We start from the raw sequence: 72,089 nt of genomic DNA, 5'->3' as shown, positions 1-72,089 counted from the left end.
ATTGATTCATAATTTGAGGATGCGTCCATAACTAATGAATAGCGTTCCTAATTGGTTGAATATGTATGCCTAAACTTTTTAGCCCATCTTGAACACACAAATTTAAAATATGACATGTGCATCTAATATGAAAAAATTTGCCACCTAGTGATGGTTTACATATTTCAATAAGCTCACTAATACTAGAAGTATTTGCACTAGTATTATCAAAAGACATTGAAAAAACTTTGGTAGTTAGACCATATTCTTCTAAAATAACAAATATAAGTTGCGAAATATTTTGTGTCGTGTGTGATTCGTTGAAACATTTATATGCAAGCAACCTTTTTTGAATGTTCCAATTATTATCAATCCAATTACATGTAATACCCATATATGAACAATTTTGCCAACGATCACTCCAAATATCGGAACACAAAGAAACTTTATTATTCAAACTATAAAATTCCTTAATTAATTCTTTCTTTTGATCAACGACTAACTTTTTCATTGTGCGTTTGAGACTATTTCTTGGAATACGTCTAATAGAAGGATTTGCACTTGTAGAAAGCCAATTTTCAAAAGATAATTTATCGCTAAAACTAAAAGAAAGTTGTTCAACTGCACAAAATTTAGCCGTTTCTTCTCTAAATCTAGTTTCGTTATATTTAGATAGTTGAGATTCATTACCCGATTGAGAAGAGAATGCCGGAATTTGAGTTTGACCACGATCAATACCAATTTCCACCGGATGATTTTTCTCGATATGCCGCGTCAAAGTTCCATAACCACCTCCTTGTTTAAATTTGTAACATTTTGAACAATATTTGCATTTGGCTTGCAAATCACCAAAGGAAAGCGTCACCTTGTCGAAATTTTTGGTGAAGATATCGGATGTCGGGCGAGGCACCGCTCGAGTTTGTCTTTGAGAGGCCGCCGGATCGTTCATACTTTCTTAACTTGCATGATGACGTGGTGGTGGTGGTTGTTCAACTTGTTGTCTTTGTTGCGCCTCTTGTCGAATTTCTTGAATTTCATCATCGGAATATTCAAGATCAAAGCCATCGACATTGAATTGAGGATACTCGACCTCGGGTGGTATGATGCTCTTTTCCTTTCCTTTTCCTTTGTCACCCCTACGACTTGATCCCACTCCGGATATTTGTAATTGTATAAATATGAAAATAAATCAACAATTGACAATAAACCAATAATCGAAACTTGATATTTTTGATAATTCAAGAAATTAAAAGGAATTGAGAATAAAGAGAATGAAGAGAGAATTGTGTAAACAAAATGAAATGAGGTTGGAGATATTTATAGATAAAATCATAAAAAGTAGGTTTTTTTTTTTAAAAAAAAATCCCGGCCGACCCGGCGGGTTGGATTTATAGATAAAATCATAAAAAGTAAGTTTTTTTTTTTAAAAAATAATAATTCCGGTAGACCCGGCGAGTCGGTCTGGTTTCAACGGCCACGAAATCATGATCGTTGAGTGATCCAACGGCCACTTGCTAGTGGTCGTTGGATCATCTGGGCGCTGTGAGACCCCGATTCTAATCTTCTAATCTCGAATAATTAAAACAAAATCGAACATGAATGGCCGCGAAAAAATGAATCAATTTTTTTTTAAGAGCCTCGCGCCCGCGCGAGGTCATCACCTCGAGCGCGCGCAGGCTACGCGAGCAGAGGCTTGCGGAATGCTCGAACCCATGCAAAAGGAGAGCTCGCGCGCGCGGGGGCAGGCAAAATTTCCCGAGCCACTCCAGGCTTCTCGCCCGCGCGCAGGCAAAACGCACAGAGAGAGAGAGAGCCTATAAAAACAAACAAAGGCAATTCCTATCAATCCAAACTCAAGCACAATACAAATCCATATTTAGAACATGCCACAATCTAAGTTCTGCCCAAAAATACAATACTAGATCGAGTTCAATAATAGAGTTCAAACGACTCAACAAAACTAATACAAGTTCAACAAACTCGACCCTACAACGCGGTGTCTCACTTCTATCCTCTCACCCCGAGCTAACCCAAACTTGGTCCAGCTCCTGATCCTCCTATTGCCAAGTACACATACAGACAAAGACAACAGCCGGATAAACCGGTTAGAAATATAATTTCTAAGTAAAAGAGACAGACATGCAATATCAGAAACCATCTCATATCGAAAAGTATCAATCAATAACAATTCAAAATGAGAATGAATGTATGCATGACTTAAAAACTCGGGATTATCAAAGTCAGATAATCAAAATATCGATCGGTACTCGGTTGGGATCCCGGGGTCAAGTCACTACAACAACCCACCTACACACCCATTCGGGGTGGGTGTCGCACGACTCAAACCCCTAGACTTTAGAGCAACTATAAGAAGTATTCTGGCACTTGGAAAAACTCGAAATCCAAAGTCACTTCAATATAGCTCCCTAAATCGTCTATCTTTAAAACGAATCGAATAATCGACTCAATATGAATGCAAGTGTAAACAAATAATCAATCAAGTTCACACAAGCAAATAACATGCAGTATGTGATTTTCGGGACTCGAGAATCAATTCGAACTCGAGTATTAAATCTCATTCAATTCAATGTCGTCTTTTACCTTTCAAGTCCATCGAGAATTCAAATATGAAAATAACAACGAACTCAAATAAATAATCAATCGAATCACAATAAATCGAAACAAGGAAAACTCAATCAATATACCGTCTTCGATTCTCAATTCGATCAACTCTCAAGTTCGATCCAAACCCGAAACTCCAATCCAAATCTGAAAATGAAGAATATACGGATTCGATATCAATCTACTAATTCAATCAAACCCGGAATTCAAACCGAAACAATACAATCTCCAATTTAAACTCGATTGCGACGGCATAACGACTATAAACGGTCAAACCAAAAATCATCAACATCATCAAACCATTCTACACAATTCATATCATCTTCTAAACCAACAAAACAATCAAAATCCAACCAAAATCCAACACCCCATTTTTGAAATGTGCCTAAAAAATTCATATAAAATCCAAACTTCGTTCTTTTTTTTGAACCGACTTTGAATACACGATCTATGCTAGCTCAAGAACAACATACTCGAAGATTATCAAATTCTGACAATCCAACAAAAATCAAAGTTCGAGGATCGTAGCAAAACTTACTTCAAAATGAAACCCTCATTGCGATGATCGTGAAACTCAACTCGGAACTAAAATCTAACGGTCGGATCGTGCGAATCAGACGGAAGAAAAGCTCAAAGAATCGATGGTCATGGCTTCCTGGGAGAAGAGAGGGGGATCGAGAGAGTGAGAGGGAGGATGTGAGGGATGAAGTGATGGGTAGGATGCAACTTGCAAGATAAAAATAATAAAATCCAACTTTTTGCATTCCGGTCTCTGAACTCCCAATTTAATTCGATTCAATCCCGGCTCGATAAATCTCCAAAATAATTAATAATCAATTCTGTTAATCACGAAAAATTAATTTTGGAGCCTTACTATTCTTCCCCTCTAAGATTCGATTTCGTCCTCGAAATCTAACAGATCACAGATTGAAACAAGAAAGAACCACACTGAAGATGAACTCACCTCAATCGAACAATTCTGGAAATCGCTGCCTCATATCAGATTCGGTCTCCCAAGTCTCTTCTTCAACTCCGTGACGACTCCACTGAATCTTTACTAACGAAATCGACTTGTTTCTGAGCTGCTTCTCTTTCCTATCGAGAATCTGAATCGGTCGCTCGAATTAACTCAAAGTCTCATCAAGTTCGGCCTCGTCTGGCTGAAGAACATGGGACGGATCCGGATGATATTTCCGCAACATCGAAACGTGAAACACATCGTGGATGCCTGAAAGAGACGGAGGAAGAGCAATCCTATAGGCAAGATAGACTATCTTCTCCAGAATCTCATACAGACCAATGAACATCGGCGACAACTTTCCTCTTTTCCCGAATCTGACAGTACCTCGGAACGGAGAAATCTTCAAAAACACACGGTCTCCCTGATCAAAACACAGTGGTCTGCGTCTGATGTTCGCATATTTGGCATGTCGGTCTTGGGCTATCTTCATCCTAATTCGAATCAACTTCACCTGCTCTGCCATGTCACGAATCATATCTGGACCCAACTCAGGTGATTCTGAAATCTCATCCCAAAATAACGGAGATCTGCACTTCTTATCGTACAAAGCTTCAAAAGATGTCATTCCAATACTGGCTTGGAAGCTGTTATTGTACGAAAATTCCACTAGAGGCAAAGAATCTTGCCATCCTGAGCCAAAATCAAGCACTACTGCTTGAAGCATATCCTCCAAGGTCTGGATCGTACGCTCGGACTGACCGTCGGTCTGCGGGTGATACGCTATGCTCAAATGCAAACGAGTACCCAATGCCTCCTGTAAACTGTGCCAAAAGTGAGAAGTGAATCTCGGATCTCTGTCTGATACTATCGAATTCGGCACGCCGTGCAATCTCACAACCTCTCTGACATACAACTCGGCTATCTGATCGTGACGGTATGTCATACGGTACGGAATGAAACAAGCAGATTTTGTCAACCGGTCAATCACTACCCAAATCGCATCACAACCTCTGACTGAACGCGGTAGCTTTGTGACAAAATCCATAGAAATGTGATCCCACTTCCATTTCGGAACTGGCAAACTGTGCAATAATCCACCTGGTTTCTTCTTCTCGGCTTTCACTTATTGACAATTCAGACAACGGGACACAAACCTCGTGACATCTCCTTTCAACTGCTTCCACCAGAACCGAGTCTTCAAGTCTTTATACATCTTTCGGCCTCCAGGATGAACACTGAACCGACTGCAATGCACCTCTCGAAGAATACGCTGTCTCAACTCAGAAACATCGGGCACAACAATATGGTTATTCACAAATAGCACATCATCCCTGACCTGAAACTCTGACTGAGAACCTGATCTGACCCTCTCTATCGAACTCTGAATGCTCGGATCAGATCTCTGAGCCTTTTTGATCGACTGAAACAACTCTGACTCTGCCTGAATTGCAAAAACTCTGATGGATATCCTATCAGTCTCGAATTCCAAACCAGAAGTACAACATTCTTCAATCAACTGAGAGACACCAATCGTAGAAAGAGATAAGGAACAAAGCTTCCGACTAAGAGCGTCTGCAGCTGCATTCGACTTTCCAGGATAATACATGATCTCACAGTCGAAGTCCTTAAGAAAATCCATCCATCTCCTTTGTCTCATGTTAAGCTCGGACTGGGAAAACAAGTATTTCAGGCTCTTATGATCAGAAAATATCTCAAATGACTCGCCATAAAGATAATGACGCCAGGTCTTCAAATCAAACACGATCGCAGCAAGCTCAAAATCATGGATCGGATAACGAGTCTCATGCGGCTTCAGCTGCCTCGAAGCATAAGCTATAACGTGCTTCCTCTACATAAGAATGCATCCAAGACCACGGTGAGAAGCATAACAGTACACGGAAAAACCTCCCGTACCTGATGGAATAGACAAGATCGGAGCGCTGGTCAACCTCTTCTTCAGCTCAATGAAACTGGCCTCGCACTCCTCGGACCAAACAAACGGTGCATTCTTCTGGGTTAACTGGGTAATCGGCTTTGCAATGGAAGAGAAACCCTCGATAAATCGGCGATAATACCCTGCTAAACCCATAAAGCTTCGGATTTCTGGCACTGATGTCGGTCTCGGCCAATTCATAACTGCCTCGATCTTACTGGGGTCAACAAAAATTCCATCTCCTGATACAATGTGGCCTAGAAAAACAACTTGGTCCAACCAAAACTCGCACTTTGATAGCTTAGCATACAACTGCTTGGCTCGCAAAATCTGCAATACAGTCCTCAAATGCTCTGCATGATCTGAGCGGTTCTTCGAATAGATCAGAATGTCATCAATGAAGATAATGACGAACTCATCCAAATACCGCTGAAAGATACGATTCATCAGATCCATAAAAACTGCTGGAGCATTGGTCAAACCAAACGACATGACTATGAACTCGAAATGCCCATATCTGGTTCTGAAAGTTGTCTTAGGCACATCGTTGTCGCGAACTCTCAGCTGATGATACCCTGATCTCAGATCTATCTTCGAATACACTGAAGAACCCTGCAGTTGGTCAAAAAGATCGTCAATCCTAGGTAGAGGATACTTGTTCTTGACCTTCGCTTGATTCAACTGGCGATAGTCGATGCAGAGTCGCATAGAACCGTCTTTCTTCCTCACAAAAAGAACTGGAGCACCCCAAGGTGATACGCTAGGTCGGATGTAACCCTTGACAATCAGATCTTCTAGCTGCTCCTTCAACTCTTTCAATTCTAATGGAGACATTCGATAAGGCGCTTTCAAAATGGGCTGAGTACCTGGAGCAAGTTCGATGTTGAATTCGATCTCTCGAATCGGCGGCAAACCAGGAATCTCGTCTGGAAATACATCAGGAAACTCGCTAACCACCGGTATCTCAGTCAATTCAGGACTATACCTCTGAACATCTACTGCATAAATCAAGAATCATTCTGCTCCTCTCTGAAGCAAACGAGACATGGATAACGCGGAAATCAAAAGAATTCTGGATCGAGAACCCTTACCGAAAAACTTCCAATCATCTGCCATCTCAGATCTGAAGCAAACCACTTTTTGAAAGCAATCTACTGTCTCCCTATACTTGGTCAGATCATCAATCCCGACAATACAGTCAAAATCAGATAATCCAAGTACAATGAAGCCAATCTCAATCGAATTCCCCTCGGATTCTAACACACAGTTACGGACCAATCTTACCGAAATAGTTTTCCCACCCAAAGATGACGTGATAGAAATGACATCAGATAATGGCTCAGCAATTAAATCATGCATTACGACAAATCTTTCAGAAATAAAACAGTGAGAAGCACCCGTATCAATCAAAACAAACGCAGGATAACCAAAGATCGAACAGTTACCTGCTATCACATCATTCGGGGCTACATTGGATTGATCCTCTGTAAGGGCAAACACCTTCGCCTGCTGTCGAGGAGGTTGGTTCTGACTCTGATTACCTCCCTGAAAATATTGCTGCTGGGGCTGAAAATAATGAACTGCAGAAGTTGATCTCTCGGGCTGAGCTGGCGGTCGAGAAGAACTGCCGCTCTGAGCTCTATCGGATCCTCGCTGAGGACAGACTCTAGCAAAGTGACCCGGCTGCTGGTAGATATTGCAACTACCAAACACGCCTCGACACTGGTCACTCGGGTGACGTCCTCCACACTTGCTACACGATGCTCTGAAAACCCTGAATTCTGTCCGGAACTGAACTGTCTAGAGCCACCGGAGCTCGATGAACTGCTCCCAGACTTCTTGAACTGCTTTCCCTTCGATCTATACTGATCTCGCCTGTTTTTGCCACTGTTGCCTCTCTCAACCCTCTGAGACTGATTCGACTGCTGAGAAGGTTGGTACTGATACTGGAACTGCTGAGGCTGAAACTGAACAGGCTGATTCGGAAAATATCTCTGCTGCTGCTGAGGAGCTACCTGATTTCCTCGCTGCATCAACAGTCCAGCTTCGGCTCCCTTTGCCTGATCCATAGCATCTGCAAAGTTGTTGGGTCTCCCGATATTGACCAAGGTAAAGATTTCAGGATTCAAGCCATTGATGAAATTATCGGCTTTGGCTTCCTCGTGATCTGCAATGTGAGGTGCAAACCTCAAGAGACTGTCAAACTTGCTCACATACTCCTCGATACTCAAATTTCCTTGCTTCAAATTCGCAAATTCGGCACCCTTTTCCTTACGATATAAGACAGGAAAGAACCACTTGTAGAACTCAGTCTTGAATAAATCCCAAGTAACAACGGTGCCTCGATTCTCATTTGCCCTCTTGCTTGTGGTCCACCAATTCTTGGCAACACCCTGAAGCTGGTGAATGACTAACTTGATTCTCCGGTCATCGGTATAGTCAAGGGAATCAAAGAGCTGATCGATGTCCTCTAGCCAACTCTCACAGTCAACAGAGTTCTCGGTACCAGTCAAGGTAGGCGGTCGGAAAGATCGAAATCTATTCAATAGAGTCTTCATCGGGGTCGCGGTTGCATCAAACTGATCCAGTCCAGTACTATCCTGATCATTCGGAGGAGTTATTATTGGCGGCAGATTCTCAGTAGAAGGAGGAGTCAAAGGTGGTGGATTCCTTCTCAAAGATCGTCGAGGTGCCATCTGATATCAAAGGTTAGGACACAATATCTCAAACTCAATCTCAATATCAATCTCAAAACCTCGGTGTCCAAATTCTGCTCTGAGTACTCATGAATCTCAATGATATCCAATGACAGATAATAGCACATTTACAGATATATATATCACGTAATTCATGCTTTATAAATTAAATCACAAATCATGTAATTCAATTAATTCAAGAATCAATAAAGCATGCGCGCACGTATTTAAAATAATCATTTAAATAAATCAATCACATGCGAGAATTCAATTCATGCGGACTCGATCTACCCCGCTCACTCTAGTTCAATTCTAAGAATCTTATCGCTCTGATACCAATTAATGTGAGACCCCGATTCTAATATTCTAATCTCGAATAATTAAAACAAAATCGAACACGAATGACCGCGGAAAAACTAATCAAATTTTTTTTTAAGAGCCTCGCGCCCGTGCGAGTTCATCACCTCGCGCGCGCGCATTCTACGCGAGCAGAGGCTTGCGGAAATGCTCGCGCCCGCGCGCTGGCGGGCAAAATTTCCCGAGCCACTCCATGCTTTTCGCGCGCGCGCGAGGTGATGCCTCGCCCGCGCGCAGGAAAAACGGACAGAGAGAGAGAGCCTGGAAAAACAAACAAAGGCAATTCCAATCAATCCAAACTCAAGCACAATACAAATCCATATTTAGAACATGCCATAATCTAGGTTTTGCCCAAAATACAATACTAGATCGAGTTCAATAATATAGTTCAAACGACTCAACAAAACTAATACAAGTTCAACAAACTCGACCCTACAACGCGGTGTCTCACTTCTATCCTCTCACCCCGAGCTAACCCAAACGACTTGGTCCAGCTCCTGATCCTCCTGTTGCCAAGTACACATACAGACAAAGACAACAGCCGGATAAACCGGTTAGAAATATAATTTCTAAGTAAAAGAGACAAACATGCAATATCAGAAACCATCTCATATCGAAAAGTATCAATCAATAACAATTCAAAATGAGAATGAATGTATGCATGACTTAAAAACTCGAGATTATCAAAGTCAGATAATCGAAATATCGATCGGTACTCGGTTGAAATCCCGGGGTCAAGTCACTACAACAACCCACATACACACCCATTCGTGGTGGGTGTCGCACGACTCAAACCCCTACACTTCAGAGAAACTATAAGAAGTATTCTGGCACTTGGAAAAACTCGAAATCTAAAGCCACTTCAATATAGCTCCCTAAATCGTCTATCTTCAAAACGAATCGAATAATCGGCTCAATATGAATGCAAGTGTAAACAAATAATCAATCAAGTTCACACAAGCAAATAACATGCAGTATGTGATTTTCGGGACTCGAGAATCAATTCGAACTCGAGTATTCAATCTCATTCAATTCAATGTCGTCTTTTACCTTTCAAGTCCGTCTAGAATTCAAATCTAAAAATAACAACGAACTCAAATAAATAATCAATCGAATTACAACAAATCGAAACAAGGAAAACTCAATCAATATACCGTCTTCGATTCTCAATTCGATCAACTCTCAAGTTCGATCCAACCCGAAACTCCAATCCAAATCTGAAAATGAAGAATATACGGATTCGATATCAATCTACTAATTCAATCAAACCCGGAATTCAAACCGAAACAATACAATCTCCAATTCAAACTCGATTTCGACGGCATAACGGCTATAAACAGTCAAACCAAAAATCATCAACATCATCAAACCATTCTACACAATTCATATCATCTTCTAAACCAACAAAACAATCAAAATCCAACCAAAATCCAACACCCCATTTTTGAAATATGCCTCAAAAATTCATATAAAATCCAAACTTTGTTCTTTTTCCGAACCTAATTCGAATACACGATCTATGCTACCTCAAGAACAACATACTCGAAGATTATCAAATTCTGACAATCCAACAAAAATCAAAGTTAGAGGATCATAGCAAAACTTACTTCAGAACGAAGCCCTCGTTGCGGTGATCGTGAAACTTAACTCGGAACTAAAATCTAACGGTCGGATCGTGCGAATCAGACGGAAGAAAAGCTCAAAGAATCGGTGGCCATGGCTTCCTGGGAGAAGAGAGAGGGATCGAGAGAGTGAGAGGGAGAATGTGAGGGATGAAGTGATGGGGAGGATGCAACTTGCAAGATAAAAATAATAAAATCCAACTTTTTGCATTTCGGTCCCTGAACTCCCAATTTAATTCGATTCAATCCCGGCTCAATAAATCTCCAAAATAATTAATAATCAATTCTGTTAATCACGAAAAATTAATTTCGGGGCCATACAGGCGCCCCCATGGGCGCCACGTGTCCAACCCGCCGGGTTGACGGTTTTCCCTTTGGAAAACCGGGACCGGACCGCCTAGTGGCCGGTTTCGGTTTGGACCCGTTGACCCGGTTAACCGGCCCGTTGACCACGGGCCGGTTTCGGGCCGGGTCCAGGCCCAACCCGGCCCTTGGGCAGGTCTATATAGTTGTGCTTGCAATAATTATTATTTTTTATTATCTATTTTATTGAAATCTAGATTGCCGATGATGCTTGTCCTACGCGAGTTGATCTTTCGGGGATGAAGACTAGACAAGTAAAAGGGAAGACATGGCATCTGAGCTGAGTTCTGTCTTATCCGTTTAAGAACATAGTTGATAAGTGCAAGTTTAGCACTTCTATTTTATTGGATTTAACTTGGATTTTTGTTATTTTTTGAGCAATATTATGCGTCTTTGTCATTGTTTATGTCATTTGCAGGATCCCGGTTAAAAAACATTTTTATACAAGAAAAATATGTGAAATGCGCTAAAAAGAGGAAGAGATGAAAAGGAAGGCCGAGAATAGAACAAGAACCAATAAAAAATACATCACAGTGCACAGGGCGCACCCACGCCCTGCCACAATGAACCCAAGCCCGTCGCCGAAAAAGCACAGTGCGGGTGCGCACAAGCTCTTTGCCATAGTGCACCGCACCCATCAACAGTTCATCCGCGTTGCGAAATTTCAAATTTTGAAATCCTATATATTTTGGGCTTTTATGCGCCGTTTTCGGCCCGTTAATGATCATTTATTACAAATAAAAGATGACGGCCAAATTCAGGGGTGGTAAAAATTTCCAAAATCCCGACCCTTCCCGAATCCCATCTCATTCCCATCCCGAAAAATCCCTACCCGACATTTTCCCGACCCAAATTTTCGAGATTTTTCCCGTCCCGATTAATATCGGGGGAGAGATCGGGAATAAAACCTTATCCTGACGAGATTTTCGACCCGTCCCAAAATAATATTATAATATATTTATTAATAGATTGAGCTAAATATTATTGTGTTTCCACCCATATAACAATTAATTGTAGATTTAATTCACATAATTATTTATTGTTGAAATGATCGAATAGTAAAATAACGAAGTGACATTTTTGTATATTTTTTTTAAAAAATCAATTAATAACTTAATTAATTCATATTTATAATTATCTAATTAAAACAAATATTATAATAAGAGATGTAATTTGACAATCTATTTAACAAAATTTATCTAGTAATTTATATCCGAACATTTTATTAATAATTATTCGATGCATATTATGATATTATTCTTTTGACAAAACCTTGAAACATTTTTTGAAATATTTTAAGTTGAATATTTATTTTTTATTTAGAAATATAAATTTCTAAATAAAAATTTTAAAAATAAAATAATCATTTTTTTTGTTTTTTAACAAAATTTTGAAAATGAAAAAAAATTCGGGATTTCATCTCCCTACCCGACGGGATCTCGAACATTCGGGTCCCGAAATGTGTCGGGTACGGGATCGGGAGAATTTTTTTTTTCGATTATTTCCGAGACGGAAATTGGGTAGGAGAGTTTTGGGACAGGTCCCGACCCTATTCCACCCTAGCCGATTTTTGGGACTTTTGGACCATTTTTCATAAATGTTTCATCCGAGAACACCCCTCAACATTACAACCACACAACACTACGCATTCAAGGAGACTTGAGACATAGATTTGAGACGTGAGAGCGAATAACAAGGGATATTTGAATCACAAGACAGAGGACATTCATCTGAGGATGGAGAATCGACTTTATTCTGTGATTTTTATTATCTGTCTTGATTTATGATAAGATTTTTGGATATGTTTTTGTGTTTGATCATTTCATAATAAACTTATTGGTGTTTTTAGAGATTGACAAATTTTGATTTGAGTTTCATGTTTTGAATATTATTTTGCATATTCTTATTTGTTCTCAACGATTTATTTTTTTATTCTTGTTTTGATTGTCTTTTAATTTACTGGACATAGATTGAATGTTAAATTTATTTTAAATCTGGCACTCGGAAGATATGATTTTGAATAGAACCGTAGGAAAACACAACCTATGATTTTTGTAGAGTTTGGGAGGCCTATAATTTCCTTTGAGGTCATTGACAAAAAACCATATGACTTGATTAATTTATTTTTTATGTTTGATTTCTTATATAGATATCGAAATTGATCGACATTAGAATAATAAATTTACTCGGCAATTGAGAGAGACATTAAATAACACTTAAGAGTTTCTGACCTATAAATTGGAATAAGTATTATCAATTGATATGATTTACATGAATGAAAATTGAGTGAAATATTGTATCTAGAACCCGTCTCATATCGTGTATCAAAAGTTATGCTTGGAATTCTGGTTTATTTAAATTATTTAATTTAAAACCTTGATTTTCTACATAAATTTGAGCTTATTTTAATTACAGGATTTGGTGTAAATATAAATTTTCAATGCTCGTGGGAACGATACTATACTAATCATATATTAAAACTTGACATTGTGCACCTGCGAGTAGGGATGACTATGGGTCGAGTCTAAACCCGACCCCGCATTGAATCCGGCTCGGCGGGATGGGTCTAGACCCGACCAATCGGGTCCACATGCATGTCAGGGACGGGTCCTGGGTTTGGCCAGACCCGCCCAGGAGCCGCTCATCAAAAATATATATTAATATATAAATATAAAATATACATGTATATATATAATTATATTTTTTTATATTAAATAACCATAATTTGAGTTTATAATATTTTTGGATTGAAATGATTTTAATATATTATGATATTTTTAATATGAAAATATATTATTATAATTTAATTTTTTTATTAATTATTAATTAAATAAAAAATGATACATTTTAACTCGTGAGAATATTTTTTGCCTAAATATTGTTATATAAATTTGAAAAATAAATTTAATGATGTTTTGTTAGTTTTTTAATTTATTTAAAATTTTTATTTAATAAAATTTAAATTATATGAAATTTGACAGGTTCAACGAGTCAAATCTGGATTGAACCTCGCCAGGTTCACGAGACGGGTGGGTCTCGGGTTTGTCCAAACCCGTCCCGTTGTCATTCTTACCTGCGAGCGAAAATCACCCAACAATAGTGAAGGGTGCATGCGATGCTCCCCAAGGGGAGGCTATAGAATAATTATAGTTTTATTTTCTATATGCCTTCATTTTTCTAGATAATGTTGAGATTAATAAAGCACAGTAATTTTTCATTATCATGAGAATGATATTTTACTCATCATATATTAAAATTTGATATATGAGCTTGCGAGCAAAAAATACACAACACTCGAGCACTGGAAACAGCTAGCAAGACTTCCTTCAATGTTTTTATCAGTATCGCTTTCTGGGATAACAACTCGGTGTTCTTTTTAATTTGGTATATATTCACGTGCTTTTTAGTGTCTTGCATCTAGAATTTTGTTTCATTAAACCGTATAGCTCAGGTGGATAACGTTGTTCTCTACTTATAGTTTACTCTTAATTCAATGAAAAAAAAAATGATGGAGATGAGGTTGCATGTATGTATGAATCAGGTGATCCAGCAATCGTTTCATTCCCTTTGAAGGGGAGTCACAATTATTTTTTCATATATATCAGCAATCGAAACACACGTTATATACTTATATATGTATAACATAATAAATAAAAACTATGTAATTAAAAAAATTGAGAAAAATAAGAAATAAAAAAATATATGGAGTGAAAAAAAGTTGATATGTGGTCATTTAAATTTTAAATTAAAGATAATAATCATAAAATATAGAGGGGTAATTTGATTTCGACATGCTCTTTGTCAGTTATCTATGGAAATGAATGTATTTAGAGGCTAAATAAATAATTTGACCTTTGTGCCACATTGACAAACCAAATCAATTAACATGGTTAGGTCTCTAACCAATCATCGCTCAAAAATTAACTTTTGACTTCTTCTCAAGGAGTCAAGAGCAAGAATTAGAGGAATGAATTTATGTTGAATTGACTCGTTCCGTCACATAATTTAAGTTAATTGAGTTGAAATTTTGTTAACTCATTTAAAAACGGGCCTAACTGGACCAACTTGCACGAGTTTCAGGTCAAGATGGTTTGCGGTGGGCTTGAGAGTTGGCTCGCGGGCCTGGAAATGAAAAAAATAAATAAATTGTGCATTATGAATTTATGTTAATATATGTAATTTTCTAGTGAAAATTGTGACCTTTTTTTCGAATTGATTTGGTGAAATCTCGTTTAAAACTATAATTATACTCTCATTACGCAACTTTATTGATAATTTTGTTTATTTTCCTATTTCATCTTTCGAATCTTCAGTCATATATTTATTTACATTGTTAAACGTGATATTATTTTTATCTATGTGTTTAAATGTGTAGATATATAGTTTATAGATTTTAATTAAAATATATGAAAAAAAATATTAATTTTAAGATATCATGTTTACATAAATATTTCAACCAAATAAACCCGCAACACGTGAAAAAGAAACTAATGTTAATCGAATATTAATAATTGAGTTTGTGATAAATTCATACAAATTAAAGACACTAGTGTCAATCGAATAATTGAGTTTGTGATTCATACATTTTAATCATGCGATTAAGTGAAAAGTATTCAATTGAAATATGGAAATATGATGATTTTCCTAGAAGTTTAAGACTATATTTTAGAATCCTAAAATACTATTACAGGCTGCATGATACAATGTGGTGAATTTTAAACAATGTCATTTGAATTCATTATTATTAAATCATATATTACATAATCAAATATATATATATATATATATATATATATATATATATATATATATATATTCATCTCAATGAATGAAGACTATGGCTTATGCGATGTGACAGATCCATATATGTGAGATAAGTCCGCTCATCCATACATGTACTCATGACTAGTGAAAATTAATGCTTTTGTTATAAAATAATATTTTAATTATCATAAATGGTCTCACAAAATTGATTCGTAAAACGATCTAGGTCAATGCAATTTTTTGTGATAAATCAAATCTTTCCATCCAATTAATTCCAAACACAAAAAGTAAATAAATTGTACTAAAATTAAACATGTGCTTCATAAATTGTTTGTATATAATTATATTTATAAATTGATAAAATATATATATATATAAAAATTCATATGACATGGTCTCACAGATCAATTTTGCGAAAAACGGTTATATTATAAAAAAAGGCAATGTGGTAATTTAGGGAAAGCACAAAGTTGATTTGGATGAAATGGTATTAAAAATAAAGGTAATGCTACATGTACACGTAGTGTTACATGTTGGGTTACGTATTACACTTGAAATTACATGATTATCCCTGCACTTTTTTGGAAAAAATCTTTCAAAAATGCGTGTAGGATAATCATGTAATTTCAAGTGCAATGTATAACTCAACGTGTAACACTCCGTGTACATATAACGTTACCCTAAAAATAATGCTGAAGAGATTGTGAAAGAGAGAGGTGTGAGGTGTGATATAAGCCATGAGCTGAGATATGCAACTAATGGCCAACAATCAAAGTGGATTCAATATAATTAATTCAACCCCACACTGATCTCTTTTCATTTGTGGCTGCAGATTAATTGCACCCCCAACTCCAACTTCAATTCCAACTCCTTTCTATTGCTCAACCTTTCCAGAACATTAATTTTCCATGGCCCCACTTCTTATCCTACCAATCACTCTTTATTCTCTCTATTTCTTTATTTTATTAATTGTCAGATTACAACACCAACTACCACGACACCAAAATCCAACAATTTTTATGGTCTTTGAGCTAGCTAGCTGTTTTGATCTGCTCTTATAATGTAAAAAATATATATATATATATATATATATCTGTATTGGTGTGTGATCGATCGGAGACATGAAGCATGCGGACGCTTTGTGATGTTTGCGAGTGTGCTGCTGCTATTCTTTTTTGTGCTGCTGATGAGGCCGCCTTGTGCCGCGCCTGTGACCACAAGGTAATAATTTCATCTACATATATATATGCTACCTAGCTACTCTTTTCTTTTCATTACAAAAAAAACAATATATGGTTTTGATAAATATTTAAGGATTGATTGTGTAATTGCTAGCTGCGGTAGTACTACTTCTTGTGTTGTGTATGTGCTATTCGTTGACTTCATCTCTATGTAAATGTTTTGCAAATAATTAATGTAAATGCATGATTGAGACAAGTTCTTAATTGGCATTAATTAATTCCACTCTAACTTTGGAGATCATTTGGAAAGTATAATAAACTTGAAAAGGGTTAATTTGGTAACCACGTACAATTTAATTAAATTCGAATAGCTCCGATTTGATTTATGTGTTCTAACTTAATTTGATCTGGTAGCCTGAAAAATAAACTCCGCCGATCGATGACAAGGCATTATATATAATTATGGCCATCGTAAAATTTATCCTCAAGGTAATTTGAAGATTTTCATGATCTCATCCATATATCTAGCTATTAGAGTAAATAATTATATTTCATCTCATATCAAGATTAATTATTGTGTTTAGATCTTGGATTTGGCACAGAAAGGATATATAGACAAAATTAACTTATTGCATAAATATTTTAATTTGTAATAATTGATTCATATACCTTCGTTTATATATCTTTTTAATTTTTAGTCTATAGTGCATGAAGAAAGTGCAACTGCTAGCTTATAAGTTTTGTCTTGCTTATTTATTGTTTACATCTCTATGATATACCTAGAAAGGCATTATATATATTGGAGAATAATATTTTTGTAAATAGATTTATAACTATATAGTAGTTCTTAATCTTGATCTCTATATATGATATATATGTTTAAACTGGAACACAGGTTCACACATGTAATAAGCTTGCTAGCAGACATGTTAGAGTTGGGCTCGCTAATCCTATAGATGTGCCCCGTTGCGATATATGTGAAAATACACCTGGTATGCACTTTTTTTTTCCCCCTATCTTTGCTTAAAATTGTAAATATCCACAAGGAATTATAAATTTATAAATCAATTCATGATCTACTCAGCGTTCTTTTACTGTGAAGTGGATGGTACTTCTCTCTGTTTGCAATGTGATATGATTGTACATGTTGGCGGAAAAAGAACTCATCGTAGATATCTTTCGCTGAGACAAAGAGTTGAGGTTCGTTTATTAATTCTATCATGTAACTATTTATATATATATAGGTGACTTGGTTAAGTTTTACGAGTTGCTAGCTAGTATATTATAGTCTTTGATTCCTGCTCTTTGTCATGAATCTTGAAAAAAATTTAGTCTTCTTGTTGATGCCTTTTAATGCAGTTTCCTGGAGATAAACCAATTAGCTCGAAAGGAGCATCTGCCTCCGAAAACAAAACGGAAAATAGTCAGCTGGGAGAACCGATGGCTGAAGATGATAATAAGCAGAATCAAATAGTCTCTCCAGACGACGCTGATGCTGATAAGCCCCTTAAGATGGACTCCGGAATGATTGATTTGAACATGAAGCCATATCGGTTCCGCACTCAAGCTTCAAATAATCAGGCATGATCATCAAATCATGATTATGTGTTCTAGTTAAGTCAAATATCGAATTCTTCTTTTGATCATGAGCTAGCTAGGTTGTCTATTTAGAGCCTCGAACTTGCCTGTTGTCACAGAATGAGCTATTTGATAACATCTGTCGGGGAGCAACAATTGCTCAAAGTGATCGATCTACATGGTTGTCTCCCTAGAATATATAGGGATCAAATTTTTGCTGTTATATATGCATGTTTGAAATATTTGAATGACGCCCGCGTGAAGGCATTCTGGTTAGGCTCATGTATCTGAATATGAATTAATACTACTGATTCTATGGAAAACATTTAAATTAATCGAAAACAATTAATCTAAGCAAACTTTAACTTAATTAATTATGTGCCTTAATATAAGATAATCTTGTCTATGTTTCTTTAATTTGGCTTTTAACAAAGTACTGCTGATATATATTCTCTGAAGCACGAGGCTTTTATTTGATAAACAGGAATTATAGATCCTCATGAGAAGGTTAATGTCTCCAGAAGCGACGGTTAGATATGTTTTTCCGACATGCACTTGCTGATATATTTGAGTTAAGAAGATCATACAAAGAGCGATTCATGGGCAGTCGCAAAGTACTTATCGTTCTTCATATTTCTTCTCGTTCGAGAAGTACTATATATATAGTATTTGAGTTAATCCAGATTGGGAAATTTTCTTTATGTTTTAATTTGTGCTAAATGAAAAACCTTCAAGTTCTGTTCTTGAGGCCACTATGAAATTAGTTAGAGCTTTTTGGTTCATTTCATGTTCAATATATACATGATATTGAATTCGGTAGCGATGCTATATATGAAAAACTTGTGCTTTGTTTCTTTGTTTCTCGCGTTAGAATTCAAATAAATATTTGTTTGCAACACTAGATATTGTTGTGTCTTTGTCATGCGAATCTAGTGAAAATAAATAAGAAAAAAGAGTGTCGTTACGCTGTATTAGGTGTGCTACATTTTATTTAAAAACATTGATATTTTTATTTGTGTTGAGAAGTACATATATCAATTGATATTTTTTTTAATATAAAATCACAGCACTTGGATGTAGCATAGATTTAGTTGTTGTTTGATGTGTACCACACAATGGAAGAGTAGTACTTGTTGACATGATGTGTATTATTATTATTATTGTTTGTCGTCAGGTCGCGTATTTCTTGTTGGTTGACAGGTAACATTGCAGTTGTGGTCCACTTCTAGCTAGGGAGTCGAATTTTATTGGGTTTGGAGTGCAGATTTAAGTATTTAGATTTACCTGGTGAATCCTATAAATATTTAAAAATCTAAACCCTTAAATACATCGATCATTTGGGTCAAATAGATATATAAATAAACATGCACCATGTCACGTAAGACGCGCAAATTACAAGACGACTCTTACAAGAAAATATAAATGAATAGAGAGAGAGACTTTTTACTCTTGAAATATCAAGCTTCGAACTTGATTTTCATGAGATAAAAATCTCAAAATATTTGTTTGGTGTGTGGTGTTTCGTATTTTCTTGCAAGGGTCGTGCCATGTTTCTGCATGTGTCTAAAACCGTGTTTGGTTGTTTAAAGGTAAAATATAGTAATACATTAATTAATTATTTTGTTATTGAGTTGATGCAATTAAGCTTTGATGTGGGACTTGACATAAAAGTGGAATCATTGCAATATTTGACTTGCATGTCTTCGTTTGGAGGCCTGTATTTATGAGACGTGTGTGAAGTTGGCTTTGGTTAATCTCCATTTATGTATTTGTTAAAATGAAACCAAACTAAGATTAATATGCGCAAATCTATGGAAAATCACCCTCTTGGAGTTCCATTCAAACCGAAAAAACTTTGCATTTTGGATAGCAATTTTAATCAATTCCGCTAGAGGAATATATTTCATACGTTTACTTTCAGTCTAATATTAGGCGTTAAAATAATAAATTGTAGTGTTCTCAACTATTTTTTTTCTAAAAATATGTTTTCAAAGATCGTGTCTGTAAGGTGTAAAATATATGATATATGTTTAATTTTTATTTTTTAATCAGATATTTTGATCACTATTATCAAATCATGTGGTAACATATGTCAGTTACCCAATATTCCAATCATGTCATATCAAATGGAATATGTTTGAAATAATAATAAAGAAAAAGTCCCTTGGGCACAATGCAATGCTAAGGGTCCCAATGCATATATATTATATATGGTCACGAGATATTTGACTTATACATGTTTAAAAAAAAAAGTGTAAATCATTACAAAAGAAGATTGATCGAGTAGATAAAGTAGATAATAAGTGCTAAAAATTAACAAAAGAAAAGAAAAAGCGTGAGAATTACTACTTTGAGTTTGATTTGAGTCAAGAATTGGAATTTTTACATCGGATAACCTTATTTTCTTATTATTACAATAATATAATATTCTGAACAAAATATGGGTGGAGTTCCTTTTATTTGAAATGAAATTGAAATTATAATATCTGTGTGGAGCTTTTTGAGAGGCGTGGTGATGGAATCACTGTATCGAAGCGGAGGCGCAGTCCCGGCGGCATCGATTTTAGTGGTGCTTCTGACGCTTTCGTCGATTGGTGCTTCTTCCCCTCATCTTTTTGCGTCCAAAAGCAAGAATTACTTGACCAACCAAGAGCTCTGGTTCAATCAAACCATTGATCACTTCTCTCCTTACGTAATCCTTCCCTTTTCTGTGTTATGCGTCGATTCATTTTTTGTATTCTTACAAATTTGGCATGCAAATGTTTTATTATCTTTTTTTTTCTTCCCTCGATTGGATCAAGCTGGATTTTCGTTTTAAATTTCGATTCCGATACTACTACTGTTCTGTGATGTCACGCTCGTCTGTTCTCCTTTCCATGAGCGTGCGTGTCTGTATGGTGATTGTTTTTTCTAAAGGTGAAATTTTTCTTGACACCATTTTCACGTTGAGTAGAAATCCGTTGTAATTGGTCATTTAACATGTCTTCTTTGGAGTGGATGTGCATGCCATTGCTAAATGTAAATCAACACACATCCATTCGATGAGATTTCAAGAGCTATTTATAGTTCTGTTCTAATGAAGTTCAACATCAGCTAGCTAATGAGACTCCTTTGAAACTCCGCTAAGCTTGATTGTGTGCTTTACATGCAGGATCACCGCCAATTTGGACAACGATATTATGAATATCTTGATAACTTTCGGACCCCGGATGGCCCTATATTTTTGAAGATCTGTGGAGAATCAGCTTGCAATGGGATAGTCAATGACTATTTGGCTGTAAGTATACACCCCATGTAGGATTCAATATTTAAGCATCTCAAAGTACTATAAATCAGGGAAAAACAATCAGGATAAAATTTCTTCAAGAAATCATGTGATCTTAAAATATTTTTATATGTGTGGACATTGAAAAGAATTTCACTGCAGTTTATTAAGATGCTGTGAGAAAACAATTTATGCCTCAAAGATGAGTAAGAGAGGCTATAATCCAAATGAAACCAACTGGTGTATTATCTATGTAATCAAACGTGTCCAACAAACGTTTTTTTTTTATTTGTGAGGGATAATCACAGAAAGATTTAAGGATCTGTTAGATTATGTCCTCTGTCCGATCACGTTGTCACGGATAATTTTCATTATATTTGTAAGAGTTCTTGAAACAAGGACTAAAGCTGTTTAAGGCACGGTTGGGCCCTTGATGTGCAGATTTATTCATTGAAGAAGTACTCACATCAATAAACTTTAGATTGGAGGTTATTGAGTACATATATCTATACACCTTTATGATGCTTAGACTCGATTGTTCAGAAATAGTTATAAAGATGAGTTACTTGCAAGATCGAAGCCAGTTGGATAAGATAGAGGAGTGGCTCCAAGGTTTTCAGCAATTGAAAAATCTGTATTAGATTAACATGGAAATCTATTGGACATTATAACTTGCGAGATGTGATAAAATGCATGGCTACAAGAAACAACTTGAACATAAAAATGACAGTCACTGAGATGAAAATGTTATCATGAATTTGTGATAGAATAAGTTAAGAGGTAAGAAATAGAGATGTTTATGATAATTTGCTTCATTATCTGTATTGTAGTATCCCATGCCTTCTCAGATGGTACCTGCCTTAAAAAGTACGAGCTGACTGAAGAAGCTCATTCAGGATCTGGATATCAATACTAGAGATACATTACATTAGCACTTGTAAACCAGTTAATCATAGTTGCCTTGTTGGTATGCTGTAGAGTGACTTTTCAGCTTGCATTTTTTGAAACATGTGATGGGATAACTAAATTGTCACATATTCTTGCTGACAGTTAATGAGCAACTTTTCAGTTTGCATGATGATGGTCAAAACATATGACTTGGAACACTAGAGATGGATAAGTTTTGAGTGACTGAAATTTTTGGATTCATCTTACTCGCATTTTTGTGATATTCTTCGATTGTGTCTATATTTATGAATCTTGTAATCTAACAGGTCTTGGCCAAGAAGTTTGGTGCAGCATTGGTTTCTCTTGAACATCGCTACTATGGAAAGAGTTCCCCTTTTAAATCATTGACCACAGAAAATTTGAGATATCTTTCATCGAAACAAGCACTTTTTGATTTGGCTTCTTTCAGGCAATATTATCAGGCAAGTAACAAACAGATTATTCACATCTTATCCACGTGAAAAATTATGCCCTTGAAGTATGATTGTTAGTTTCCTTACTAAATTAAAGATACAGTTGAAAGGTTTTGTTTTTTGCAACTTTCGTGGGGAAAATGGTTTGTACTATTGCATTGTAAAATTATTTTATTGGTTCCGATATTTGGCTTCTGATTGTATTGGATGCCAAGGAGTTGTGAAATACTGTTAGGTATTTCAGTCCAATAAAGGCCATTTTTTTTTTTGATGTCTGCTGAATAGTTGGGACGAGAAATGAAAGGTAGAAGAAATGCTCTCAATATTGATCTTCCAAGTTCAAATGCTAGAATATCAAAGCGTATATTTCTATCAGTTAAATCGTTAGTTATGCCTCATTTGAAATGTCTAATTCCTTCTTTGGAAAAATGTTAAAAACTATGTTTGTCCATTTTTCTTCTTTATTTTCACAGGAATCTTTAAATGTCAAACTAAATAGATCAAATATGGATAATCCATGGTTCGTCTTTGGTGTATCATATGCTGGAGCCCTTAGTGCATGGTTTCGTCTAAAGTTTCCACACCTTACTTGTGGAAGTCTTGCAAGTTCTGCCGTAGTTCTTGCTGTTTACAACTTTACAGAATTTGATAAGCAGGTGAATAAAAATTTTCTGTTGGTTCGGGCTTCCTTATCTTTCCTTCAAATCTGCTGTGCACTTGATGATTTTGCCTTCAAAATTGGTAATACAATATTATTAGTCAAATAATCTTACCCTTGATACTCTTATGCAGATTGGTGAATCTGCAGGTCCAGAATGCAAATCTGTGTTGCAAGAAATTACTCATCTTGTTGATCAGAGGCTTGGAGCTAATGAGAAAGCACTAAAGACATTGTTTGGAGCAGCGGAGGTACAAACTCTTTCCTCTCTCCTTATGGAATACAGAAGAAAATTACACCTAGATTCGATGTTCACAGGGTAAATGGTATATCATTCGAGATGTACTCGGGAAACTTCGGAGCAATTAGTTTACTCTGGATACTTTTTCTGCTTTTTAAAAGAGGAGACAAGTTTATTCTTTATTTTTTTAGGTAAAGGCATATTCCACATGAGTTGAATCCATCTACTATAGATCGAGAATAAATCAAAATGTATGATTTCTCTTAACTTTTCTTGCCCAGCAAGATTTTCTTCTTTCTGTTTTTGTTGTATATTGTAGTAATTGGGTTTTGATATGACATAAATGCTTAGAAGTTTACGTCTACATTCCATAGTTAAGACAGGGACTTGACTTGTTCTCCTTGAGAACTTAAAACCAAGCATGTTTGAATGAAAATATGAAAAACAATTGTGGAGTAATTCTACTTTAATGAACCCAATCAAATTGTTTTCACAACCCTCCTTTTTGTATATCCTGCGAGTTCGGTCTCGCTATAAGTTTAATATGGATAATAGCACATTTTACCTGTTTTTTGTTCTTCGTGAACTTTAAGGCGCGATTTGTATACTTGTACGCCAGTGGGTAGAGCAAAGAAGAATGACTCTAATGTTTTCTCATCGTTTAATAACTTCTTGTGGATGTGCTTAGTGTGTCACAATTCACAACTATTATGAGAGGTAAATGAATTTTTGTTGTAGGAAGGTCAACAGTATTATTATTTGAATTCTATATAGACTAGTGATACTTGGCGTATAACCTATTTGAGAAGACATTATTTGGTTCACCCGTGTCTTGCATCTCAGTGCTTTTAGGCGATTAAAAAATAGTTGTGTTTTTAATAACACGTAATAACCATTATTGAAGGATTTTATGGCATACTTGGGAATGAAAGAAAATGATATCTACACCCTAAATTTCCTTTTTCTTATTTGATCTCGGTTGCCCTACTCACTTAGTTCCACTCTCCTAACTTACTCGAGTGAATAAAAAAAATTGTCCCCTATGTGAGCTTGCTCTAGACTTCAAGTGGTGCTTATGTTGGAAGTGATATTAAATTGTGAAATTTGGACACTGAGCTGAAGAAATAATTTTTTATTTTTTTTAGAAAGCCTAATTTATATGATGAATTATTTAAAATGCATATCCATCTCCTGTCGAAACTTGGATTGCATTTGAGATTGAGAATTTCATGTGACTTCTATTCCTTCAGCTGCATAATGAAGGCGATTTCCTGTATTTTCTAGCAGATGCTGCAGTTACAGCGGTAGGTGACACAGTTCAGCTTTGTTATTGATAGATTTAATTTTCCAGTTCTTTTATGGTATGCTTCCCTCTTCCCAGTTTCAATATGGAAATCCAGATAAACTGTGCATCCCTATAACTGAAGCAAAGAAAGCTGGAGAGGATCTGGTGGTAAGATTTTTGCTATCTGCAACATATCTATGTGTGCATGTGTGTTGGCATTTTCTCAAATGACACAACGTGTTGATGAAAATGCTATAGCTCGTTCCTCAGTAGTAAATGCACCAAATTAGGCCCTCTTGGAGGAGCTGGAAAAGTAGCAGTAATTCAGATACTAAATATGGTTGCTTGGTGGCATGGAAATACTACTGTTTGGATGTATTTCAGTTCATGTTTTGAATTGCTGCATGGTGGCAATTACTCACACAACAGTGCATGGATGCGATCATTGAATGAATATCGGAAGTATTTGCACACACCCTCAGCTCCACAAGCACACAAATAATGGCATCTTACCTTAATTTGAGTTGAACAGGAAAATTAAAGTAGTTTAGAGGGGTTCCTCAGTACTCAATAGTTAAATGAACTTCTGTGATGGATAACTTATTCAGGAGAGACATTTTCTCTCTTGCTTCACTAAGTTGCTAAATGCAAATTTTGTCCAGCCTAATAATGCCTTTGGAAAGTGCAGAAATTATACTCAAACCTAAATTTGCTACCATCTATTTTACTCTCGCTTTCAGTGATGAAGTATGTTTGTAACCTGTGCTTCCCGAATTTTCATATTAGGAAGCATATGCAACATATGTGAAAGAGTATTATATTAAGGGTCTTGGTGTCAGTGTTGAAACATATAATCAACAACATTTGAAGAAGACTGCATTAACCACTGATTCTGCTGATCGATTGTGGTGGTTTCAAGTCTGCACAGAGGTTGCCTATTTTCAGGTTGCTCCTTCAAATGACAGTATCAGATCCAATAAAGTTGATGCAAGGTAAGTTTATGCATGGTGTATTATCTGCTGAATTTCTAAACTTTTTCCATTAACTTTTTTACCAGTTTCTTTTAGTATCTTGAATTGTTGAGTTGAAGAGGAAGATTCATTAACAAAGCTGAATAATATTTAACTGTAGATACCACTTGGATCTCTGCAAAAATGTGTTTGGCGAAGGTATCTATCCTGATGTTTCTGCCACAAATTTGTTTTATGGAGGCACAAGAATTGCTGGTAAAAGCATTCAACTATTTTATTTTTGGTGGTTTTTAAATTTATTTTTTATTTTCTTCATAAATTGGTTTATGGGAGATCTAAGTGCTACCTCATGATCATTTTCTGAAATGAATATGTGATAAAGATCTGTCATCCTTTTTGACTATGAGAGAAATGGAGAACAATGCATTTGAAATTAACATAAAAAAATCTGGCTTGTTGAATTTTCACACCACACCCCCTAGAATTTATACAAAACTTTTTCCTACATAGATGGAGTAGCGATTTAGAGCAAAAGTTTAGAAATGGGATTAAAGGAAAATTATTTATCATCAGTGAAATTTGTGACAATGTGTGAGTAATTGAGTATAAAATGACTATTAGCCTGCTCATACATTCAGCCATTTACACGCTGTATGTATTACCTTACTTTTTTACTATTCTTCAATTGAAATTGTTATGAAGTGTAAGGTCCTAGTTTTAGTAAAAGAGAGTGATAAAAGTTGATGAAAAATAAACATACAAACACACAAGATTTATGATGGTTCAGTCTCAATGCGAGAGAGGTAAGTCCACTTATCACTGCTACAAATTTTCACTATATTGAAACCAAGAATACGAAGAGAATTTTACTAGAACCCGTCATCTCTCAAAACTATTTTCTTGTCACTCCTTGTCTCTCTTAGTGTCTGTGATATTACTCAATGGCGGCTACCGACATACATATAATATTGCAGAGCCACAAACGATATATGCCAATTGCCTCAAGTTTCCTTAAATAAACAGTGAGGTTCCACATATCTTAACAATCTCCCACTTGGAAACTGATCCACTATTATCCGTTTTCACCTACAAAAGCTCACTCCTTGATGGAAAAGTCCAACTGAAGAAGTAGAAAACTTCATTAAGAGTGCCAGCTTTATTGCCACGTGCAACAACCATAAAACCTTTATAATTTTCCATGCACCACCATAAAAATCATCGTCAACTTTGGTATATGCCTTGCCTTTTTTATTTTCTACACAACTGTTTTTGACATTTTCAAACAAGTATCCCAAATACTGACAATGTACAAAGGTTCTCCATCAGCTATGCATATCTTTCCATAATTTTATGATGAGCAGTAGCATGAAAGGACGTTCTTGAGTTTTAAACCCAAAAATCAATTGAAATTTTAGCTGACAAAATTCCCGTATCTCGAATCTCATCAGTTGCAAAATTGTGTTACCCTTGTTTTTGTCCTTTGGTGCCATGAATTTGTTTTCACATGACATTGGCCCCACGGTTCCAACACTACAGGTTTTTCCTAGGTATGGAATTACTACTACCTTTGCTTGCTTTTGGTCTATCTCTATTCCTGTTAGAATTTCTATTATTTCCTCTGCCTCTATCTTCAACATGTAAGGCAGAAGTTGATGTAGATATTTCACCAGATTCAATTTTGTGAACCTTTACTGCAAAACCAGTTTAGACGCGCTACCACATAACTCTTTTCCATCATCTTTAAATGAAATAGTTTTTCATTAGAAATACTTTATTCTTGCGGAAAATTCTTGTACATATTTGATAAGACCTTCATCAGACCTACAATCAATTTCTCCTTTGCAACATTATGAGTTACGTTCTTCAACAATATCAATTGAACTACTCCGAACACTTGTCTATCAAAGAGATTCCCATCACTGTCCGCTATACCTTCTAGTTTCTTCCCTTCAAGCGGTAGATTCTTCTTTTTACCGTACAGATATTCCTTGATCTACTTTTTCTAGAAAGCAAAATCGTTCTCATCAAATTTTCCAATCTCATTTGCAAAACCTTCTTCGCTAGCCAGCACTTTCAAATTCAAGCTGACGTCCTGATACCATTTGTTAGGAATTAAGATCATAGTTTAATTACCAAAAGAGATTAAAAATTAGAAATAAGCACAAGGACATATAAGATTTATATTGGTTGACCTTCAATGTGAGAGCTATGTTGCTTGCCACCTCTTCAAATTTCAACTTTATCGAAACAAATAATACGAAGAGAATTTTACAAGAACTTATACTGTCAGTCTATCTCAAAACTATTTTCTTGTCACTCTCCGTCTCTATGTATGTGATATTACTCAATGATGGGTACTTACACTTGTATACTAATGAAGGGCTTCAAACGTTATAAATAGTTAGGCTCGATATGTGTTAAGTATAGCAGAAATAAAATGATATTTATCTTATAGCGTGAAATTTGTGGCAATTCTTTTTGGCGGTAAAAAACAGAGGCATTGTTGCATTTTTAAATTTTATTGAATGGGATGGTAGTGTACTCGTAACTTTTCTCCTCGTATTTTTAAATGGCAGGGTCAAAAATAATCTTTGCTAATGGATCGCAAGACCCGTGGCGACATGCATCTAAACAAACTTCTTCACCTGAGAGTGAGTCAGCTTTGTATTTATTGATTGGTTTCACCCCTTCCAGACCTACAATTGTTGCATTTGTAAAAATCTGCATCTGTTTTTATTATTATTGGTAAATTTAATGGGATGGTCGACTAACGTGACTTTTATCTTTCATATAAAGAATGTGGGGCAGAAAAACTTAGTCACATACCATCTTTTGGCATAGCCGAATTTCCGTAATCCGACTGATTTTTTTGAAAATATTCCAGTGCCTTCATATATCATGAAATGTCATAACTGTGGACATGGAACTGATATGCGTGGCTGTCCCCAATCTCCTCTGGTACCTGAAGGTATGCATATTTTAAGATCTTGAATTTCATGCTTGTGATAATCGGCGTAGCCTCTTCTTTATCTTCTACATAAAGATCTCTAGCGAACCTTGGCATAATGTTTAGGTAATATATTTTCCGAGTTTCTATAACTTTGGCATTTCAGGTGAGTCCAAGAATTGCAGCTCCCCGGACGCTGTAAACAAAGTAAGGCAACGTATCATTGAACACATCGACTTGTGGCTGTCCCAGTGCCAGAGTTCAGGTAGAAGTTTTATGTAATGAATGAATCTAAATGCCGTAGAGATGACAAACCGCAGAACTCACTTTGACTTGACAATCACACCGTGTTTTATGATTTCAGCAGATGCATAGCTGTATTAGGAAAAAGAAAATGTTTGCTACAATTTTCTTGATTTGAAATGACAGTACTACTATGTTTGTTCTCAAGTAATATTTTGATAGTAATGACCAAGATGTATAATGTCTTGTACTTTATACTTGTAAATGTCGGGAACATAATGTGATTCTTCCAATGCTCAGACGATGATTCTTTATTATCTTTATCGTGGTGGTGTTTGAGATTGATTAAGAAAAATGGTTTTGAGTTTTTTACTTCGCAAAATTTTTGAAAGCAATTTAATAGTACTTTTAGAAACAATCTCAAACGCTACTTATATTTAATATATACCTCGTAAAAATTGATTTCATATTAATTTTGTGAAGCTTGACTTGAATTGCAACTATGCGCTTATATAACTTTTAGGAGAAACAAAGTAAATTACTAAGATATGGTTTATAGATCACCGACAAACCATCATCCCGCCTCTCATAATTAGCTGAATGCACAGAAGAGTACCCACCTTTTATCTTCTTCTCATTAACTCATTTTTTCATAATTTTGATACAAATCTTCAAATTTCAAATTTTTATCAGACACCAATCATAAAACTACAAATATGTTTTCATCTATTTTCATGTTTGCATAAATTAATTAACATGCAGGCGTTCCAGATACCCGTGCACGTCAAAATTTGAATAAGTTGTAGAAATCTATCTTATCATCGTCTGATTGTATTGTTTTTAAAGGATTTTTACTTGATGTTATTTTTCAACTATATTAATTATCCAAAAATATGATCACGCACAAATGTGTGGCAAGTGTTGTTATTCTAATTGTTATTAATTTATTACCTATTTATTTCACTATCAAAATTAGTTATAAGAAAAAAATAATTACAAGGTAGATAATATTATTAATAATAAATTATAATAGATAAATTAATATCAATAAGAATAAAAAATTATTAGTAATAAGAAATAAAATTATAGAAGAAGAAGAAATATGTGAATAACAGTAAGATTAATAAATGAAACAATTAATAATAGGCAAAAACTCCTATGAAACGGTCTCAAGGGTCATTTTTTTGAGACATGTATCTTATATGGATTATCCATTAAAAAATATTACATTTTATGCCAAAAGTATTACTTATCATTATAAATATGGGTACGATTGACCCGTCTCACAAATAAGATTGTCTCACAAATGAGACCGTCTCACAAATGAGACCGTCTCACAATAGTGTTACTCTTAATAATATGTTATATAGATAATATACATAAAAAATAAAGTAGTCATTCAGAAAAATAATATTCAATTTCTTGCTAGAAGCAGCTCATCAACTCATGTATACGGAGATGTATGCCTGATCAGAAAATTGATTTTGGTTTTTGAATTGCTTCTTTGTTCGTTTCATTCGATTTGATCGATCAGATTTCATATGTTTCGTTCCCTCGTAATTTCATCAGTTATTTTGATTTTTGGATGTTCATTTGTTCGAACAGAACGGATTCGATCGTAGACATCGATGTTGACGGCGACTCAGAAGTATGCGGCGGGGGCACTTTTTGGGTTGGCGCTGCACCAAGCACAGATTCACCAAACTCGCCCATTGGGCTTTCCATACGAAGACGATGATGAAGATGGTATCGGCCGCCGCCCGTCCGAGGATCGCAGCAGCAGTGGCAGCAGTGCCGACTCTGTGTCTGAAGATTCCCAGCTTTGGGTGAACCAATCATGCGGTCTCCTTCGGCCTGTGTTCAGGTGAGTTGTTTCTATTCGTTTTGTTTGCATGCGTTTATGTATTCAACCTCGCAAATGAAATTTTCTTCATGTTTTCGTTTTTTTTTTTTTTTATCAAATTCATGTTCAATTTTTCTGAAAAAGATGTAATTTTTTTAATAGGGTTCTAGAAATTGATGAAAAAGCATGGGCTGGACTGGAAGAAACTGCTGGGCATTCAGAAGCCAAGCAACATGTTGGAGCTGTAAGTGCTTTCCCTATCCGTTTCTTACACCTTGTTTTGAAGTTTGACTGCAAATCAAGAATCAGGATTGGATCAGCTAGTATGGATGGGTAACGCAAGTGGGAATATGCAGACTGTTGCTGAAGATTGGGCAGTGGTTAGAAAATGTTTACTTTGGTGGGAGATGTCATTTGCCAAACTGAGGATTTATTATTCTTTCACTGTTGGGAATAAACATTGTGTTATGCTTGTTTATCCTGTTGCATAGGATCCTAATACATCGTTAAGTTCTTGGCTGTCCATTCTGAGTTGTTAGAATATGAGGTTATGGAGTGGTGCTGATGACTTGATGCCGTGGCTGAAGACTGCAGACCATTAATGAAATTTTTTAAATTTTTTAGCAGGTGCTAAGTATATGCTGCACATTACATGATTGATGTCTAATTACGATGCTGTTACTTTTTCATCAGTTCCTTAGGTTACTAGCGGAGGAACGAGATGTATCATCAGATGCCTCTGATAAAGAACTTGCTTTAACAAATGGTGTGGACGCAATGTCTTCAAGTATGGAAACGTCTCCAACTGATTATGAGTCCAAAAAGGAAAAGCAACGGGAATATGAACAATCATGCAGAGAAAAGTTATCAAACCCTGAGATGACGCCGGAGATGAAATCTGAAGAAAAAGATTTGCTTGACAATATTCAGCAGGATACTAACAATATTCAGCAGGAAACTAACGTTACTACATCTGTTGTCGAGCAAACCCATGTACAAGCCATTTCTGAATCTAATGGAAAACCAGTGGAAGAAGTAGAAATGCTTAGTTACCCGAGGAAAGTGACAGTTCTGTATGAGCTCCTCTCAGCTTGTCTCGCAGATACCCCTGAAGACAACAAAAAATCCACAAGACGGAGAAAGGGCTTTGACGCCCGACATCGTGTGGCATTGAGATTGTTAGCTACCTGGCTTGACGTCAAGTGGATAAAAATGGTGATATTTCTTTAAAAATGTTTAGTGGTATAGGTCTCCTGTTATTTTTCTAATTACTGGAAGATAAAGTGAACATTGATGCACAGCGGTTTTGTTCTTTCAGATTCCTACCCAATACTTTTCTATTAATATCAGTTTAAGCCAACCATTATGTATGTTAGAGAACTTGATGCAATTGAGGAACTTTATCATTTAATATTTTGGATAATTCTTTGTTCTGATTACTTTAGATCTCTTGGATTGATTGTCATAATTTTTTAACTTTTTTGCAGGAAGCCATTGAAACCATGGTTGCTTGTTCTGCAATGGCTCTTCTAAAAGAGGAGGAATCCAAAGAAGAAACCCGATCACCAGAAAGCTCGTGGGCTAAGTGGAAACGTGGAGGTATCATCGGTGCTGCTGCACTAACTGGAGGAACCTTGATGGCTATTACTGGAGGTATGCAACCTTTATCACTCATAACTTTTTGGACTTGTGTATATGTAGAAATGATAGAGAGAAAATTAATCTCATTGTTTTCCTCTAGAATTGTACAATTGTAGACATTTAATAACCCTAGGTATTTCAAATTCCCTTCAATCAAGGGATAATAAAAAATATCCTACCAAAAAAATAAAGTATATTTAAATCTACAAGATTGATATCAAATATTTACAAAATTATTTAAATTTACACGCCCACTCAAGCTTGGCCATAGATATTGATGAGTCCAAGGTTGCTTACAAGATATTCATGTGAGTGCTCTGACAGCCCCTTTGTTAGCACATCAGTCAGCTGATGAGTCGTAGGAACATATTCCACCTTAATCATGCCTTGTTCCAATTTTTCTTTGATGAAATGTCTATCAACTTCGACATGCTTGGTTCTATCATCGTGAACAGGGTTATGGACAATGCTGATGGTTGATTTATTGTCAATAATTTGGCCCTTCAATCTCCATGCTTAGCTCCTTCATTACTCTTCGTATCTAAATGAGTTCACACACTCCATTAGCCATTGCTCGATACTCAGCTTCAACACTACTTCTTGCAACAATAGATTGTTTCTTGATGCGCCAAGTCACTAAGTTTTCCCATGTTAAGAAATGAGACTTGAACCTAACTCATCCCAAAAGCTAGCTCAAAAGGGGAGGTTTGCCTTTGTCTATATTAAAGGATCCCAAGTTATTTATCCAATCGAGGTAGGATACAAATTAACACACCAACACACCCCTCTCACGCCCAGGAATGAAACGTCTGGAGCGTGGAGACATTAACGGGTGACCCAATTATGGACAATCCAATACATACGGCGGGCTGGCTCTGATACAATGTAGAAATGATAGAGAGAGAATAAATCTCATTGTATTCTTCCAGAATTGTACAGACGTTTAAATAACCCAAGGTATTACAAATTCCCTTCAATCAAGGGATAAGAAAAAGATATCATACCAAAATATAAAAGATATTTAAATCTACAAGATTGATATCAAACATTCACAAATATTATCTAAATCTACAGTCTCCAACCAAATTTTGTCTTTGGTAGTGGTCAGGGTAAAAAGAAAAGAAAGGAAAATTTCTGGTGAAAGCGGATATCAGCAGAATGTATATTGTGGACTTTAAATTTATTTGTGCCTCATGCTCGACCAGGTTTAGCTGCTCCAGCTATTGCCGCCGGGTTCGGTGCTTTAGCGCCTACATTAGGGACTATTATTCCTGTTATTGGAGCAAGTGGGTTTGCTGCTGTTGCTAGTGCTGCAGGAAGTGTTGCAGGTTCTGTTGCAGTTGCAGCTTCCTTCGGTGGTTAGTACAAAAGCTATTTAGGGTCCTGTTCATCAGTCAACTTCAATCGATTGCTTTTCTTAGTATAACAATTATAATTTCTTACCTACACTTTGAAGTGACTGTAATTTTGTGCGTGTTAATCCTTTATAACATCTTCACGACATTTCAATTGCAGCTGCTGGAGCTGGACTTACAGGGACCAAAATGGCTAGGAGAATTGGCGATGTTGAGGAGTTTGAGTTTAAAGCTATTGGTGAAAACCATAACCAAGGAGTGAGTCTTCCTTTACCAAATTAAGAAATGATGAGAAAAGAGATTTTCTCATGTATTGATACCCTTTTTTTGTTCTCTTGTTAACCTATATTTTTTATGCTATTTTTGGGGGTAATATATAATGTTGCGGTTGGATTGACTCTTTTGGAATCTTGGATTTCATCTTCATCTTACCCCTCTGGATGATTTTGATTAAAGGGTATTTCAAATTTACCTTCTACAAATTGCAATAAGTACGACATTGAGTTCATTTGAAATGTAGGCTCCAAATTCCTCCATTCAATTGCAACCTAAAGTTTTTTTGTTTTATTTCCTTGTTATTTTTTGAAAACTGAATCTTTTTTTATTTTTAATTTTTTATTATTAAAATTTTCAATTTTGGTATCTCATTATTGTTTTTTATTTCAGCGACTGGCGGTTGAGATATCGGTGTCTGGATTTGTTTTCGAGGAAGAAGACTTTATTAGACCTTGGGAAGGACAATATAATAATTTGGAGAGGTTAACCACATCTTACCAAAATGTTTAATTGCTGGAAGTGCTTATAATGATCTCCTCGCTGCATGCTTTTATTTTCCTTGCTGCATTGGATGTGTCATGCTGAATAACAATGCTTCTTTCCTGTTTTCAAATTAAAAATTTCAAGTGATGTTATCTTGTTACAGATTTTAATGCTTCCAGTACTTGTTTCATGAAGTTGAATTGTTTTTAATACTTGTGACATAATTATTTGTATAGGTATGCATTACAATGGGAGTCCAAGAATCTCTTTTCCGTGAGCACTGCTATTCAAGATTGGCTCACTTCAAGTAAATTATTTTACTCAAACACTGAACACAATGCATTAACACTTACGACCACCGGAGCAAGTAATGAATATGATCATTCGCACTGCAGAAATTGCAACAGAGATGATGAAACGAGGTGCCATGATGACTGTCCTAGGAACTCTTGTGACAGCGTTGGCTTGGCCAACAACACTACTTGCTCTTACTGATTTTATTGACAGCAAATGGACAATTGCTGTGGACAGGTGTGCTTTATCTAATGATGAGAAGGAAGAAACTGACCTCAATATAATATGCATACAGCCTAAATATTTTATTCAGCAAGACAGAGAGTTGCACCTCATATGTTGGATTTGGAAGATCTGACTCTAAAATTTCAGTTCTGTCAGGAAACTAGTTGACGCTGAAATAATATTTCCAAATCAAGGTTTAGGGGAGTTTTATGGTTTGGCTCACACCTTATTCTTACCTTCTGCCTAGGTGATTGCAGTGACCCTGTTACCCAATATTTTGGGTCAATTCTGACCCCCAAATGTGCACGCGCTTGTAAATGCATTAGTTGAGTGTGGCAAGGAGTTATTTATTTTTCATCCTTGTTTAAACAATTGCCATTTGTTATTTGCTGCCATCTTTTGTAGATCTGACAAGGCAGGAAAACTGCTAGCTGAGGTATTGCTGAAGGGGCTGCAAGGGCAGAGGTAAACTTACATATATATGGAAACGTAAACTAGAGGGTATTATTAATTAGCTTAAAACAAGCTGCTGTTCTGCCATTTTTCCAATCCACACTTTTGCGTCGCACAATTTCCAGGCCGGTGACTCTGGTAGGTTTCTCACTCGGAGCAAGAGTTATTTTCAGGTGCCTGCAGATTTTGGCTGAAAGTGAAACTAATGGTAAGCATTAATGTTTTGGTTTTGTTATGGAAAATTAAATTTGAGATTGCAAGCAGCTACATATTGTTTGGTGATTGAATGAAATTTGACCTGATTCTCGTTAACTAATTTAATTTTCACTCATATACATTCATTTTCTCCATTTTTGTAGTTTTAGGAAATGTTTTGGGTAGATGAAATATACGTCTGGTTTGTTTTAGGGAACTATGATGTCACTGAATAAGTCAAATTATGTAAAAATTTGTTGGATAATATTTTCAAATTCTAAAATAATATAATTTTGGTTAAAATATAAGCATAATGACAGGTTATTTTTGGGAAACGACGAAAACTTACTCATAATTAATGATTATGTTCAGACTTTGGAGATATAAAATTAGCGAAATTTTGTTTTGGAAAAGGGAATAGACATGAATGGTTGTGTTTGTTTTAATATGGGGGTAGGAAACAGTTCCGGAGAATGAAAACAAACAAGACTTCAAGTTTTTGGGGTTTCCTGTTTAACCCGGCCACCCCCCCCCCCCCCCCCAACCTCCCTCTCTTTCCAAAAGCATGGTTGACTTTAGGCTGGCGATTGCTATGATTAACCTACGCCAAATAGTTTAATTATTAGATATATTTGTCCCACTCGTAAAGTTCACAGGTTTCCTGCTTTCTTTTGTATTCTAGGCACTAATGATTTAAGTTCTAAGCATATCTATTTCCCCAATTTGGGCAGCTGGACTTGTGGAAAGAGTTGTTCTTCTTGGAGCTCCCATAGCGATCAGGGACGTGAATTGGGAAGCCACTAGAAAGGTAAAAAGCGCACACCTTTTACACAAGGAATGTGACTTCTCTTATTGACTCTGCATAGTTTGACCATTAATCAAACCATTTACACTCTGCAGGTCGTGGCTGGGAGATACGTGAATGCATATTCAACAAATGACTGGATGCTCGGAATTGCATTCCGCGCCAAGTATGAAGCTCTTGTTATCACAATTTAAAATTTACGGTGCTCTAGAGACATGTTGTCTCATATGAAGGATTCTCGTTTTGTGCATGCTCTGGCTCTTCTCCCCATCGATTTAATTTCGTATTGAACCCTTGTGATATTTGAACAGCCTTCTCACCCAAGGATTGGCTGGAATTCAACCAGTCGACGTGCCCGGCATTGAAAATGTAGGTGCCATTCAGTGACATTGAGTTTTATGTTATGACATGAATTTTTACTTGCTTCCGTTGCCGCCTCATTTGATCTTACAGGTTGATGTGACTGAAGTTATAGAGGGACATTCCTCTTATCTATGGTGCACCCAGCAGATCCTAGAACAGCTGGAGTTGGATACATACTTCCCTGTTTTTAATGGAAGAAATTTTGAATCTTGAGAGTTCTTGTCGGTTTCTGCTGCTTCAAACTGAAAGAGAATGGGGGGTCATGGAGCTGTTGACTCAGCCAAACTTTAGGTGGGAATTTTCATCTTCACATGCTTGGTGTTTATTATTGACCTATGATGTCTGAGGATCCAAAATTTGCAGGAAAAACGCGGCAGTGTGCATCCTTAGAAGGATTGGGTAGTTACTTTTAAGGGAGTTTTCTTCTGATACCTTATGTACTTGTTGTAAATAAGTATTCACAAGTGTCTTGTATTACCTCGAACTGGATGGCTTGAAACTATGACCCGACAGTAATTGAAGTTATTTTTTTTCCTTGCCTTTTTTGAAAGAACAAAGTTCAAGTACATGATGCATGTGTGACTTTGAGCAACTGACAGTGCCGTTGATATCTTTTCGTGTTTGTGTTGTTTGTCTCATTCTTTCACGGATCCAGAGGGATGAAATAAATTAGTGCAAACCATATCATTTTATTTGTTTTTACGGTTAGTTTCAATTTCTAAACACTCTTATTGTTCCATATATAACTTGGCAATAAATTGTGTCACAACTCATAAAAAAAAAAAGTTCTTTGAGGAAAATAGAAAAATACGCGTTTCATTAATCTATTATCTATTACTATTATAAATATGTGAGTTTCATTGTGAATTTACATGGTTACCCTTTTATTATTATTATATCTATTATCTATTACTATTATAAATATGTGAGTTTCATTGTGAATTTACAAGGTTATCTTTTCATTATTATTATATAAAATTAATGTGTTTTTTCTTCATTTATTTAATATGTGAGTTTAATTGTAAATTTACAAGGTTACCCTTTCATTATTATTATATAAAATTAATGTGTTTTTTCTTCATTTATTTATTTGTATACTATGAACTCTTTCAAGTAATAATAATAATAATTTAATAATAGATAAATATGTGAGTTTCATTGTGAATTTACATGGTTACCCTTTCATTATTATTATATCTATTATCTATTTTCTATTACTATTATAAATATGTGAGTTTCATTGTGAATTTACAAGGTTATCCTTTCATTATTATTATATAAAATTAATGTGTTTTTTCTTCATTTATTTATTCGTATACTATGAACTCTTTCAAAAAAAAAATACTATTAGTATTTTTAAATATCTATATAAATATGTGAGTTTAACACTTGACTATTCAATTAAACTATTTATTTAAGCGCGCATTATGCTGTAAACTCTTTCAAATAAATCTATTATCTATTATCTATTACTATTATAAATATGTGAGTTTCATTGTGAATTTACATGGTTATCCGTTCATTATTATTATATAAGATTAATGTGTTTTTTTCATTTATTTATTCGTATACTATGAACTCTTTAAAAAAAATACTGTTAGTATTTTTAAATATATATATTAATATGTGAGTTTAACCTTGACTCTTCAATTAAACAATTTATTTAAGCATTATGTTATAAACTCTTTCAAATAAAAAATTAAATGCAATTAATATTTTTAAAATATTTTTTTACTATGAATATGTGATTTTCATTGTGAATTTACGTGATTACCATTTTTCTTATTATATATGTGAGTTTAATTGTGAATTTACATGATTACCTTTTCATTATTATTATATAAGATTAATGTGTTTTTTCTTCATTTATTTATTCTATTACTATTATAAATATGTGAGTTTCATTGTGAATTTACATGGTTATCCTTTTATTATTATTATATCTATTATCTATTATCTATTACTATTATAAATATGTGAGTTTCATTGTGAATTTACAAGGTTACATTTTCATTATTATTATATAAAATTAATGTGTTTTTTCTTCATTTATTTAATATGTTAGTTTCATTGTGAATTTACAAGGTTACCCTTTCATTATTATTATATAAAATTAATGTGTTTTTTTTTTCATTATTTATTCGTATACTATGAACTCTTTCAAGTAATAATAATAATATATATAATAGATAAATATGTGAGTTTCATTGTGAATTTACATGGTTACCCTTTCATTATTATTATATCTATTATCTATTATCTATTTTCTATTACTATTATAAATATGTGAGTTTCATTGTGAATTTACAAGGTTACCCTTTCATTATTATTATATAAAAATAATGTGTTTTTTCTTCATTTATTTATTCGTATACTATGAACTCTTTCAAAAAAAAAATACTATTAGTATTTTTAAATATCTATATAAATATGTGAGTTTAACACTTGACTCTTCAATTAAACTATCTATTTAAGCGTGCATTATGCTGTAAACTCTTTCAAATAAATCTATTATCTATTATCTATTATCTATTACTATTATAAATATGTGAGTTTCATTGTGAACTTAAATGGTTATCCGTTCATTATTATTATATAAGATTAATGTGTTTTTTTCATTTATTTATTCGTATACTATGAACTCTTTAAAAAAAATACTGTTAGTATTTTTAAATATATAAATTAATATGTGAGTTTAACACTTGACTCTTCAAGTAAACAATTTATTTAAGCATTATGTTATAAACTCTTTCAAATAAAAAATTAAAATGCAATTAATATTTTTAAAATATTTTTTTACTATGAATATGTGATTTTCATTGTGAATTTACGTGATTACCGTTTTTTTTATTATATATGTGAGTTTAATTGTGAATTTACATGGTTACCTTTTCATTATTATTATATAAGATTAATGTGTTTTTTCTTCATTTATTTATTCGTGAATTTACATGGTTACCCTTTCATTATTATTATATAAGATTAATATGTTTTTTCTTCATTTATTTATTCGTATACTATGAACTCTTTTAAAAAAAAAATACTGTTAGTATTTTTAAATATATTCATAGTATACGAATAAATAAATGAAAAAAACACATTAATCTTATATAATAATAATGAACGGATAACCATGTAAATTCACAATGACTACCGTTTTTCTTATTACATAATGAATGTTTTTTTCTCAATTATTTATTCATGTGACTCTTCAATTAAATTATTTGTTTAAAAATTATACTATGTACTCTTTCAAATAAAATTTTTAAAACAATTTTTTACTTTGATTTATAATTTATCGTATTCGATTATTTACTTCACAGATGAACCAACACATGGAATACTAATAATAATAATAAATTTTGGTATCTTACAAGATAGTATATGTATACTTAAATAAAAAAATCCATATCGTACTTTATTTTTCATATTAATCTATCTTTTATCTATTATATTACTATTATGAGTATAGGAGAGTAAGAATTACGATTAACTTAAATATTTTTTTACACACTAATTTTTTGAAGTTCACTTTTATATTTTATACATCTACTATTTATTATTTTCTCATTTTCTCATTTGAGTTTTTCCTACAAAATTTATTTAAATTATTTAATTCACACTATTTTTCTAGATCTTACAAGATATTTTATGAATACTTAAAATAGAAAATTTACATCGTGTAAATTATTTTTTCTATTAATATGTCGATGGTCTATTCTATTACTATTATAAATATATAAATAACAATTATGAATTAAGTTAAATATTTTTTTACACGCTATTCTATTTTTTCCACTTTCATATTTTGTGTATATACTATTTATTATTTGCTCATTTTTTTATTTAAGTTTTTCTTTCAAACTATATTTAATTTATTTAATCCACACTATTTTTCTATTAATCTTACAAGATAGTATATGAGTACTTAAAATAAATTAATGTTACATAGTCCTACAAATATATTTAAATTATTTAATTCAAATTATTTTTTTATTAATCTTACAAGATAATAATAATAATAATAATACTAATAATAATAATAATAATATATGCATATATACTTAAAATATAAAAATGTACACAATGTAATTTTATTTTTTACACATTATTTTTCTGTTAATATATTAGTTATTATCAATTATATATTAATTACTATTACAAAATATAATCAATTTATATATCCTTTTTTAATCACTGTTTGAGTTCTAATTATGAGTTTAATTAAATATTCTTATTTTTCATACACTATTTTTCTATAAATTTTACAATATATTATATGAATATTTAAATAAAAAATTGTATAATGTACTTCATACTTAAATGTCTATGTTTTTTTACACATTGTTTATCTACTAATATTACAAAATAATATATGGATATTAAAAATAAATAAATGAAATAATTCAAACATATATGAAATATAAATATTGCGCTACAAATACAATCAAATAATTTTACTTAAATTTTTTTATTCTACTTTATTTTTCTTGTCAAACTCATCGAATATGAGTTCAAAATATATTAAATTAGCAAACTAATGATGTCACTGATCGAATAAACCGAATTCTTGAATTGTATAATTAGTTTTTGTTTTGATAATTTGTTTCATTTGGAAATTTAACTCACAAGAAACTATTATTAGAACTTAAGGTAGAAAAAAAATTCAAAACATGATCATACATGACTCAATCACTAACTCATACATAAAAAACAATTATCAACATATTGTATCGAAAACTTTCTAATTAATTAAACACAGATATTAAAATATTCTAATTAATTAATCTAACGCCATTTATAATTATCATATTTTGTCTTTGAACTAACACCATTTATTCTTCAGATTTTTATCATAATTCTATGTCAGCATGTTAATCTTGAATCTTAATTATGATGTATATTTTAGTTTGTAAATAGTTATTAAATTATGATTCAATATATTTATTTTGACGCATAAATATTGATATTTGGAATATAAATTGTAGATGTATATTGTATGCATGCAATACATATATAATCATTAATATAAAAGTTAAAAAAACCCATAAAACGTGAACTAGACAATGTATATAAAAAAAACTACACAATTAAACGAAAAGTAACACAAGTAAAAAATAAATAATTGTCTATTACCTATAGCTTACTAATATTGAATTCTCAAAATTGGGGAAAGTGAGAGACTTTTATTTAGCTAAAAAAAAATCAAAAACTAACATTTGATTGAGCTACAATGATTCACTACAAAGTTAGTGGATTAAAAGATGCAACACAACGTGAACTATTGAAAATATTAAATGAGTTAAGTTGTATAAAACTCAAATATACAAGTATCTTTTTTAGTGTAAATTAAGAGTTCACTCACCTTAAGTGGTTATGTTGCATCATTGTAAAAAATCAAAGTTCATAGACTGTAATTGTGATGCCCGAGACTGACAAGAGGGTGGAGAATAATCGTTGGTGTCAAGAAGTTAAAAGAATTAAGCGGCTCTTGACAGGCTTTTAGGAGAAGAAGAATTTGAATGAACTGATTTTATACCGAAATGAGAGAGGTCTCAGACTACGTAGGTATGTGACTGAACGGTTTGAGCTTGAAAATTTTGATAGGAACTACTCATATCATCAAGGTGAATATCTTCTTTTTGAGATTTCATCGTATATATGAGAACTCCAAAGTTAAGCATGCTTGACTTGAGACAATTATAGGATGGACGACCCTTGAGAAGTTTCAGAGGATGTGTGCGAGTGAGGACGAACATAAGCATGCTGGAAAGATCCTTGTTGATATAGTGGGGATAGTCGTCGGATCTGGAATGTTATAGTATGTATCATTGATTGCCCAAAAAAATGTATTGAGAGAATAATACATATAACAAAAGACCAAAAAAATGTAATAAAATCCATAATAAGACAAACAAAAGAAAATTATACGATAAAAAAAATATTACAAAATTTAATCCATTTTTTAAAAATAATTAAACAAATATGTTTATTTCAAAATCGATTTGAGAGTAATTATTTAGCATGAATTGTCAAAATTTTCAATACTACTGTCAAAACAATTTTGTAGAGTAGTTTAATTGTGTTTTGAATTATATTACTCCAACACGTGTTTTCCACGTGCAACACGTGCATTATTGCTAGTATAATTACATAATCAACTAATTAAGGTATGACCTTCAAATTAAATAGAAATTAGTAGCATAATAAGATAATGAAATGTGTATCAATATTCATTAATAAATTGAAATCTGAATCTGATAGATAAACATCTAAAAGCCAATAGTATGGTATGTATTTGCACTGAGAATCAATCAATGAGTACATGGTGGGAGTGGAGACCCACATAAACCATGGTTTCCCGAAAAGGCAGAGGCAGGAATGTTGGTCTTGTGGGGCGGAATCTCTCCGCTCAATCTGTTATCAGAAACATCAATGTTTTTTAGAGATTCAAGATTCAATACCTCTCCCGGAATCCCTCCACTCAAATCATTTTGTGACAGTAAAATAGTTTCCAGAAACTTAGCATCACCCAGCTCTTTTGGAATTCCCCCTGACAATCCATTACTCACTAATTCCAGCCTCTTCAAATAAACAAATGTTCCCAGAGATTTTGGTATTTGCCCCCTCAGTGGATTGTGAGACAGGATCAGCCTCTTGAGGAAATTCCCCTCTGGTTTTTCTCCAATGATATCATCTAGAGTCCCTGAGAACATGTTGTACGAAACATCTATGGTATAGTAGTGGCCCAGTGTAGATTGGTTATTTTCGGAGAATACTTGTCGGAGGTCCCCGGAGAACCTATTGGAGTGAAGATCAAGGTCTTTGGGGAGATACTTGAGTTCATCGGGGATCGACGAATGGAACCTGTTATTAGATAGATTCAGGGAAAAAAGTTGTCATGTTCCCAATCCAGACAGGCAGTTTCCCCGTAAATGCATTGCTGGATAAGTCGAGAGTCGAAAAAGATGAAGCAGCCAGCCAAGTTGGAAGATACCCTTTTAAGCCTGTTCCCGCGAGAAACAGTTGAAAGGGTTGTAATTTCTGAAACAAATCTGGGATCTTACCTAATCCCAGAGGATTAAATGAGAGGGACAAAAGCTGTAGATTTTGTAATTTAATAAACTCGGATGGAATTGGGCCGGAAAGTCGGTTTCTTGACAAATCCAGGAAGAACAAACTACCCTTCAAATTTCCAAGACTCGGAGGGATTCTGCCTGTAAATTGGTTGCTCGATGAGTAAAACTCTATGAGATTTGTAAGATTTCCCAAACTTTCAGGTAGCTCTCCCGAAAGCCTATTATTATCGCAATGGAGTTGCTGAAGTCCTGAAAGCTTGCCAATTGAAGGTGGGATACTTCCTGTCAGATTGTTTTCTCCTAATTTTATGTATTTCAGACTAATAAGCTTGTCTATACATGAAGGGATGTTTCCTGTCAGAATATTTCTGTAAACAGACAAATCCTCAAGTTTGGAGAGGTTGCATATGGAATTTGGAATCACACCTGTTAACCGATTTGAATACAAATGGAGAGTAACCAGCTTTTTCAATCGTCCAATAGTTTCAGGGATTTCTCCAGACAAGTTGTTTTCGTGGAGATCAATTTTATTTAAGGACTCCATGTGACCGATAGAATACGGTATTGGTCCAGACAAATTATTTTCCGACATATCCAGCAACTCAAGCGAAGTCAAATTCAAGAATATATCGGAATGGATGGAACCAGAAATATGGTTGTTGCGAAGATACAGAGTTTTCAATTGGTGAAGGTTCTTGAATGTGACTGGAAACGATCCCGTGAGGTTATTATATCCAAGAAAAATATGATTTAAATGCAACAGCTTACCAAATTCAGTTGGGATAGGACCCTCTATAGATTTAAGGTTACTGAGATCAAGAAATTCAAGAAAAGTGAGGTTTCCAAGAAATGGAGAAAGGGTACCGGTCATCCATGTGTCCATCGGTACATCGAGGGAAAACACGCCTGGACAGGAGACCACCCGATCGGAAGAGCAAGAAACACCATCCCAATCTTTGCAGCAATCTGTCCGAGGAGTCCATGTTTGAAGTAGGCCTATAGGGTCCTCAGTGATTCTGCTTTTCAAGTCTAGCAATACTTCTTCATCACTTGGATGGCATGTCTTTGGTATCATTGGTGAAGAAGAGGCAAAAATTATTGAAACATGGAACAACATAAACATAATATAATCTTTTCTTGAATGAACATCCATCCAAACAAATATCAATGTACTGAGTATTTAATTTGGTTTCAAAATGTTTGAAGGGTGGTTGATTGATTGATTTTAGATGGCTCACGCCATATTTAAACATGAATCCAATGTGATCTTCACAACTTTTCAAAGCTTCTAAAATGGACAAGAATCATTGGGATCAATGAATTAAATCTTCCCGATTACGAAATGTGTAGATGGAATTTAATTAGATAGCCACAATATTTTTGACATATTTTGTATGCGAAAGAATCACGACGTTGACCAAATGTTCATTATGAATATTTTTCAAAGAGCATGCCTTATAGGGGACGTTATATTGGATACAAAATATTCCATTAATTATCTAGCATTACATAACTTACTAAAATTGATATATTGATAAATATTAGTTACTTCAAATTTATCTTATAATCGTCCAAGTTACATAACATTCCAACATGTACAAATCTTGCATGGTTTACTGAGATGATTTTTATCATTAATGTAAAAAAATTACGTCTTTGTATTTTCATTAGATAGCTACTCCACTTTCACACCTAATTATATCAGCTGCATACCTTAAATAGTATATACTAGTTACATGATCCACATAGTTTTGGTAATGTAAATTAGGAGAATTTAATTATTATCTTCCAAGATCCTGCTTCAAGCAAATGCATCAGATTTAAGGAAAAATAATCAACAAAAAAACTAATTATTCTAATAAATACCGATAGTCTGATAATGTTTTTGAAACATATTTTACATAAAGTTAATTTGTAATGACAAAAATTATAAAAAAAACAAAAAAGAAATCAGGTGTACTTTTTTTTTAAAAAAAAAAAGCAAAACAAACTAATTTATTAATTGGAATCAAAAGAGGTAACAACCTGCTGAAAAAATAATTTTTTTTGCATAAAATATATATTAAAAAAACCACATATAAACAATATGAACCAACAGATCTTGACACACTAGCTATATGTACGTTTATTGAAATATTAAGGACTAAAGTAGATATTTTTCATTTAAATGAAAGTTATTTATTTTTGAAATTTTACGAGAGTTTAATGTAAAATAAAATGTTGTATATCTTATTATATTATTAAAGTAGAGAATTTTTAATTAACTAAATTTCAATATGTTACAAATTCCTCCAAATCACATTATTTATTCACATGTATATTTTTCATGTCCTCACTAATCTAATCTTATTGAAAAATAGGAGTTCAATTGTGTAGTGTCCATTTTGCTCTTGTACCAACATTGAAGATTATTAATTATTAAATATTAAAGAGAGTGAGTTGAATTGTCTTTCTCTTAATTTATTAATGTGTTAGATAATTTTTTATGGTTACATAACTTTTTTGTTCATCCGATTTTTTATGGATTATCAATTTATCACTCTTCAATTAATATTAAAATTAAATAAAATTATGCGACTCTTAATTTATTAATGTGTTTAGATAATTTTGAAGTAATATAATTTTATTTTCTTTTTTTGAGATCAATTTTATTTTCTTATATGAAAAATGACAATTAATCTTTTGTTTTCTCAAATTAATCTATATAAATATATTTTTACAATTGAAATCTTATAATTTATTAAGATGAAGATAGGTCCGCAATTACAAGTTTAATCAACCACAAAGGAAAAGATCTGCTCCCAAACAAAATGAGAGGAGGATGAAAAAGCAAAAGCAACAATCAAGTCAGTCACCCGATTAGCTGATCACCGAATATGATAAAGACGAGTAAAGTGAGCCTCCAGAAGTCTACTAATATCTAAATTTCACTTAACTAACAAACTAAGATAGTGTTTGCAACCTCTAAAAATAAATGATTATGGAGATTCTCTTAACAAATTAATAGGTTGCAAAAACTACCTAAAAGTTACAAAATAATATACCATGTGCAACGCACGTTTCGTTACTATTTTATATAAATTCCCGAGCACATATTTTTTTTATATAAAAAAAGTTATTTGAGGAAAATTGAAAAATACATGTTATTAATATATATTTATGAGACGTCGATTTAATCTATACCTACATTGAAAGATAATATTTCGACTTAAAAAATATTATATTTTCATTGGTCAAGTTATGAGATTCTACAGTTTTATAAGAGTTTTTGTGAAAAAAAAAACCATCACAAATGTTAATATAAATAAAAAACATGTTGAAAAATAATTTTTTTGGATAAAATATATATATTAAAAAAAAACCACATCTAAACAATATGAACAACAGATCTTGAAACACTAGCTATAGCCTATATGTACGTTATATTTTTTTATTTTCAAATAAAAGTTACTTATTTTTGAAAAATTTTATATAAAATAAAATGTTGTATATCTTACTATATTATTATAGTAGAGAGGCTGAAATTAACTAAATTTTGATATGTAGAGAATTCTTCCAAATCACATTATTTATTCTCATTTATATTTTTCATGTCATCACTAATTTATCTAGTTTCCCGAGCACATGATTTTTTTTTTTTTTAAAAAAAGGTTATATGAGGAAAATTGAAAAATACACGTACGTTTTATTAATAATATAACTACATAATCATTAATCATGGTATGATCATCGAATTAATTCAAAATTAGTGAGCATACGAGAATGAAATATGTTAATAAATTGCAATCTGAATCTGATTAATCTAATCTAATCTATCTAATCTGATCTGATCTATCTAATCTAATACTCTAATACTATTCTAAAAGTATGAGTTTGAATTGTGATTTTACATTATTATCCCTCAATTTGGTATATTAAAAGTTTTAGCCAAATTTATATATAAATATAAATATTATAAATACATACAACATTAATCTAATATAATATAATCTAATCTAATCTAATCTAATCTAATCTAATTCTAATCTATTTCTTCTACTATAAAAGTATGAATGGTGGACAAAATTTTTCATTGTGAATTTATAACTTTGCCCCCAAATTGTGTAGGAATCAAAAATTATTTATGGGCAATTATGGAAAAATGAGGTAAAAAACAAGGGCAAAAAGGGATTAAAAATTTAGTCAAACATTAAGAGGTGATTTATTGCATAGTAATGAATATGAATTTAACTTTTTCATTTATATCAAATTATTACCTCAAAATTAATTATTGATAAACTATGTATACTATATAATATAAAATTTCACACACAATGTTTGGCTAATAATAAAAAATATATATATATATATAGACTAATGTTTATCTACTTCACTATCTAATTCAATGAAAAAAATATTGATTCAGAAGTCTATGTATATAACTTAGAAACTTGAATATATCACAAGTGAAAAATAAGACACTATACAAAAATATTTAGCACATTAGATACAAAATGATATATAAATGAAAGTATAAAGTGGTGAAAAAATATGCTCTAAAACATTAACTCAAAATATTAAATGGCCAAAAAAATGAATCTTTGATCTTTGTACCAATTCATATATAATATTATTTTGTCAAAGTGATCACAAAAATGCATTAAATTTTATTTATTTTAGAGTGTATCTTTGTAAAGAATAATTAATAATTATTGATTAATAAGCTACGTACATAATAATAAATTTACATATCAATGTTTTTTGTTGAAATGATGTTACCGCGACCATTTTTTTAAAATCAAACAAATTAATACCATCATCGTAAACAAAATAGTGTTAAGTATAGAATTACTAAAGCATTAACTTTTGAAATAAATCATCAATAAATAATTGAAATAAATCTTGGATATTTGAATTTCTGTCTATTAACTTTAAATATTTAAAATTTTTTTAAAACACTATGTCATTTTTAATATAATCATTTATTTATTTTTGAAAAGTTTTTATTAATATACTATTTAAATTGTCCTCATAATAGATCTTTGAAATAAATCATTATAATAAATAATTGAAACAAATTTTAGATTTTTGAATATGTCTATTTATTTCAAATATTTTATGAAAAATGTTTAAATGATATATATATATATATATATATATATATATATATATATCAGCATTTATTATTTTAGAAATTTGAATTACTCTATATTTACTTTTAAATTTGTTTTTATAATTTGTCAAAATAATATTTAATTTTACTATATGCATTTTTTTATTTTGCAAAACTTTTTAATATACTATTTATTGGTGACAATAATCTATTCCTTAATTGAATTGTAATAAAAATTATTACAAAATTTACATTGGAATATTGCAAATACATGGACGAAGTGAGTATGTATCAAAATTTGACACTATTAATAGTAGAGAGAAATAACGTAAAAAAACATATAAGTTTTATGTATGACAGATATTTGACACAATTAATAGTAGGATATAATTAAAGTAAAAATTATAGAATTAAATAGAGTCCATTTTTTATTTAATTTAAATATTTTAAGAAAAAACTATTACAATCCCTATTATTTATTGGTGACAATAATCTATTATTTGATTGATATTAATATATTATTACAAAATTAATATTGAAATATTACAAATACATAGACGAAATGATGTGTAATTACATATAAAATGCATGTATCAAAACATGACACTATTAATAGTAGGAGAGAAATAAAGTAGAAAAACATATAAATTTTATGTGTGACAGATATTTGACACCATTAACAGCAGAATATATCTAAATTGAAAGTTATAGAATTAAATAGAGTCCATTAATTTTTGTTTATTTACTTTAAATATTTTTTGAGAAAATATGATGTTACAATCACTATTATTTATTGGTGACAATAATCTATTCTTTGATTGATATTGATATATTATTACAAAATTAATATTATAATATTGAAAATACATGGACGAAATGATGTATAATAACATATAAAATGCATGTATCAAAATTTGACACTATTAATAGTATCAAAGAAATAAAGTACAAAAACATATAAATTTTACGTATGACAAATATTTGAATAAATTAACAGTAGGATATATCTAAAGTGAAAGTTACAAAATTAAATATAATCCATTAATTTTTGTTTATTTATTTTAAATATTTTTTTAGAAACTTCACTGTTACAATCATACTATTTATTAGTGACAATAGTCTATTCTTTGATTGATATTAATATATTATTACAAAATTTAAATTAGAATATTGCAAATTCATGGACAAAATTAAAAAAAAAATAAATAACGTATAAAATTAATGTATAAAAATTCAACACAATTAATAGTAGGAAGGAAGTAAAGTGGAAGAACATATAAATTTATGTATGACAGATATTTGACACAATTAATAGTAAGATACAACTAAAGTGAAAGTTATAGAATTAAATAGAGTATATTTACTTTAAATATTTTTTGAGAATTTGTCAAAATGTATATAAATTTAGTGTATGCATTTGTTTGCAAGGTGACAATATTCTATTATTTACCCCTACATTCATACTTTTATAGTAGAAATATAAATAAAATAACATATAAAATTAATGTATGAAAATTCAACACAATTAATAGTATGAAGAAAGTAAAGTAGACAAAATGTATATAAATTTAGTATATGCATTTGTTTGCAAGGTAAAAATATTCTATTATTTGATTGAATAATATTGATATATTATAAAAAAATTATATTGGAATATTACAAATAATAGACGTATTAAGAGAGAAATAACGTAGAAAAACATATAAGTTTTATGTATGACAGATATTTGACACAATTAATAGTAGGATATAATTAAAGTAAAAATCATAAAATTAAATAGAGTCCATTTTTTTTTATTTAATTTAAATATTTTTTTGAAAAACTTCACTGTTACAATCTGTTGAATCCGATATTTTGGTGATAACAAACAACAACTCATTGTATAGGAATGTGCTGCCAACCATTGTATTTCAGGAATCTACTACAACTTCTACCGGAAGCTTGTCAACCGCCTTTGCTCTCGACCGGCTGAAGTCACAAGCCTATCGACTGGCTATCAAAACCAGCAGAGGATAAATCTATCTACCGGAAGCTTGTCAACCGCCTTTGTCTCTCGACCGATTGAAGTCACAAGCTTATCGACTGGTTATTCAAACCAGAAGATGACAAATATCTCTACAGGTAGAATGCCAACTGCTTATCAGGATATCTCAAGACAAGTACCTGTGACAAGATGTTCTTTGCAAGATCTTTTATTAAAAGCAGAACCGGCGTGTCAGAAGATATGTTGACTCCTGCAATCGAGACAACAGGTTGCACCAAAATGGCAAAAACACAGAATGACTACAGATAAAGCATTCGACCGTTTATTCCAGTTTTGGACCCTGGAAGTTGTCTGCAGTGTACGATCTTCATGCAGAATCATCAATGCATTTATGAGCATTAAATGTGCATTCAATGCAGCATCAGAACGTTCAAAATAAAGACGTTGATGATTGACCTATATAAAGGGAAGATTGCTCAAGAAGTGATACAACAACAAAAAAAAAGGGGTAGACAACAAAGAGAGACAAGCAACTCAGAAAAATCTCAATCAACTCAATCACTTGAATAATATCAGAAGTCCTCATCTGATATACTTGAGCACACTTACAAGATCATTCATTTGCTGCTCAAATAAACCCTCGCCTACAGTTCACATATCTGATCGTCAAGGATCATCCTAGGGTTTTCAAGCCTCTCGACCGCTCTGCAGTTTGAGAAGCTCAACTCAACTATACTCATTGTTGAAGAGAATTGAAGCTACTCTGAAAGCTTCCACCAGTCTGATAAGAACTGAGAATCTTATCTGTGTAAATCTAGGAGTTTCGGATTAGGCATTGGATAAGTCCTAAGTCTGAAGTGGGTGTATTACAAGACGTTGTAATAACCAAAGTCTTCTAGTGAATTCCTTCCTAAGTGGAAGAAGGGGAGACGTAGAAGGATTAAGTCTTCGAACTTCCATAAATCGTGCCTTAGTCTTTACTGCTATTTATCTTACATTCTGCTCATACATTGCATTATAAACTTTGCATCACTAAAACCTCTGAACTATTTCCGCACTATTTAAGTTGTTCAAACCGTTTTAGAAGTTGAGAAAACAGATTAAGTGAACTAAACCTCACTTGATCATTTTGAAGAAAAAGAAGAAAAGTTTCAGAGTGTATTCACCTCCCCTCTACCCTCTGAACCGATCCCAACAAGTGGTATCAGAGCGGGTTCCTTTCTCAACTGCTGATCTGAAGTTTTAAAATCATGACTTCTTTCAACAGAATTCCTATGTTTTCTAAAGAAGAGTATGATGATTGGAAAATTCGCATGCAGGCACATCTTGCAGCACAGGATGATGACATGCTATATGTCATAACAGACGGTCCTATCAAAATTATGAAGGTCAACCCAGCTCTAGCCGATGGTGCAGGACAAATGATTGAGAAACCAAGAGCTGAGTGGACCACTGAGGACAAAAAGAAGGCCAATCTTGACAATGTGGCCCGGGACATCCTATACAAAACACTGGATAAGAATATGTTCAGCAAAATCAAGTCATGTTCCACAGCAAAGGAGATTTGGGAGAAGCTCACTCAGCTATGTGAAGGGAATGACCAGACAAAGGAAAACAAGCTCACTTTGGCCATTCAAAAATATGACAACGCCAAAATGAAGCCAGGGGAAACCATGGCTGAATTTGATGAACGGTTCAGTAGTATCATCTGTGATCTTATTGCTTTAGGTAAAACTTATACTAACCGTGAAATTGCTGTGAAGGTTATGAGAGCTTTACCCAAAGAATGGGAGATCAAGACAGTGGCCATGAGAGAGTCAAAAGACTTAAGCAAGGTTGAACTGCATGATCTCTTTGCAGATCTCAAAGCCTACGAGTTCGAGCTCAACATGAGAACAAAAGATGAACCATCTACTTCTCAACCAACCAAGGCCTTAACCTCAACCGTGATATGTCCACCGGTCGAGGAAGCTCCAAAGAGATCAGCTGAGCAAATCAGCAATGAAGCCATGACACTCTTTGTCAAGAAATTTGGTAGATTTATGCGTAAAAACAATTCTAAATTTAAAAATTATCATAAATCGGACCATACAAAGGATGGTCCTACTTGTTTTAACTGTGGCAAGTCAGGCCACTTCATTGCAGACTGCACCAAGCCTAAGAACAATGATCAGAAGCAATTCTCCGAAAGAAGAAGGGGTAAGGAGGATAAAAGAACGTTTAGAAAAGGAAGAGACCAAAGGGTTCTAGTAGCAGACGAAAGCAAAAGCAAGTGGGCTGAGTCTGACTCTGACAACTCCAATACCGGAAGCTCTTCAGATGACAGCGATGATGAAAAAGTGGAATGCCTTATGGCCGACATCGAAGAAGAAGCTGAGGAGGTATTTGACTTTGGCTCACCTGAATTTACTCACAGTGATTTAGTTACTGCTTTACACGAAATGGCTAATGAATACAAAGCATTATCCAAGGAGTTCGAGGAAGTAAAGGCAGAAAGAGCTGACCTAAAAGATAAGTCAAGCAAATCAAGCTGCATGCAGCAAAAAGAGCTTGATGGTCTTAAGGTCAAGCTAAGTCTGCTGGCTACTGAGAACGACACCTTGAAAAGAGTATTCCAAGCTACCTTGATTGAGAATAAAAAACTACTTGAAACCATTAAGGCTTGGAATAAATCTTCTGTAACCATTGACAAGATTCAAGAAATCCAAAGACCGGTACATGATAAAACCGGTCTAGGGTTTGGAACAAATGAACAGTCTATGGAATCCTGTATTCAGTCAAGCCTGGACAAAGGCAATCTTAACAAAATAAGATTTGTCAGGTCCAGCACGATATATGAACACGATAAGTGCAGCTTTGACAAAAATCAGAAAGTATCTAACGAACGAAGCTCTAAGCATAGAGGGCTGGGATATGTGGATCCCCAGACCTCTAATCAAAGAGGAACTTGGATCAAACCAAAACCTAATGAAAGAAGAAAGGGAAACCAATCTAATTTCAAAAGGCCATGGAATGAGTCTAACTACTCTAAGAAAAGATGGTCAAAGGAGAAGCCTTACCAGTACTTTAATTGCAGGCCAGTTCAAAAGAGGTACAGGCTAACTGATGAAAATCAAAAAGGCAAGCAGCACACAGCAACCTCACAAGCACACACATTTACTGCCTATCGACCGCACAGATTTCTGGACACACACACGGGCAAACCTGTAAGGGTGTTCCAGGTGTGGGTCCCGAAAGGGCTAATCCGACCTGGACCCTACTAGATATGGGTACCAAAAGTTCTTCACTCTTTGCAGGTACTAAAAGTCCAAACGGGCGAGAAAACCACTTCTATCAAGGACACTACCTGGTATTTAGATAGAGGTTGCTCACGACACATGACAGGGAATCCAGAACTTCTAACAGAAGTGGTGTTGTGCAAAGGACCAAAGATCAGCTTTGGAGACAACTCCAAAGGTAAAACCGTGGGTAAGGGTAAGATTATCCATGGTAACATCATTATTAAAGATGTGTTACTTGTTGACAAACTATGCTATAATTTGATAAGTATTAGTCAACTATGTGACAATGATCATTCGGTCGAGTTTCACAAACATACTTGCCTCATAAAAAATGACAAAGGTGAGACTCTTATGACCGGTGTACGAGACCTAAACACCTACAAGGTAAACTGGTCTTGCTCACATATTTCTTCACCTACTTGTCTTACTGCTCATCATGATAAACATTGGTTGTGGCATAAGCGGTTAAATCATCTAAATTTTAAGTCCATTTTTAACTTGAGGAAGCATGATTTGGTTTCTGGTCTGCCCGAAGGAGATTTTATAAAAGACAAAGTTTGTCCTGCTTGTCAACTAGGAAAGCAGGTGAGAGCAACCTTTAAAAATAAAGGGTGTATGTCTTCTTCCAAATGTTTAGACTTACTTCACATGGACCTATTTGGTCCTATACCAGTAAGAAGCATAGGGGGAATGAGATATGCTCTTGTTGTTATAGATGACTTTTCTCGATTTACTTGGGTCATCTTTCTCTCTTCAAAAGATCAAACTGCACCTCACCTGATTAAGCTTTTTAAACGCTTGCAAAATGAACAATCTACTGTGATAGATAGAATCAGGAGTGATAGAGGAACTGAATTTTTAAACACCACTCTTATGACTTATCTAGATGATCAGGGAATCAAGCATGAGTTGTCAGCTGCTAGATCCCCACAGCAAAATGGGGTGGCTGAAAGAAGGAACCGTACTTTAAAAGAAGCAGCCAGAACTATGATTGCTGATTCAAATGTTTCTCAAAGGCTTTGGGCAGAAGCAGTTAACACAGCTTGCTATACTCAAAACAGATCTATGATTAATAAACGATTTAACAAAACTCCATATGAGATCTGGAATGGCACAAAACCTGATATTTCATACTTCAAAATTTTTGGGTGCAAATGCTTTATCCACAACAATGGCAAAAACCATTTGACAGCCTTCGATGCCAAAGCAGACGAAGGAACTTTTATTGGTTACTCAGCCGTTAGCAGAGCTTATCGAGTGTTCAATCAAAGATCACTAACGGTCGAGGAAACCATTCATGTTGTTTTTGATGAATCTACTCTTTGTACAGAACAAACTCAAGGGAGCATAAATGATCTGAGTCATAGACTGGAAAACACAAATCTACAGGAAGAGAGTGACAGTGATCTATATCCTCCAAAGAAGGATGATCCAGTTCCCTCTACCGGGTGTGATCAAACAAGGCCAGAAGTGGATCCATCGGTTGATAACAATCCTCCAGCCAATGATGATCCAGTAAACGAGGACGTTCATCAACCAATTGATGACAACCCTTTAGGGAATTATTTTAGGTGGAACAAAGATCATCCACCTGGGTTGGTCATAGGTGACCCTTCTGCTCCTCGAAAAACACGTGGTCAAATGATTAATGAATTCTTGCATGCAGCTTTCATATCTCAGGTAGAGCCCAAGAAAATAGATGAAGCTCTATCAGATGCCAGCTGGATTGAAGCTATGCAAGAAGAGTTGAATCAATTCACCCGCAACAATGTTTGGCATCTAGTTCCTCGACCGAAAAATCAAAATGTGATTGGAACTAGATGGGTGTTTCGTAACAAGCTCGATGAACATGGCACTGTTGTGCGTAACAAAGCTCGACTTGTTGCTCAAGGATTCAGACAAGAAGAAGGCATAGACTTTGAGGAATCCTTCGCGCCAGTTGCAAGACTAGAAGCAATCCGCATCTTTCTTGCTTATGCAGCCTTCAAGAATTTTAAAGTTTATCAAATGGATGTGAAGTCTGCATTCCTCAATGGTCTACTTCAAGAAGAGGTGTACGTTGAACAACCACCAGGTTTTGTCAATCCTACTCATCCTCAATATATCTATAAACTTGACAAAGCTCTCTATGGATTAAAACAAGCACCGCGTGCTTGGTATGACACATTACTAAAATTTTTACTGGAACATGATTTCCAAATTGGAACGGTCGATAAGACCCTGTTTAAATTTGTAAAAGGTGATCATGTGTTACTAGTACAAATTTATGTTGATGACATTATATTTGGGTCAACTAACCCCAAGTTGTGCTCAAAGTTCTCTAAACTGATGAAGGAGAAGTTTGAAATGAGCATGATGGGCGAGCTAAACTTCTTTCTTGGACTTCAAGTGAAGCAACTTGAAACTGGAATATTCATCAATCAGTCCAAGTATGCCAAGGAATTGGTAAAGAAGTTTGGAATGGAACAATGCTCAACTGTATCTACCCCCATGAGTACATCAATTAAGCTTGATAAATATGAAGGGGGAATTCCGGTCGAGGTAACCATGTATCGAGGCCTTATTGGTTCACTGCTCTATTTGACTGCCAGTCGACCGGATATCATGTATTCAGTTTGTTTATGTGCTAGATTTCAAGCTGCACCTAAGCAATCTCATTTCATTGCTACCAAACGAATACTTAAATATATTAAAGGAACTACTAATGTGGGTCTTTGGTATCCCAAAGATTCAAATCTCAATCTTATTGGCTATTCAGATGCAGATTATGCAGGTTGTAGAATTGATCGCAAAAGTACAAGTGGCACATGTCAATTCCTTGGAGATAGACTAATTTCGTGGTCAAGTAAGAAGCAGACATCAATTGCTACCTCGACCGCCGAAGCAGAATACCTTGCTGCTGGCAGCTGTTGTGCTCAAATACTCTGGATTCAACAGCAGCTTAATGATTATGGGATTCGGTCGAGTGAAGCTCCAATCTACTGTGACAATACAAGTGCCATAGCCATCACTCACAATCCAGTGATGCACTCTAGGACAAAGCACATTGATGTCAGGCATCACTTTATCCGAGATCATGTCTTAAAGAAGGAAATCAGGCTGGAATACATCTCTACCGATCAGCAAGCAGCAGACATATTCACCAAGCCTCTACCGGACGCTAAGTTTTCATATTTTCGAAATATTCTTGGCTTAGTAGATTTAAGTTAGTATGCATGTGTTTAGGGGAATGATTGTCAATATGACATTAATAGATTAGCTGTTACGTTGCCATAAATATTGGCATATCATCCGCCTTTAACTAGTCTCTGACAGGCTTCGTACTAGCAGCTTGGTGCTTTGAACCAAATGACATTAATTGGGCGCCGTGATTATGCTCTTCAAAACTTTTTGAATTTCAAAAATACTTTTCATGACGTCACCCTATGGCCCATAGGTTCCTATATATACTTCTTTACACTCGTATATCAATCTTTCACCTTTGCTAAAAGCTTTCATATTGTATTAAACGCATCATCGAATTACTCTCTAGATTTTGCTTACTCTCTGCTCGAGTTCTTATCTACAGCTATCATGTCGATTCAGAAGACTTGCCTCGCAATCAACTTTGATTCCGTTGTTAAGGCAAACAACGCAGGAATATCTGAGGTCTTCACCATGCTTGAAGCCTCTGGACTGAAGAAATTTCTGGAATGCAGCTCCATCTGCGATTTGCCTGTTTTGAAGGAGTTCTTCGCAACCGCTCAAATCGAGCATGGGACTATCAAATGCTTGATCAAGACAGAGGTCTACTCCTTCAATCAGAAGTTCTTCGCCAGCACATTTGATCTGCCCTCCAGGGGTTTGACAAAATGCACGGATCTTCCAGATGGTAACTGCTCTTATTGGTTGAAGGAGTTCTCAACTACTGATGCTCCGATCAAACTGCCGGCCCAGAAGACATCTCTCAAAGCTCCATTCAGGCTACTGACTAATATCGTGGCCAAGAATCTTCTGGCCAAGGCTGGATCTTACGACAAGGTGACGCTGGAGAAATTTCAATACATGGCTTGTATTGCCTCCAAGATCAACATAAACTGGTCAGACATTCTGTTCAATATTCTATGTGAAATGATCAGGGGCAAAGGGCAATCCGAGGGATTTGCTTTGCAAATCTGCCACATCTTGGGCGTCCTTGGAGTGGACTTTTCCAAGACTGAGCCTCTGCATCCCACCAAATGGCTCAACAAGTCTACGATTCTCAAATTCCTGAACAAGAAAGAGACTGCGGTCGACACCTTGCCCTCAACCGCAAAGGTTATTGCTATCCCTCAACCGCTTTCAACGGTTCCGGTCGTGGCCAAACCAGTCCATACCAAAAAGTCTGCCAAGCGTCAACTGATCATCGAATCTGACTCTGAAGATGAATCACGTGAGAATGTTCCACTGATTCAAGCTTTCAGCAAGTCATCCCCTTCGGTCTCCAAAGCAGCTGTGTCATCCACGCCTGCAGGCGAGAATAAGAGGCAGCACAAGAAGCTAAAGTCTCTTTCTGGACTTGCTCCTACCCTGCCAACGGTCGAGACTACTACCGTTGTTGCTTCTACTGCTCCTCGTCCTACAAAGGGTGTGATAATCCGGGAAGGTGCCTCATCAGCTCCTGAGGTCACTCTAGCTGATCCCAAAGACAAAGGGAAAGGTGTGATGATCTACACACCCAAGGCTCAACCAGCAGCTACGATAGAACTCAATATGATCATCTCTCACGTGCTCCGTACTGTCAAGCGTCATCTACAACATTTTGACAGATGGCATCACTCCCGCACTCACTTGACACTTGCTCAAATATTTCCTAAATGGAAATCTCTAAACGTCATTGAGCAGAAGATGCTTCTATTTGCTGATACTGAAGACATCGTGGAGGCTCTGGGAAGAAGACATCTCATAGACTTGAAGCTTCGAGGAAGCCTGCTATCTCTGCTAATTAATGAGCGTGTCAAGAATTTCAAATCCAAGAGTCCTACCGCTGCCGATGACTTTGTGATTTTGACTGGACTACAGGATAGTCTACGTCAAATCACTCAACTACTTCAGCACTTCCAAGCTCTCAACAATGTCAAAACACCAGCTTCAGCAGCCTGTTTACAAGCTTATGTGCTGGAAGCACAAGTGATGATGAAAACCTTTCTCACTCAAGATCAGGGTGAAGAAGACGTCTATGCTCTCCCTTCTTCAGATGGGATTCTGACCGATCTCATCACTGCTGACCTCTTTCAATCATCTGCTCTAAGATCGAGTGTGGCAGCATCTTCATCGGTCGACCCCTCCTCAACCGCAGTCCAAGCAGTTACTCAACCGGAAGCAGGTGTGATTGCTCACTCCTCTCCAGTGACGACCGCTCACACTTCTCCCGGTCATTCACAAGATGTTTTAGAAGTGGTTGCACAAGAGATACCTGTCACCTCTGTGACAGAGGCTCCTTGCAGTAGTGAAGCAACAGTGCCCCCAACGGAGATATCAAGCACTATTGTATCACCTGCATCTCCAGAACAGCAAGTGACTGATGCTGATCCAGCACTTCAACCGTCTCCATCTACTGAAAAGTTTATGGAAGATCTCATTATGGATGAACCAAGTGCTGATCCTGGTACTCCACCAACCATATTGGCTGCAGTCGAAACTATTACATCTCCAACTGTACCATTATTGGAAGGTCCATCGGGTAGCTCTCCAGCCAGTTCACCCGCACCACATCATCGTGAGTCTAGCCCGGTTTCACCAAGAAATGACCCAGAAGGGCAAATGCTTCAGACTGATGATTCTTTAATTGAAGCCATGGCCGCAGCTCTAGATCATACCTTGATAAATCGGCTTCATGAGCTCATGCAAACGGTTAGGTCCTTCTCTCAAGACATAACAAACTCATCCTTATCGGTCGATAATTCACGCCAGACGATGATTCGGCATTTCGAGACCGTGTCTTGAGACCTTGCTCGTCTGTCCACAGAGATCACTAATCATCATCGCACTCAAATCAACACGCTCTCTACCGTCTCCGAACAAGTTATCCGATCCGAAAACCGCCTTCATAAGCAGTTGAATGATCGGATGGACATTATGCAAGCCACTCTACTTGCTCAAATCGATGCAAAAATAGACACTATGCAAGCCTGCCTTGGCACTCAACTCACTGAGGTCATCCTTCGACTCAACCAAGGTGATGCCAAAAAGGGGGAAGAAGAGCAACGTAGAGCAGCAGAGGCAAGAAGACGTGAAGAAGAGTCCAGAAGAAAAGAAGAAGCCGACAGAAGAAGAAGAGAAGGCGATAGGTCAGGAGGAGCCAGTTGGTTCAAAAGATGAACAACTTATCTCTTCTTTACTTATCGCAGCTGCATTTTATTTTTTTTCTGTAGGTGTAATAAAAATGCTTATTGTACTTAATGAAATTCATTCTCTCAATGAAGTTCATTTTAATGCTTTCATATTGTTCTTGGAGCACTTAAGTTTTGTCATCACCAAAAAGGGGGAAATTGTTGAATCCGATATTTTGGTGATAACAAACAACAACTCATTGTATAGGAATGTGCTGCCAACCATTGTATTTCAGGAATCTACTACAACTTCTACCGGAAGCTTGTCAACCGACTTTGCTCTCGACCGGCTGAAGTCACAAGCCTATCGACTGGCTATCAAAACCAGCAGAGGATAAATCTATCTACCGGAAGCTTGTCAACCGCCTTTGTCTCTCGACCAGTTGAATTCACAAGCTTATCGACTGGTTATTCAAACCAGCAGAGGACAAATATCTCTACAGGTAGAATGCCAACTGCTTATCAGGATATCTCAAGACAAGTACCTGTGACAAGATGTTCTTTGCAAGATCTTTTATTAAAAGCAGAACCGGCGTGTCAGAAGATATGTTGACTCCTGCAATCGAGACAACAGGTTGCACCAAAATGGCAAAAACACAGAATGACTACAGATAAAGCATTCGACCGTTTATTCCAGTTTTGGACCCTGGAAGTTGTCTGCAGTGTACGATCTTCATGCAGAATCATCAATGCATTTATGAGCATTAAATGTGCATTCAATGCAGCATCAGAACGTTCAAAATAAAGACGTTGATGATTGACCTATATAAAGGGAAGATTGCTCAAGAAGTGATACAACAACAAAAAAAAAGGGGTAGACAACAAAGAGAGACAAGCAACTCAGAAAAATCTCAATCAACTCAATCACTTGAATAATATCAGAAGTCCTCATCTGATATACTTGAGCACACTTACAAGATCATTCATTTGCTGCTCAAATAAACCCTCGCCTACAGTTCACATATCTGATCGTCAAGGATCATCCTAGGGTTTTCAAGCCTCTCGACCGCTCTGCAGTTTGAGAAGCTCAACTCAACTATACTCATTGTTGAAGAGAATTGAAGCTACTCTGAAAGCTTCCACCAGTCTGATAAGAACTGAGAATCTTATCTGTGTAAATCTAGGAGTTTCGGATTAGGCATTGGATAAGTCCTAAGTCTGAAGTGGGTGTATTACAAGACGTTGTAATAACCAAAGTCTTCTAGTGAATTCCTTCCTAAGTGGAAGAAGGGGAGACGTAGAAGGATTAAGCCTTCGAACTTCCATAAATCGTGCCTTAGTCTTTACTGCTATTTATCTTACATTCTGCTCATACATTGCATTATAAACTTTGCATCACTAAAACCTCTGAACTATTTCCGCACTATTTAAGTTGTTCAAACCGTTTTAGAAGTTGAGAAAACAGATTAAGTAAACTAAGCCTCACTTGATCATTTTGAAGAAAAAGAAGAAAAGTTTCAGAGTGTATTCACCCCCCCCTCTACCCTCTGAACCGATCCCAACACAATCCCTATTATTTATTGGTGACAATAATCTATTATTTGATTGATATTAATATATTACTACAAAATGTATATTGAAATATTGCAAATACATAGACGAGATGATGTGTAATGACATATAAAATGCATGTATCAAAACATTACGTACACTATTAATAGTAGGAGAGAAATAAAGTAGAAAAACATGTAAATTCTATGTGTGACAGATATTTGACAACATTAACAGTAGGATATTTGCCCCCAAATTGTGTAGGAATCAAAAAATATTTATGGGCAATTATGGAAAATTGAGGTAAAAAACAAGGGCAAAAATGGATTAAAAATTTAGTCAAACATTAAGAGGTGATTTATTGCATAGTAATGAATATGAATTTAACTTTTTTATTTACATCAAATTATTACCTCAAAATTAAATTAATTATTGATAAACTATGTATACTATATAATATAAAATTTCACACACAATATTTGGCTAATATTTTTATAATGTAAAATATTTTACTTTTGGAAGGTGAAAAAAATCAAAATGTTTATTGACTACTAAATTATACAAACAGGATTTCTAACTATTACACACCATAAAAAAATTGAGCAGCAATATTGTTAAAATTTAAACATAAATTATTTTTATTTACATTAATAACGAGATTAATTAAGTGTTTTTTTAATTAATTTGTTCATTAGCCTATTTTATTTTAATTTTTTCCATATTTTAAATTTTTTTATTAGCCTATAACTTCCACTTTACTTCTTTTCTACTATTAATTGTGTCAAATTGTCACAAAATTTGTTATATATAAATTAATTTCATATGTTATTATATGATTTTTTTTCATTTCATTCATATATGTTGGGATCGGTTCAGAGGGTAGAGGGGGTGGTGAATACACTCTGAAACTTTTCTTCTTCTACTTTTGAAATGATCAAGTGAGGTTTAGTTCACTTAATCTGTTTTCTCAACTTCTAAAACGATTTGAACAACTTAAATAGTGCGGAAATAGTTCAGAGGTTTTAGTGATGCAAAATTTATAATGCAATGTATGAGCAGAAAGTAAGATAAATAGCAGTAAAGACTAAGGCACGATTTATGGAAGTTCGAAGGCTTAATCCTTCTACGTCTCCCCTTCTTCCACTTAGGAAGGAATTCACTAGAAGACTTTGGTTATTACAACGTCTTGTAATACACCCACTTCAGACTTAGGACTTATCCAATGCCTAATCCGAAACTCCTAGATTTACACAGATAAGATTCTCAGTTCTTATCAGACTGGTGGAAGCTTTCAGAGTAGCTTCAATTCTCTTCAACAATGTGTATAGTTGAGTTGAGCTTCTCAAACTGCAGAGCGGTCGAGAGGCTTGAAAACCCTAGGATGATCCTTGACGATCAGATATGTGAACTGTAGGCGAGGGTTTATTTGAGCAGCAGATGAGTGATCTTGTAAGTGTGCTCAAGTATATCAGATGAGGACTTCTGATATTATTCAAGTGATTGAGTTGATTGAGATTTTTCTGAAATGCTTGTCTCTCTTTTTTTGTTGTAGACGTTGTTGTCACTTCTTGAGCAATCTTCCCTTCATATAGGTCAATCATCAACGTCTTTATTTTGAACGTTCTGATGCTGCATTGAATGCACATTTAATGCTCATAAATGCATTGATGATTCTGCATGAAGATCGTACACTGCAGACAACTTCCAGGGTCCAAAACTGGAATAAACGGTCGAATGCTTTATCTGTAGTCATTCTGTGTTTTTGCCATTTTGGTGCAACCTTTTGTCTCGATTGCAGGAGTCAACATATCTTCTGACACGCCGGTTCTGCTTTTAATAAAAGATCTTGCAAAGAACATCTTGTCACAGGTACTTGTCTTGAGATATCCTGATAGGCAGTTGGCATTCTACCTGTAGAGATATTTGTCCTCTGCTGGTTTGAATAACCAGTTGATAAGCTTGTGACTTCAACCGGTCGAGAGACAAAGGCGGTTGACAAGCTTCCGGTAGATAGATTTATCTTCTGCTGGTTTTGATAGCCAGTCGATAGGCTTGTGACTTCAGCCGGTCGAGAGTAAAGGCGGTTGACAAGCTTCCGGTAGAAGTTGTAGTAGATTCCTGAAATACAATGGTTGGCAGCACATTCCTATACAATGAGTTGTTGTTTGTTATCACCAAAATATCGGATTCAACAATTTCCCCCTTTTTGGTGATGACAAAACTTAAGTGCTCCAAGAACAATATGAAATCATTAAAATGAACTTCATTGAGAGAATGAATTTCATTAAGTACAATAAGCATTTTTATTACACCTACAAAAAAAAATACAGCTGCGATAAGTAAAAAAAAAGATAAGTTGTTCATCTTTTGAACCAACTGGCTCCTCCTGACCTATCGCCTTCTCTTCTTCTTCTGTCGGCCTCTTCTTTTCTTCTGGACTCTTCTTCACGTCTTCTTGCCTCTGCTGCTCTACGTTGCTCTTCTTCCCCCTTTTTGGCATCACCTTGGTTGAGTCGAAGGATGACCTCAGTGAGTTGAGTGCCAAGGCAGGCTTGCATAGTGTCCATTTTTGCATCGATTTGAGCAAGTAGAGTGGCTTGCATAGTGTCCATCCGATCATTCAACTGCTTATGAAGGCGGTTTTCGGATCGGATAACTTGTTCAGAGACGGTAGAGAGCGTGTTGATTTGAGTGCGATGATGATTAGAGATCTCTGTGGACAGACGAGCAAGGTCTCGAGACACGGTCTCGAAATGCCGAATCATCGTCTGGCGTGAATTATCGACCGATAAGGATGAGTTTGTTATGTCTTGAGAGAAGGACCTAACCGTTTGCATGAGCTCATGAAGCCGATTTATCAAGGTATGATCTAGAGCTGCGGCCATGGCTTCAATTAAAGAATCATCAGTCTGAAGCATTTGCCCTTCTGGGTCATTTCTTGGTGAAACCGGGCTAGACTCACGATGATGTGGTGCGGGTGAACTGGCTGGAGAGCTACCCGATGGACCTTCCAATAATGGTACAGTTGGAGATATAATAGTTTCGACTGCAGCCAATATGGTTGGTGGAGTACCAGGATCAGCACTTGGTTCATCCATAATGAGATCTTCCATAAACTTTTCAGTAGATGGAGACGATTGAAGTGCTGGATCAGCATCAGTCACTTGCTGTTCTGAAGATGCAGGTGATACAATAGTGCTTGATATCTCCGATGGGGGCACTGTTGCTTCACTACTGCAAGGAGCCTCTGTCACAGAAGTGACAGGTATCTCTTGTGCAACCACTTCTAAAACATCTTGTGAATGACCGGGAGAAGTGTGAGTGGTCGTCACTGGAGAGGAGTGAGCAATCACAACTGCTTCCGGTTGAGTAACTGCTTGGACTGCGGTTGAGGAGGGGTCGATCGATGAAGATGCTGCCACACTCGATCTTAAAGCAGATGATTGAAAGAGGTCAGCAGTGATGAGATCGGTCAGAATCCCATCTGAAGAAGGGAGAGCATAGACGTCTTCTTCACCCTGATCTTGGGTGAGAAAGGTTTTCATCATCACTTGTGCTTCCAGCACATAAGCTTGTAAACAGGCTGCTGAAGCTGGTGTTTTGACATTGTTTAGAGCTTGGAAGTGCTGAAGTAATTGAGTGATTTGACGTAGACTATCCTGTAGTCCAGTCAAAATCACAAAGTCATCGGCAGCGGTAGGACTCTTGGATTTGAAATTCTTGACACGCTCATTAATTAGCAGAGATAGCAGGCTTCCTCGAAGCTTCAAGTCTATAAGATGTCTTCTTCCCAGAGCCTCCACGATGTCTTCAGTATCAGCAAATAGAAGCATCTTCTGCTCAATGACGTTGAGAGATTTCCATTTGGGAAATATTTGAGCGAGTGTCAAGTGAGTGCGGGAGTGATGCCATCTGTCAAAACGTTGTAGATGATGCTTGACAGTACGGAGCACGTGAGAGATGATCATATTGAGTTCTATCGTAGCTGCTGGTTGAGCCTTGGGTATGTAGATCATCACACCTTTCCCTTTGTCTTTGGGATCAGCTAGAGTGACCTCAGGAGCTGATGAGGCACCTTCCCGGATTATCACACCTTTTGTAGGACGAGGAGCAGTAGAAGCAACAACGGTAGTAGTCTCGACCGTTGGCAGGGTAGGAGCAAGTCCAGAAAGGGACTTTAGCTTCTTGTGCTGCCTCTTCTTCTCGCCTGCAGGCGTGGATGACACAGCTGCTTTGGAGACCGTCGGGGATGACTTGCTGAAAGCTTGAATCAGTGGAACATTCTCACGTGATTCATCTTCAGAGTCAGATTCGATGATCAGTTGACGCTTGGCAGACTTTTTGGTATGGACTGGTTTGACCACGACCGGAACCGTTGAAAGCGGTTGAGGGATAGCAATAACCTTTGCGGTTGAGGGCAAGGTGTCGACCGCAGTCTCTTTCTTGTTCAGGAATTTGAGAATCGTAGACTTGTTGAGCCATTTGGTGGGATGCAGAGGCTCAGTCTTGGAAAAGTCCACTCCAAGGATGCCCAAGATGTGGCAGATTTGCAAAGCAAATCCCTCGGATTGCCCTTTGCCCCTGATCATTTCACATAGAATATTGAACAGAATGTCTGACCAGTTTACGTTGATCTTGGAGGCAATACAAGCCATGTATTGAAATTTCTCCAGCGTCACCTTGTCGTAAGATCCAGCCTTGGCCAGAAGATTCTTGGCCACGATATTAGTCAGTAGCCTGAATGGAGCTTTGAGAGATGTCTTCTGGGCCGGCAGTTTGATCGGAGCATCAGTAGTTGAGAACTCCTTCAACCAATAAGAGCAGTTACCATCTGGAAGATCCGTGCATTTTGTCAAACCCCTGGAGGGCAGATCAAATGTGCTGGCGAAGAACTTCTGATTGAAGGAGTAGACCTCTGTCTTGATCAAGCATTTGATAGTCCCATGCTCGATTTGAGCGGTTGCGAAGAACTCCTTCAAAACAGGCAAATCGCAGATGGCGCTGCATTCCAGAAATTTCTTCAGTCCAGAGGCTTCAAGCATGGTGAAGACCTCAGATATTCCTGCGTTGTTTGCCTTAACAACGGAATCAAAGTTGATTGCGAGGCAAGTCTTCTGGATCGACATGATAGCTGTAGATAAGAACTCGAGCAGAGAGTAAGCAAAATCTAGAGAATAATTCGATGATGCGTTTAATACAATATGAAAGCTTTTAGCAAAGGTGAAAGATTGATATACGAATGTAAAGAAGTATATATAGGAACCTATGGGCCATAGGGTGACGTCATGAAAAGTATTTTTGAATTTCAAAAAGTTTTGAAGAGCATAATCAAGGCGCCCAATTAATGTCATTTGGTTCAAAGCACCAAGCTGCTAGTACGAAGCCTGTCAGAGACTAGTTAAAGGCGGATGATATGCCAATATTTATGGCAACGTAACAGCTAATCTATTAATGTCATATTGACAATCATTCCCCCTAAACACATGCATACTAATTTAAATCTACTAAGCCAAGAATATTTCGAAAATATGAAAACTTAGCGTCCGGTAGAGGCTTGGTGAATATGTCTGCTGCTTGCTGATCGGTAGAGATGTATTCCAGCCTGATTTCCTTCTTTAAGACATGATCTCGGATAAAGTGATGCCTGACATCAATGTGCTTTGTCCTAGAGTGCATCACTGGATTGTGAGTGATGGCTATGGCACTTGTATTGTCACAGTAGATTGGAGCTTCACTCGACCGAATCCCATAATCATTAAGCTGCTGTTGAATCCAGAGTATTTGAGCACAACAGCTGCCAGCAGCAAGGTATTCTGCTTCGGCGGTCGAGGTAGCAATTGATGTCTGCTTCTTACTTGACCACGAAATTAGTCTATCTCCAAGGAATTGACATGTGCCACTTGTACTTTTGCGATCAATTCTACAACCTGCATAATCTGCATCTGAATAGCCAATAAGATTAAGATTTGAATCTTTGGGATACCAAAGACCCACATTAGTAGTTCCTTTAATATATTTAATTATTCGTTTGGCGGCAATGAAATGAGATTGCTTAGGTGCTGCTTGAAATCTAGCGCATAAACAAACTGAATACATGATATCCGGTCGACTGGCAGTCAAATAAAGCAGTGAACCAATAAGGCCTCGATACATGGTTACCTCGACCGGAATTCCCCCTTCATCTTTATCAAGCTTAATTGATGTACTCATGGGGGTAGATACAGTTGAGCATTGTTCCATTCCAAACTTCTTTACCAATTCCTTGGCATACTTGGACTGATTGATGAATATTCCAGTTTCAAGTTGCTTCACTTGAAGTCCAAGAAAGAAGTTTAGCTCGCCCATCATGCTCATTTCAAACTTCTCCTTCATCAGTTTAGAGAACTTTGAGCACAACTTGGGGTTAGTTGACCCAAATATAATGTCATCAACATAAATTTGTACTAGTAACACATGATCATCTTTTACAAATTTAAACAGGGTCTTATCGACCGTTCCAATTTGGAAATCATGTTCTAGTAAAAATTTTAGTAATGTGTCATACCAAGCACGCGGTGCTTGTTTTAATCCATAGAGAGCTTTGTCAAGTTTATAGATATATTGAGGATGAGTAGGATTGACAAAACCTGGTGGTTGTTCAACGTACACCTCTTCTTGAAGTAGACCATTGAGGAATGCAGACTTCACATCCATTTGATAGACTTTAAAATTCTTGAAGGCTGCATAAGCAAGAAAGATGCGGATTGCTTCTAGTCTTGCAACTGGCGCGAAGGATTCCTCAAAGTCTATGCCTTCTTCTTGTCTGAATCCTTGAGCAACAAGTCGAGCTTTGTTACGCACAACAGTGCCATGTTCATCGAGCTTGTTACGAAACACCCATCTAGTTCCAATCACATTTTGATTTATCGGTCGAGGAACTAGATGCCAAACATTGTTGCGGGTGAATTGATTCAACTCTTCTTGCATAGCTTCAATCCAGCTGACATCTGATAGAGCTTCATCTATTTTCTTGGGCTCTACCTGAGATATGAAAGCTGCATGCAAGAATTCATTAATCATTTGACCACGTGTTTTTCGAGGAGCAGAAGGGTCACCTATGACCAACCCAGGTGGATGATCTTTGTTCCACCTAAAATAATTCCCTAAAGGGTTGTCATCAATTGGTTGATGAACGTCCTCGTTTACTGGATCATCATTGGCTGGAGGATTGTTATCAACCGGTGGATCCACTTCTGGCCTTGTTTGATCACACCCGGTAGAGGGAACTGGATCATCCTTCTTTGGAGGATATAGATCACTGTCACTCTCTTCCTGTAGATTTGTGTTTTCCAGTCTATGACTCAGATCATTTATGCTCCCTTGAGTTTGTTCTGTACAAAGAGTAGATTCATCAAAAACAACATGAATGGTTTCCTCGACCGTTAGTGATATTTGATTGAACACTCGATAAGCTCTGCTAACGGCTGAGTAACCAATAAAAGTTCCTTCGTCTGCTTTGGCATCGAAGGCTGTCAAATGGTTTTTGCCATTGTTGTGGATAAAGCATTTGCACCCAAAAATTTTGAAGTATGAAATATCAGGTTTTGTGCCATTCCAGATCTCATATGGAGTTTTGTTAAATCGTTTATTAATCATAGATCTGTTTTGAGTATAGCAAGCTGTGTTAACTGCTTCTGCCCAAAGCCTTTGAGAAACATTTGAATCGGCAATCATAGTTCTGGCTGCTTCTTTTAAAGTACGGTTCCTTCTTTCAGCCACCCCATTTTGCTGTGGGGATCTAGCAGCTGACAACTCATGCTTGATTCCCTGATCATCTAGATAAGTCGTAAGAGTGGTGTTTAAAAATTCAGTCCCTTTATCACTCCTGATTCTATCTATCACAGTAGATTGTTCATTTTGCAAGCGTTTAAAAAGCTTAATCAGGTGAGGTGCGGTTTGATCTTTTGAAAAGAGAAAGATGACCCAAGTAAATCGAGAAAAGTCATCAATAACAACAAGAGCATATCTCATTCCCCCTATGCTTCTTACTGGTATAGGACCAAATAGGTCCATGTGAAGTAAGTCTAAACATTTGGAAGAAGACATACACCCTTTATTTTTAAAGGTTGCTCTCACCTGCTTTCCTAGTTGACAAGCAGGACAAACTTTGTCTTTTATAAAATCTCCTTCGGGCAGACCAGAAACCAAATCATGCTTCCTCAAGTTAAAAATGGACTTAAAATTTAGATGATTTAACCGCTTATGCCACAACCAATGTTTATCATGATGAGCAGTAAGACAAGTAGGTGAAGAAATATGTGAGCAAGACCAGTTTACCTTGTAGGTGTTTAGGTCTCGTACACCGGTCATAAAAGTCTCACCTTTGTCATTTTTTATGAGGCAAGTGTGTTTGTGAAACTCGACCGAATGATCATTGTCACATAGTTGACTAATACTTATCAAATTATAGCATAGTTTGTCAACAAGTAACACATCTTTAATAATGATGTTACCATGGATAATCTTACCCTTACCCACGGTTTTACCTTTGGAGTTGTCTCCAAAGCTGATCTTTGGTCCTTTGCACAACACCACTTCTGTTAGAAGTTCTGGATTCCCTGTCATGTGTCGTGAGCAACCGCTATCTAAATACCAGGTAGTGTCCTTGATAGAAGTGGTTTTCTCGCCCGTTTGGACTTTTAGTACCTGCAAAGAGTGAAGAACTTTTGGTACCCATATCTAGTAGGGTCCAGGTCGGATTAGCCCTTTCGGGACCCACACCTGGAACACCCTTACAGGTTTGCCCGTGTGTGTGTCCAGAAATCTGTGCGGTCGATAGGCAGTAAATGTGTGTGCTTGTGAGGTTGCTGTGTGCTGCTTGCCTTTTTGATTTTCATCAGTTAGCCTGTACCTCTTTTGAACTGGCCTGCAATTAAAGTACTGGTAAGGCTTCTCCTTTGACCATCTTTTCTTAGAGTAGTTAGACTCATTCCATGGCCTTTTGAAATTAGATTGGTTTCCCTTTCTTCTTTCATTAGGTTTTGGTTTGATCCAAGTTCCTCTTTGATTAGAGGTCTGGGGATCCACATATCCCAGCCCTCTATGCTTAGAGCTTCGTTCGTTAGATACTTTCTGATTTTTGTCAAAGCTGCACTTATCGTGTTCATATATCGTGCTGGACCTGACAAATCTTATTTTGTTAAGATTGCCTTTGTCCAGGCTTGACTGAATACAGGATTCCATAGACTGTTCATTTATTCCAAACCCTAGACCGGTTTTATCATGTACCGGTCTTTGGATTTCTTGAATCTTGTCAATGGTTACAGAAGATTTATTCCAAGCCTTAATGGTTTCAAGTAGTTTTTTATTCTCAATCAAGGTAGCTTGGAATACTCTTTTCAAGGTGTCGTTCTCAGTAGCCAGCAGACTTAGCTTGACCTTAAGACCATCAAGCTCTTTTTGCTGCATGCAGCTTGATTTGCTTGACTTATCTTTTAGGTCAGCTCTTTCTGCCTTTACTTCCTCGAACTCCTTGGATAATGCTTTGTATTCATTAGCCATTTCGTGTAAAGCGGTAACTAAATCACTGTGAGTAAATTCAGGTGAGCCAAAGTCAAATACCTCCTCAGCTTCTTCTTCGATATCGGCCATAAGGCATTCCACTTTTTCATCATCGCTGTCATCTGAAGAGCTTCCGGTATTGGAGTTGTCAGAGTCAGACTCAGCCCATTTGCTTTTGCTTTCGTCTGCTACTAGAACCCTTTGGTCTCTTCCTTTTCTAAACGTCCTTTTATCCTCCTTACCCCTTCTTCTTTCGGAGAATTGCTTCTGATCATTGTTCTTAGGCTTGGTGCAGTCTGCAATGAAGTGGCC

At 35.3% G+C, this 72,089-nt stretch overlaps 4 protein-coding genes across 9 annotated transcripts; 3 read left to right on the top strand and 1 right to left on the bottom strand.

The window, feature by feature from the left end:
• Positions 1-16,296: 16,296 nt before the first annotated feature.
• LOC140892358 (B-box zinc finger protein 19-like) lies at positions 16,297-18,881 on the top strand. 2 transcript variants are annotated; one of them, XM_073301212.1, is made up of 5 exons: positions 16,297-16,518; positions 17,374-17,470; positions 17,581-17,678; positions 17,838-18,059; positions 18,541-18,881. In XM_073301212.1, the coding sequence occupies exons 1-5, from the start codon at positions 16,426-16,428 to the stop codon at positions 18,547-18,549; spliced, it is 519 nt and encodes a 172-aa protein (XP_073157313.1). In that variant the 5' UTR covers positions 16,297-16,425; the 3' UTR covers positions 18,550-18,881. The 2 variants fall into 2 exon arrangements, with proteins under 2 accessions (XP_073157313.1, XP_073157312.1); XM_073301211.1 differs by having other exon boundaries at positions 17,563-17,678.
• A 1,559-nt stretch (positions 18,882-20,440) lies between these two features.
• Positions 20,441-29,344, top strand: LOC140891763 (probable serine protease EDA2). 3 transcript variants are annotated; one of them, XM_073300400.1, is made up of 13 exons: positions 20,441-20,748; positions 21,208-21,333; positions 22,536-22,691; positions 23,156-23,338; positions 23,475-23,591; positions 24,832-24,885; positions 24,963-25,034; positions 25,653-25,858; positions 25,998-26,092; positions 28,414-28,488; positions 28,722-28,805; positions 28,951-29,049; positions 29,152-29,344. In XM_073300400.1, the coding sequence occupies exons 1-13, from the start codon at positions 20,572-20,574 to the stop codon at positions 29,157-29,159; spliced, it is 1,452 nt and encodes a 483-aa protein (XP_073156501.1). In that variant the 5' UTR covers positions 20,441-20,571; the 3' UTR covers positions 29,160-29,344. The 3 variants fall into 3 exon arrangements, with proteins under 3 accessions (XP_073156501.1, XP_073156500.1, XP_073156497.1); XM_073300399.1 differs by having other exon boundaries at positions 29,149-29,344; XM_073300396.1 differs by having other exon boundaries at positions 20,444-20,748; positions 28,951-29,344.
• A 1,311-nt stretch (positions 29,345-30,655) lies between these two features.
• LOC140891762 (uncharacterized) lies at positions 30,656-37,495 on the top strand. Of its 3 annotated transcripts, XR_012152598.1 has the most exons (16): positions 30,656-30,891; positions 31,033-31,114; positions 31,564-32,085; positions 32,358-32,523; positions 33,717-33,869; positions 34,027-34,124; positions 34,533-34,624; positions 34,862-34,932; positions 35,021-35,156; positions 35,550-35,609; positions 35,723-35,805; positions 36,524-36,600; positions 36,693-36,763; positions 36,909-36,966; positions 37,051-37,251; positions 37,324-37,495. XR_012152598.1 is itself a non-coding variant. In XM_073300395.1 (15 exons), exons 1-15 carry the CDS (start codon positions 30,656-30,658, stop codon positions 37,171-37,173), a joined length of 2,028 nt encoding a protein of 675 aa, XP_073156496.1. In that variant the 3' UTR covers positions 37,174-37,252. The 3 variants fall into 3 exon arrangements, 1 of the variants encoding a protein (XP_073156496.1); XM_073300395.1 differs by lacking the exon at positions 37,324-37,495 and having other exon boundaries at positions 37,051-37,252; XR_012152599.1 differs by lacking the exons at positions 36,524-36,600; positions 36,693-36,763; positions 36,909-36,966; positions 37,051-37,251; positions 37,324-37,495 and adding an exon at positions 35,292-35,391 and having other exon boundaries at positions 35,723-35,773.
• A 5,780-nt stretch (positions 37,496-43,275) lies between these two features.
• Positions 43,276-45,196, bottom strand: LOC140893209 (uncharacterized). Its single transcript, XM_073302271.1, has one exon. The coding sequence runs from the start codon at positions 45,190-45,192 to the stop codon at positions 43,834-43,836; it is 1,359 nt and encodes a 452-aa protein (XP_073158372.1). The 5' UTR covers positions 45,193-45,196; the 3' UTR covers positions 43,276-43,833.
• Positions 45,197-72,089: the final 26,893 nt, after the last annotated feature.

The sequence above is a fragment of the Henckelia pumila genome, chromosome 3 (genome assembly GCF_033568475.1).
Source record: "Henckelia pumila isolate YLH828 chromosome 3, ASM3356847v2, whole genome shotgun sequence".
Taxonomy (NCBI): domain Eukaryota; kingdom Viridiplantae; phylum Streptophyta; class Magnoliopsida; order Lamiales; family Gesneriaceae; genus Henckelia; species Henckelia pumila.
This window is presented reverse-complemented; position numbering and strand designations above follow the sequence as displayed.

What these genes read in the sequence shown, in the direction of transcription:
- LOC140892358 (XM_073301211.1), top strand. Translation starts at nt 16,426, where the DNA reads ATGCGGACGCTTTGTGATGTTTGCGAGTGTGCTGCTGCTATTCTTTTT. An exon ending in GCCGCGCCTGTGACCACAAG is followed by an intron (nt 16,519 to 17,373) that starts GTAATAATTTCA and finishes ACTGGAACACAG; the next exon opens with GTTCACACATGTAATAAGCT. An exon ending in TATATGTGAAAATACACCTG is followed by an intron (nt 17,471 to 17,562) that starts GTATGCACTTTT and finishes TGATCTACTCAG; the next exon opens with CGTTCTTTTACTGTGAAGTG.
- LOC140891763 (XM_073300396.1), top strand. Translation starts at nt 20,572, where the DNA reads ATGGAATCACTGTATCGAAGCGGAGGCGCAGTCCCGGCGGCATCGATT. An exon ending in CAGATGCTGCAGTTACAGCG is followed by an intron (nt 24,886 to 24,962) that starts GTAGGTGACACA and finishes CCCTCTTCCCAG; the next exon opens with TTTCAATATGGAAATCCAGA. An exon ending in ACAAACTTCTTCACCTGAGA is followed by an intron (nt 28,489 to 28,721) that starts GTGAGTCAGCTT and finishes AAAATATTCCAG; the next exon opens with TGCCTTCATATATCATGAAA.
- LOC140891762 (XM_073300395.1), top strand. Translation starts at nt 30,656, where the DNA reads ATGTTGACGGCGACTCAGAAGTATGCGGCGGGGGCACTTTTTGGGTTG. An exon ending in ACGTCAAGTGGATAAAAATG is followed by an intron (nt 32,086 to 32,357) that starts GTGATATTTCTT and finishes ACTTTTTTGCAG; the next exon opens with GAAGCCATTGAAACCATGGT. An exon ending in GTGAAAACCATAACCAAGGA is followed by an intron (nt 34,125 to 34,532) that starts GTGAGTCTTCCT and finishes TTTTTATTTCAG; the next exon opens with CGACTGGCGGTTGAGATATC.
- LOC140893209 (XM_073302271.1), bottom strand. Translation starts at nt 45,192, where the DNA reads ATGGATGTTCATTCAAGAAAAGATTATATTATGTTTATGTTGTTCCAT.